Genomic DNA, 66,492 nt, shown 5'->3' on the forward strand with positions numbered 1-66,492 from the left:
CAGGTTTGACTTCGCGGAAAACTCCCTCCCTGACCTTGGGCAATTGATTCATCTCTGGACCTCAGGACGACCAACCATCCCAGTTTGCCAGCCAATGGTTTCCTAGGACATGGGACCTTCACTGTAAAACCAGGATAGTCTCTGGAAGACTGGACACTTGGTCACCCTAGCTCTGTTCCATATCTGCAAAACTGAGACTGAACTAGGGAGGGGTAGGAAATTCTGCCAAACCCTGCATTCATGCCGACATTGTATCCTCACAATCCTTTGCAATATGGCCAGCTACTGTCAGTCAGAGTTGGCACCTATTTGCCAACCTTGCACTGAGTTTTTGACACGCTGGAATTTTAAGGATCAGAATTTATTGAGGATCAAATTTGAGTCAACCTCTGCCATAAATCCCATGTCAAACTCTCTCCAGCTTGGGCCAAATGACTTCCCTAAAACTTGTGGATCTTTTTTACAGTTTGATCGCACATTTGGGTAAATATATGGACTGGCATTAGGTTTACATATAATTCAGCTTTTCTTCTTTAGAGACTTAAACTTATTGAGTGCTCATTACCGTGAGAGCTTGTGTCTGAGTTTTGCAAATAGGCAAACAGGCTTAGCATCCAGGGCTTGTGTAAGGCTTGTGTAAGCAGCGGAGCGAGATCCCAGCCAAGGCCTGTCTGACTCCCAGCAACTCCGACCTTTCCACCATGATGCGGATTCAGTTGGATTCTGTGGTCTTTAGTCTTTGATAGGAACAGCCTACATCCCTCCCCATCGGTTGTGGGACACAAAGTCCCCAAGGACTTAAGTTTCCTCACGTTCAGGTGACAATTTGGGGTCATTCCGAGCAGCTGAAGAGCCCCAAAGTTCCATACAGCCGACAGAAAGGACCCGCGCGGGCCGCTTCCCGTCTCCAAGGTCCGGGCAGATGCCCGCAGGGCTGTTCTGCCCCGAGCAGCCCGCGGGCGGGCGAGGGAAAGAGGGCCGCGCCGCGGGAGGAGCTCTGGTTCGCGGCAGCCCAGCCGCCCCGCAGGCGGGCGGGCGGCGCATGCGCGGCGCGGGTCGTAGAGTTGTGAATGGTGCGTTTTGTTTGCCGGAGTTTGGGGCGGGCGGGCGCGCGAGGAGGAGGGGTGGGGCCGACCGGGGCGGGGCGGACGGGCGGGCTTGCGAGGTGGGCGGCGGGAGGAAGTGGCGGCGGCGGCGGCGGCCAGGGGCGGCGAGTGCTGGGTTCGCGCGGGCGGTAGGCAACGGCTGAGGCGGCGGCGGCGTGGGCTGGGCTCGAGCGGGCGGCTGCACCTCAGATTCCCGGGATTGGGAGCCCACGCGGGCGGGCGCCTGAAACAAAGGGAAGCCAGAGTCAGGGCGCCGCGGGTGGGCGGTCAGTCGGTCAGCGCGAAGCCGGCCAGCGGGTGCCGCGCAAACCCGGAGCCCGGCCGGCCGGCGCGGCCTCAGAGCGGGAAGATGCCGCGCGTCGTGCCCGACCAGAGAAGCAAGTTCGAGAACGAGGAGTTCTTCAGGAAGCTGAGCCGCGAATGCGAGGTGAGGCAGGCGGGCGGCGCTGAGGCCGCGGCGCGCCCCGAGTGGGCCCGGGCGGAGAAAAGTTCGGGCGGCGCGGCCCCGGGCAGCCCGGCGGAGGGGCAATCTCGCCCGGTCAGCCGCCTGCCCGCAGACTCTGCTTGCCCTTATCTGCGCCGCGCGGGGCGGGCGGGCGCGCAGGCGGCGTCGCGGATTTGGCTCCTGATTTCGGGCCGTCTCTGCCTTGCAGATTAAGTACACGGGCTTCAGGGACCGGCCCCACGAGGAGCGCCAGGCGCGCTTCCAGAACGCCTGCCGCGACGGCCGCTCGGAAATCGTAAGTCGGCGGGGCAGGGGCGCGGGGACCGAGGCGCGCGCGGGTCACTTGTTGCGCGGGGGCCGCCGCGGCCCAGGCCGGTTCCGGACGGCGCCGCGGACGCCGCGGCTCCCGGAACTGAGCGGGCGCCGTCTCACTTCCTACTCGGGATTCAAAATGCGAAACCAGACAGTGGCGGGCCGCGTCCTCGCGGGGACACGCTTCTCTGTGGCCCTCTGCGGGCCGTTTATGTTTCCCAGACGCGACTCGGCAAACAGTTTGCCGCGAGTGGAACTCACACCGGAACCCAACTAAACAAGGAGAGGTCCCTGTACAGGCTGTGTCATGGATTAAGGGGTTGGGGTATTTGTAAGGGAGAAAACACCCATTCGGAAAAAGAATTGGGTTTCATTCAAGGATCTGATTTCTGGGCGAGAGTTGGTTTCTCAGCACGCTAGGTTTGTTGGTAAATTTGTATGTGAAGCTGTTTCACCGCCAGTATAGCCGAGAATCTTTATACCAGTTACCTATTGTCCCAATAGAGAAAGACAAGCCCTAAAGAATGAGCCATCTTATTTTCTTAGAATGTTACGGCTCAGGAGACACAGAAAGAAACCATTATCTTTTTTCAAACCTCAAGAACGTCTCCCGTTTAGTGCCGCAGTTCCTAAAGAATTGCATGGATTTGCGAAACCCACAGTTGATCATGAGGCCTTGTTTCAGGTGGTAGATTTGGTGCTTCGCCTTCACCAAACCTTACCGTGGGGGGGGGGGAATTCAAGTGTCTCATCTCCTTTTTGGTTTGTCCTATTGGAGGTGCTAACGAGGAGGGAATGAAAAAGCCAAAGGGTAAGTAGGAAGAAGCTAAAGAAAAGAGATCTTATTAATTAAAAAAAGAAAAAAGAAGTTGAAGTACTGTATAGTGCAATCTAGTTATCTACTCTGAACTGGGCCCATTGCATTTGCAGAGACTTGAAGCTATGGTGGAGTTTGAATTTGGGTTAACAATAGGAGGACATACTGGAACATTTATTTTTCCCACCTCCTTCATGGAGAATATATTTTATTTTATTTATTTTATTTATTTATTTATTTTTAAAGATTTTATTTATTTATCTGAGAGAGAGAGTGGGAGACAGAGAGCATGAGAGGGGAAGGGTCAGAGGGAGAAGCAGACCCCCCACTGAGCAGGGAGCCCGATGTGGGACTCCAGAATCATGACCTGAGCTGAAGGCAGTTGCTTAACCAACTGAGCCACCCAGGCGCCCCGAGAATATATTTTATTGAAAAACAATGCAAATACCATAAAATTCTCCCTTTTCATCACCTAAATCAAATTTATTTTAATTTAATTTTTATTTTTTTAATATTTATTTATTTGACAGAGAGAGACACAGCAAGAGAGGGAACACAAGCAGGGGAAGTGGGAGAGGGAGAAGCAGGCTTCCCGAAGAGCAGGGAGCCCGATGCGGGGCTCGATCCCAGGACCCTGGGACCATGACCTGAGCCGAAGGCAGATGCTTAACGACTGAGCCACCCAGGCGCCCCTAAATCAAATTTATTGTTAAGAATATTTTGCTATTTATTTATTTTAAAGAGTTTATTTATTCATTTGAGACACAGAGATACAGAGAGAGAGACAGAAAGCATGAGGAGGGAGAAGCAGTCTCCTCGCTGAGCCAGGAGCTCGATGTGGGGCTCGATCCCAGGACACTGGGATCATGACCTGAGCCGAAGGCAGACGCTTAACCATCTGAGCCACCCAGGTGCCCCAAGAATATTTTGCTATTTAAAATGAAGACTTTTTAGAATTGTATTACAGGTGATGTGAAGATACTAGCTAAATTTATTAGGAGCTCTAGAATATTAGGTCACTAGTGCATGTTATGAAAGAAAATCTCCAGTTTTTAGCCCACTTCCAAGTTTCTTGAGTAGTTACAATAGTTGTATGATTAAAATGTCTAAGACACATACTTTCGGTTTTGGCCTTGAGTGGTAGAAGAATCATTCATTAGTTGATCCAGTGATTATATCATTCTTTGTCTGGGCTTCCTTTCACGAAAGGTAGATGGTATACCTAACCAATGGATTTCCTGAAGTTAATTGATGTAAGTGTGAAAGATGAGGTACAAAGTACTTCATGATTTTTTAGAGCTGAGGGTTTTTTTTGGAAACCTAATGAAGTATAGCTATTAGGTTGTTTCCTGTCACATCAGGGGCTTTACTGCATATAATTATGAATTGGAAGTATAATTTAACCCACAGTAGATCTGAATTTTTTTGCTTTATTATAATATTACTGTAATATTATAGCAGTATTATAGGTTGCTTGTATTTATCGTAAGTTTCTTTCCAGGGATAAATCAGATATTGTAGGCCTTCCTCTTCCAGATACCTGATCCTACAAATTTTAATAAGTTCTTAATATCTGACAAGTATTAAAAGTTAAAGGAGGGTAGGTTGAATTCTGTGTAAGATTTGCAGTTAATATAGGGCGCCTGGGTGGCTCAGTCGTTAAGCGTCTGCCTTCGGCTCAGGTCATGATCCCAGAGTCCTGGGATCGAGTCCCACATCGGGCTCCCTGCTGGGCAGGAAGCCTACTTCTCCCTCTCCCACTCCCACTGCTTGTGTTCCTGCTCTCGCTCTCTCTCTCTCTCTGTCAAATAAATAAAATCTTAAAAAAAAAAAAAAGATTTGCAGTTAATATTGCATATGTGTCTTAATTTGTTGAATAACGTTACTTTGTATTTGGGAAGGAATTTCACTTTTTCTAGTTCCCTCCCCCTTTGATTCAGTATTCTTCACATTTAAATTACAGGATCCCTAGCTCCTAGAGGGTGGAGACCACATTAACTTTGTGGTGTATACATTAATATACTCTCCTCTAAACAGGTACTCTGCATCACGCTTATTGTATTATAGGTTCTTGATTAATTGAATTTAGAGGTTACTTAATATAATGCCTAAATTTTTTTTTTTTAATTAGGAACAGGCTGTGGCTTTTACTTATTTGGTTGTGGAAAATAGGTGTGTAGAAGGCATTATTTTGCCTCTGTTTTGACAGCAGCTATATACAGTAAAAATACGCATAGTTACCAAAACTATTATCGACCTTTCCCCCCTCTTTTTATTCTTTTAATTTTGAATATCTTCTTAGTGTATCATTGAGGTTAATGAATTTATTTTGTATTTAGATAGATGTGATCATAACTATAAAACTTACCCAGACTCCTTATCATAGCATGAATAAAAGTGATTATGGGTAAGGGGTAGAATCTGTTTGGTCTGTTTTATTCCTCACATAAGTTCTTATTGTGGTAAGAGTGTTGGAGAAGTCTTCAACACTAATGGTAAATTAAAAGGATTCAGGTGTGGTGATGACTGTGACAGCCGTAAAAACTATATATTTGTAATCCTGAAGATGGAAGGGTAAAGGTATGTTGGATTGGCATAAGGTGTGTTATTTTACCATTAGTGAAACCTGTAGAATAATCATTGGGACAATCTGGAAATCTTACATATAGACAATGATACCACTGTATCATTTTGATGTTTTTGAACAGAATTTTCCCAATTGTTATGCGTGTGTAGATATTCCATTAAAAAAAGAGTTCTGTGGTCAAATAAATTTGCAAAATGCTATACTAGAATGATCTGTTTTTACCACTTCTCTCTCAGAGAGAGGGATCTTGATGAGATAATGGGCATGAAGTGATGAAGCAGGAAATCTCTTCTGAGGTTGGTCTTCAGACAGGAGGTGAGGTAGTAAGATCTATAGACTGTTTTTACTTAGCAGGGAGCTGATTTGGGGTACTCTGGGGGTGGAAGGATTTGTTGTTACTAGGTGAATACTAAAGAAACATGCCTTGGGGATTTTGATACAAGGCATTCATTCATGGACTGAATCTCTTACCTGCCACCACTCTACGCTGAGAATTTATTTTATTATCTGAGGCTGAAAAACTTAGTTCTTTTATCCAGCTCAAAACTATTTCTCTTATTTAGCAAATACTTAAATGGCATTTGCCTGGTACTATTATAAGCACTTTACAAATAATTAGTGGGGAAACTGAGGTACAGCTAAGTAACTTGCTTCGTCATACAGCCTAGGCAGTGTGCCTTCTAGAGTCTGCTTTTCATTTGAACTATTGTTGGTTCATTTCACTCCACTTGTCTTTTAAACTTTGTGTTAATGGGGAAAGATTTTTTTTAAAGGTTAATGTTGTAATATTGACGTTTGTTCAGTCCCTATTTATATAAAATACCACAAGAAAGAGTATCCCAGTTGATTAGGTAAATGCCATTAAAGATTTCTATAGAGATTTAGCAGTTAGGTTGACAGTTGTACCTCCAGTACCAATAATAGAAATAGGAAGAATACATTTTTATCTCTAAAGAATCTAAGCTGTTAATCACCAGGGGTACTGGTGGATAGTTGAATCATCTGATGGCTTTAAACAATTTGCCCAAAATGTGAACCCCTTCCTTTCAGTTGAAGACTCTGATTGGAAACAAAGTATGTTGTGGAACTTTAATTAGTAAAGTAAAACAAACCAAAACCTTTTCTCATTTCAACAAAAAAAGAAGAGTTTACATTTAGGTGATGAAAAATGTTGTTTTTGTGTGTGTGTGTGTGTTTCAAAATGCTTTTTACTTATTTCTTTGTTTCTTTCTGAATTTCCCTTGGGAAGAGGGACAATGCTATTTCCATTTTTTTACTTGGAGAAAATATAGTTAAATGGCTTAGGGTCTACACAGAATACTTTATTGAAATGGTTTTAGATTGTTCTGTCTGTTGAACCATGCATCCAAATCTTATTATAAATATTAGATGAATACTCTTTTGTATAGTCAGATCCAGTTCTCCTAAAGTTAAATTTCAGAAAATGCGTATTTTTTAAGTCACCTAAGGTTTTAGAGAGATGAGAAGTTCTGTCACATTACATGCTAATGTATCATTTATCAGAAGAGACAGTCCTGTGCATTTTTAACACAGGTTTAGAACATAGTGTTCCATTAGGCGAGGGAAATCAAGAGAAATTAAAATGCCTCATTTACACATCTTGAAATTGTGGTATGCTTTAAAATTCAAAATATTTAGATCTTCAGTGATTTTCAAATTTAAAAATAGAAGTTTTTAAATTCAGGGATGATGGCTTCTGGTTAGACATTAGCAATGCGAGATCCTAACGTCAGCAAAAAATGACCTGAAAGAAAGTATTGATTCCATGTCTGATTTTATATTTAAGCAGCCAATGGCAAATGTCCTCAAAATGGAATCAGATGTTTGTAACTTAATACTTAAGAAAAATGATGAGTGCATGTTTTTTACTTTTAAGTATTCTCGGTGCTGCCTGGCTTAAGACAAACTGATGTAAAAATAAATGACTGCCTGCATAATTTATGTAATGTCCTGCTCCTGATCCTGTTTGTATTGATTTTTCTAAAAGGCTTTTGTGGCCACAGGAACCAATCTGTCTCTCCAGTTTTTTCCGGCCAGCTGGCAGGGAGAACAACGACAGACACCTAGCCGGGAGTATGTCGACTTAGAAAGAGAAGCAGGCAAGGTAGGAAACATTTCTTTGTGTTTGAAATACTGTGGATTGTTCTATTAGAGACTATCGGAAGATTTACAGTTTAATGAAGAGATCTCAGGTGTGATTATATACATATATGGTCAGATTTGTTTTCATATTATAAGGATGTAAATCAATTTTTTAAATCAGTGTCAAATTTTTTTGGTATCATTCCATTACTGATTTCATGTATATAATATTCATCATAGAAACTTGTAGCCCTTAAAGAGAGTAGTGTGCTTTCTTACATGTAATATTTAAAACTTAATTCCTTTAAAAGTGTTGACAGGCTATTTTTTGTTTTACTAATCCAAGTGATTCCGGTGCTGTAAAAAAAATAAAATTAAGAGAAAAATGGGAGAAGGCTCTGTAGGCATAAAATTTAATAATAAATAGCTCATGGGTAACTTTCTACTTCTGTTAATACTGCAAATTTAATTTTGATTAAAAAACTGTGAAAACTTTAACTTGGAAATAATTTTTTTGTTTTGAGGAAAAGCTGGGAAAAGAAATTGATGCCTTAAAATTTTTATATTGGAAGTTTAGGTTGAAGATATGAAATGTTTAAGCTGAGAGCTCTATTAAATGCTAACTTAGATGTATTACATAACTTTGTGACATTTAGTAAAAAATATCTTGGAGGGCGCCTGGGTGGCTCAGTTGGTTAAGCGACTGCCTTCGGCTCAGGTCATGATCCTGGAGTCCCGGGATCGAGTCCCACATCGGGCTCCCTGCTCGGCAGGGAGTCTGCTTCTCCCTCTGACCCTCCTCCCTCTCATGCTCTCTGTCTCTCATTCTCTCTCTCTCAAATAAATAAATAAAATCTTTAAAAAAAAAAAAAAAAAAAAATATCTTGGATTGGTTCATCTTTTAATGTAGAAGTTGACTCTTATTGAAATAAAATATTAAAGAAAAATATTTTTTGGCTTCATCTTATGCTCAGTATTTCTTCTGTTCCCTTTGTGTTTCTGTACCCGTTTTGATCAACTTGCTCACTTACTCTTCTAAGTATCGTCATGAATAACATAACCTCTCACTTTATTTGCAAAACATAATACATATATAATACAAAGATTTTTGTATTAGCCTGTTTTGGGAAAAAGATTCCTGGTTTTGTATATTACAATGAAGACTTTTTGTTTAAATTTTATGAAATAAGGTGGGTTTGCTTTTTTTTTTTAAGATTTACTTATGTATTTGAGAGAGAGAGAGAGGAGATAATCTCAAGCAGACTCCCTGCTGAGCAAGAGCCCAACCCAGGGCTCGATCTCACAACCCTGAGATCATGACCTGAGCCAAACCCAAGAGTCGGATGCTTAGCTGACTAAGCCACCCAGGCACCCCCGGATTTGACCTTTTGTGGGTGACAAACCAACTAATCTTTGGAGAGGGAGAGGGGAAAATAGATTACAGAATTTTTAAAAAGAGTAATAAGTGATTTGCTTTTTTCTGTATTAGCTTGCTTGCTTGGAAGATTAAAAGCAAATGTTCCAAGTTTTACTGTTTGGTAATTCTTATATATAAGGAAGAAGTTGGGAAGTCACTGTAGGATTATGCTTTGTCTGTTTTGTGCATGTATGTGTAAGTCAATGAAGAAATTATTTTTTTCCTTGTTCAAAACACTTTCTTAACGTTCGTTTAACATGGTGGCTCAAATACTACAGACATAAACCAAAAAAAGTTATTTCCTCAACTTTAATGCTTAAACTATTTTGACACTTCAAAATGGACATCTCAATGTTACCCAAGTCTGCCAGTATTTAATAACTAATAAATGGGTGTTAACTCTACTAGAAAGTATGTTTGCTTAAATTAATGTAATGATAACTGTTTACCAGATCGAAGACCACATTATTCTTGGACTTAAGCCATTGAAATGTTTTTAGTTACATGACCAACAATAACAAAAATGTTGTATGACTTATTTTAGTGTTTAGAAGGTATGTTTTCAAATACAATTGATAGAACTGATGCAAGTTATCAGGACACTTACATTTTATTAATAGTTGTTTTAGAAGGTTTTTTTCTGTAAAAGGCCACGTATCAAATAGTTTTAGTTTTGCAGGCATGTGGTCTGTGTTGCAGCTGCTCAAGTCTGCTGTTATAGTGGAAAAGGAGCCATAGACAATATGTAAACAAATGAGTGTGGCTGTGTTCCAAGAATAGTAACAGTGGCAAACTCAGTGTCTTTCCCTCAGATTTAAATCTGTAAATGTTTATGTGTAGATTGTGTACTCTTTAAATATAATTTTTCAACACCTGTACTACGCCAGTAGGATCCAGAAGAAAAAAACATGTTAAGGCACAAAACCCAAAAACAAACAGGAAACTGCTAGTATATTGCTCCTTTCCAGTGGGATAAAGGATACCAGTGCATTTAGACAAAAGATACTGACCCATGTTTTCTCAACCATGGAGCTCAAGCTATGGGGTCTTTTAATTTTCTTACTCCTTTTTTATGGTCTCTTTCTGATAGTCATTAGCTTGTATTTCTGTCCCTACAGGACTAGGACTAGGACTAAAAGCAAAGAAAAATTGAAGGGATTTCCCCAAATGTTAATTGTTTGCCTCTGCTTCTTATTTTGGATTGCAGATCAGCATCTTTTCTTCCACGTACTCTCAGCCTAATTACTTTCTGAAGCAGCTTAGTTCTCTTCCCCATTCACACCCAACTTTGAGGAACCTAGGGTTAAGGCTTTAGAGTTAGGCATAATTAAGTCCTGGCTTCATTTACTACTATATAACTTTGTGCAAGTTATTTAACCTTTATGGTCCTCAATTTGAACATGAGGTTAATGCATACTTCCCAAGATTGCCCCAGTGATTAAATAGTGTATAAAGTGCTTAGCCCAGTATCTGACACAGTTGCTCAAAAATTCATTCATTCTGAAGGTTCTTGTTGAACACCTGTTGTGTATACTGAGCATTGTCCTAGGCACTTGAGATGCATCAGTGAACAAAACAAAGATCCTCCCCTAGAGATTGTTTTATGGAAGGAGTGAAGGATAGACAGTATTCATAATAAATAAGTTATGTAGTATTTTACGAAGTGGTAGGTGCTCTGGAAGAAAAGAAAAAGTTGAATAGAATGAGGATGATTGAGGACCAGAAATGTTTGCAATTTTAAATAGGTTGGTCTGGGTAAAGAAGGTCATGTTTGAGCAGAGACCTGAAGGAGGTTAGGGAATGATGAGCCATGTAGGTATCGGTGGAAAGACAGGAGACAGTCACTGTGAAGGTCCTAGAGTGGGAGTATGTTCGTGTGTTTGATAAGCAGCAAGCAGCCCAGTGTGCCTGGAGTAGACTGAGCAAGGAGGAGGGTAATAGGAGATGAGATCAGGGAGATAACAAGGAGCCAGTTTATGTGACCTTGCAAACACATGGATTTTTATTTTGAGTGAAATGGGGAGTAGTTTTAGGTTTTTGAGCGGATGAACAATATGATCTACCTTGGGTTTTGAAAGGATCACTCTAGCTGCTGGGTTAATAATAGGCTGTAGGGGGGCAAGAGTGAAGTAGGGAGACCAGTTTGGCTGTTGCTGTGATCTTGGCGAGAGGCTAGGGTAGTAGCATTGGAGGTGGTGAGAGGTGATCATAGTCTGAATATATTTTGAGATAGAGCCAACAGGATATGCTTATGGATTGGATGTTGGGTGTGAGAGTCGAGAATGACTCCAGTGTTTTTGGCAAGAGCAACTGGGAGTATGGGATTGCTGTCATCTGAGATAGGAAAGACTGTGGGTGGAGCAATTTTGAGGAGCAATTTAGGACATGTGTGTTTGTGGTGGTGGCTTGTTAATGCACTTCTGTTTTCTTACCGCCCACCCTTGACTTCTTTAAGTTAGGGCACTGCTTTCTCATAAGTGATCCTTCATCTGCTTATCCCAAGGGTTCAGTGGCCTGTTAAAAAGAATCAACTTTATTGAAGTATACTTGACATACAATAGAATGCACCCATTTTAATTATATAAATTTGAGTTTTAACAAATGTACGCACCCATGTAAACACTACCCACGATCAAGATAGTGTTTCAGTCACCGCCAAAAGTTCCCTTGTACCCTTTTACAGGAGTCTGGGAGTGGTTTGGCTGGATGGTTCTGGCTCAGGGCTGGGACTGTGCAGTCTCTGAAGACTTGACTGGAGCTGAAGAATCCACTTCCAGGCTCACACGTGACTATTGGTAGGTGGCTTCACTTACTAGCCATGTGTGCCTCTCCAGAGAGAGAGAAAAGAATGAAGTCACCATGCTTTTTATGACCTATTCTCCAATCACTTGTGTCTTATTCCGTCCATTAGAAAGGAGTCACTAAGTCTAGCCCACATTTGACAGGGAAGGAGGAATTCACATACATGGGTGTGTGAATACCAGGACACTGGGATCATTGGGGCTATCTTGGAGGCTGGCTACTGCAATATTCACTTAAATTTAGTGAACTCTGAAATATTAGAATGCTAATAGGAGACAGAACCTGCATATTCTCTTTGATTTGAAATATGGCTTTATGATCTAAGAAAATGGGCTCACCAAAGTCAGTCCTTTTATTCATTCTTTCTGCCTTTGTGTTCATAGGAATATTTTCAAACCAAAGGTCTTCAATAAGGAAGGCCTGTTAATGGATAACTGACCATAAATAGGTATTTCATGTAAGATCAAATCAGAGCATTCAAGTTTATACCGTCTCTCAAATATATTTGAAACTTCTGCACCCAGGTGTCTAGTGAGCTGTCTGCATTGGCTCTTAACAACAATCTTTTTTAGAAGAGGTTTAAAATAAAACAATGTAGTAGAAAGAGCTGTCTGTCAAAAGACAATCATAGCTATTTTTTTTAACCTGGAAATGGGAATCAGAATGTCTGTCCTCTTCCTATACCTCATGTGAGGATTAAATGAAGTACTAGAATATGTGAAAATGCCTTTTAAATTGTAATACCCCGTCCAAAATTAGGCTGTTTGATGGTTTTGTAGGGTGAAATTATAGGTAACTTAATTATGGAGTTTTAGTGCTATGGTGTGCCTTAGGTCAGCTTCACTTGTAACTGTACAGTGTTGGAACACCACATCTTTCCCAAGTGTCCATCCTGGTGTGTTATAAACCCTGACAGCCAAAGTGTTCGTAATTCTGCCTGAATCTAAACTGCTTTTCTCTCATTTCGCTTTCAGAAGGCAAGGAAAGCAACCAATTGGAATTTAAGTCATTCTTAGTTAAATTTTTGTAGGCCAAGCAACTTCTAATTCCTTTGATCTTTCCTCTTAGGACCCATTTCCAATTGCTTTTTATTTCAAACAAATGCAAATGATTATGTTTCACCATAAGTTATTAGTCTTGAATGGTCAGATTAATGGTTTTTGCATGCATTCTTTGTTTTATAAAGCCTGGGTTAGGGTTTCAAATTAATTACTGTATATGATTACTACATGATCCTAGTTTTTGAGTATAAAGATAAAGGGTATGAAAAGTATTTTATAAACTGAAAAAAAAATGAACTTTTACAGTGCTACTGTTTATCATTTTTTCTGTAGAAATTGAGTATACTATCTAGTGTTACTACATTGGCCCCAGAGAAAGAGAGGTTAAAATTTTTTTTAACAGTTGCATTTCTATTTATAACTTCTGATTTTAGTTGATAGTCAAATAACATTACTAGCACACATTGAGAAGTAGTTATGAAGTATATGTTATTAGAGCAGATGCTTTTTTTTTTTTTTAAAGATTTTATTTATTTATTAGAGAGCGAGCGAGAGAGAAACAGCATGAGAGAGGAGAGGGTCAGAGGGAGAAGCAGGCTCCCCGCTGAGCCGGGAGCCCGATGTGGGACTCGATCCCAGGACCCTGGGATCATGACCTGAGCCGAAGGCAGTCGCTTAACCAACTGAGCCACCCAGGCGCCCTAGAGCAGATGCTTTTAAGAAATTTTGGTGTCTTATTTTTTTCTTCCCTGAACTTCTGTACTTAAAACTGAAATCTTCTATCATTCATTTTCATGAGCATAAGTAAAGCAAAATTTAACAGCATTTGATTTAATGAATGAGGACAGACTCTTGTTTTAAATGGTTTTTCCAGAGGTCTGTGATTCTGCTGCTTCTGGAGCATTTTGCTTACTTGCCTGCAGGATCTTTGTCCCAAAATAAATATTGTGTCTGTTTATATACCATCCACAATTTGGCAGGGTGTAGAGGACTCCTTGATGTTAGCTTTGAGAAATCCCTATTCAAGCTCAACCAGTTCCTTCTCCTCCTCAGACAGCCCAGTCACTCCAAATAAAAGATAGCTGTGGTAAAGCTTTGGAATGTGATTTTCCTCAAGAGAAATTGAGACAACTTTACAACTAGTTTGTCAGATCAAGATTTTAAATATGTCTACTCAACTAAAATATGAAGTATATTTTCCAGTGTTTAGTTATTGGCAATTTGGTGCGTTGGAGTAAGTAATCTGTTTTTGTTTGCTTGTTTTAAAGCAGACATTTATTTATTTATATTATTTTATTTATTTTTTTCATCATGTTAAGTATACTCTTCAATCTCCATGGTCTGTTTCATCCATCCCCCTTCCCCCTTCCTCTCTGATAACTGTCAGTTTGTTCTCTATAGTTAAGAGTCTACTCTTGGTTTGTCTGGTTTTCTAAAATATATTTTAAGTATACTATAATATTTTTTTTAAAGATTTATTTGAGAGAGAGAGATCATGAGCAGGGGGGAGGGGTAGAGGGAGAAGCAGACTCCCTGCTGAGCAGGGATCCTGACGTGGGACTTTGTCCCAGGACCCCGGGATTAGGACCTGAGCAGAAGGCAGATGCTTAACTGACTGAGCCACCCAGGTAGCATATCCACACAACTATAATATTTAAATAACTGAATTATAAAGTTTAGAACTGGCAGCCTTATGCTTATATTTTTTAAAGAAAAGGGTTTTTTTGTTTGTTTGGTTCTTGTTTTTTTTTTTTTTTTTTTTTTTTCAAGATTTTATTTATTTATTTGAGAGAGAGAATGAGAGAGAGAGAGAGCACATGAGAGGGGGGAGGGTCAGAGGGAGAAGCAGACTCCCCGCCGAGCAGGGATCCCGATGCGGGACTCGATCCAGGGACTCCAGGATCATGACCTGAGCCGAAGGCAGTCGCCCAACCGACTGAGCCACCCAGGCGCCCATGGTTCTTGTTTTTTTAAAAAGATTTTATTTATTTATTTATTTGACAGAGAGAGACAGCGAGAGAGGGAACACAAGCAGGGGGAGTGGGAGAAACAGGCTTCCCGCGGAGCAGGGAACCTGATGCGGGACTCGATCCCAGAACCCTGGGATCATGACCTGAGCCGAAGGCAGACGCTTAACGACTGAGCCACCCAGGCGCCCCTTAAAGAAAAGGTTTTATTTCAATAATTTTTAAATCCAGGAGGGAGACTTGACCGACTTCATGCATAAACAAGATGGTTTAAGAATTATTACCTTCCAGTTAGAGTTACATTAATTTGCAAATATGTAAATATATCTCCACAGTATTTGAAGATTGTGTGTTCTCTTTTTCCTTTCTCTTAAATTGTGTTATTTGTCTGAATTTACCTTTTAGCATTAAGGTAAAATTTTTGTATTGGCCTTATCTGAATTATATATTCCAAGTTAAAGAAGACTGAAATAATATGTCTAAGAGGAACCTCCTAATTCTTTCCCTCCTTCCTTCTGCTTTTTTTTTTTTTTTTTAAGATTTTATTTATTTATTTGACAGAGAAAGACACAGTGAAAGAGGGAACACAAGCAGGGGGAGTGGGAGAGGGAGAAGCAGGCTTCCTGCCTAGCAGGGAGCCCGATGCAGGGCTCCATCCCAGGACCCTGGGATTGTGACCTAAGCTGAAGGCAGACGCTTAACAACTGAGCCACACAGGAGCCCCTTCCTTCTGCTGCTTACCCCAGTATTTTTTAATGATTAATTCAAACACTTCAAGGATAAAGACTGCTGAAACTCACAATCCTGAGATCAAGAGTCACATGCTCCACCAACTGAGCCAGCCAGGCACCCGCTGTGTATTTCCTAATACAATGTTTCATACAATGTCAAGGCTACCTCAACTTTAAATTTGACTCATAATAAAACTTCAGTTGCAAAAATATCTGATAACTTATATTTAGAATACATAAAAAACTCTCACATCTCAATTATAACCTAATACAAAAAAATGGACCAAGGATTTGAATGGACACTTCACCAAAGATATACAAATGGCACATAAAACATGCTCAACACTGTAAGTCACTAGGGAGATGCAAATTAAAAGCAAAGAATACCACTGTATACTCATTAAAGTAGCAAAATGAAAAAGACTGATGGCACAAAGTGTTGATAAAGATTTAAAGTGACTGGGATGCCTGGGTGGCTCAGTTGGTTGAGCGTCTGCCTTCGGCTCAGGTCATGATCCCAGGGTCCTGGGATCGAGTCCCGCATCGGGCTCCCTGCTTGGCGGGAAGCCTGCTTCTCCCGCTCCCACTCCCCCTGCTCGTGTTCCCTTTCTCGCTGTGTCTCTCTCTGTCAAATAAATAAATAAAATCTTTAAAAAAAAAAAAAGATGTAAAGTGACTGCAACCCTCATATACAGCTAATGGGAATGCAAAATTATACAGCCACTTTGGGTGTTTTGAGATGACCCAGCAATCTGAGTTCTATGTATCTACCCAAGAGAAATGAAAACATATGTCCACATAGGAGACTTGTATGTAAATGTTTAAAGCAGCATTATTCGTAATAACCAAAAAAGGGGAAATAACCCCAATGGCTAACAACTGGTAAATGGGTAAACAAAATGTAGCATATCCACACAATGGCATACCGCTCAGTGATAAAAAGAAATGGACTATTATACACACAACATAGATGTATTTCAAAAGCAAGTTGCTAAGTGACAGCTAGACACAAAAGTCTGTATACTGTATGACTCTGTTTATATGAAATTCTAGAAAAGACAAAACTATAGTAATAGAAAGCAGATCAGTGGTTGCCTGGACCAGGGAGTGAGAGGACTGACTGAATGCAAAGGGGCATGGGAAAACTTTCTGAGGTTATAGAAATGTTCCAATCTTGCCACTGCCCATATATATATATGGTCATATAATATATATATATTTTAAGATTTAGAGAGAGATAGAGGGAGCACTTGAGTGCGGGGGGTGGGGTGCAGAGGGAGAAAGAGTCTTAAGCAGAGTGCTGAGCGCGAAGCCTGACCTGAGACTCAATCTCACGACCCAAGCCGAAACCGAGTTGGGTGCTTAACCGACTGCGCTACCCAGGCACCCTTTGTTTTTTATATATATCTCAATACCAATTGAAAAAAATCAATTATGAGGGAAAATGGGAAGCAGTGAAATTAGGATATAGCAGTCCTACCCCAAAATTATAGTTGATATAAATGCATGCGACTCTTGATCTCGGGGTTGTAAGTTTAAGCCCCATGTTGGGTACAGAGATTATTTAAAAATACAATCTTTTTTTTTTTTTAAAGATTTTATTTATTTATTTGAGAGAGAGAATGAGAGAGAGAGCACATGAGATGGGGGAGGGTCAGAGGGAGAAGCAGCCTCCCCGCCAAGCAGGGAGCCCGATATGGGACTCGATCCAGGGACTCCAGGATCATGACCTGAGCCGAAGGCAGTCGCCCAACCAACTGAGCCACCCAGGCGCCCTAAAAATACAATCTTTAAAAATATAATAAAATAACTTTTTTCCTGACAAAGGAAATAGGGAAAATTTGGAAAATAAACTTTTTAGAAAAGATACCCAAATCATCCATAATGTACCACTTACGAAGTCATTGTTAATTGGTATAGGAAATGTTGGGGTTTGGAGCAAACAACCAACAGAGAATTCTTGAGACATCTTCAGTGCAAAAAGATGGTTTTATTAAAGCACGGGGACAGGATCCGTGGGCAGAAAGAGCTGCACCAGGGTCATGAGGAGTGGCCAATTAAATACTTTCAAGTTGGGAGGGGATTAGGGATAGTGTAAGTCTCTAAGGAATTTTGGAAGCAAGGTTTCCAGGACCTTGAGGGGGCTAGCTATTGTTAGGAAAAGGTCATTTATATGTTCTCACTGATAAGTGGAATTTAAGAAACAAGGCAGAGGATCATAGGGGAAAAGAGGAAAAAATGAAACGACGAAACCAGAGAGGGAGACAAACCATAAGAGACTCTTAATCTTAGGAAACAAATTGAGGTTGCCTGAGGGGAGGGGAGTGTGGGATGGGGTAACTGGGTGATGGACATTGGGGAGGGTATGTGTTGTAATGAGCACTGGTTATTATATAAGACTGAATCACAGACCTGTCCCCTGAAACAAATAATACATTATATGTTAATTAATTGAATTTACATTTAAAAATAAGTAAATCTTTAAAAAAAAAAAAAGGTCATTTATTTACTGTCTAATAAAACCCTAGTCATGATTACCCTTCAGATTTATATCAGTGGGCCATATGCTTGGAGGATGATTGCCAACATACATCTGTGTGGGAGGGGGAGATAAAGAAAATTTCCAAAGGAATTTTTATGTGTTAAGACCTATTTGATATAGCATTTACTTTTTATTTTATCTTTGAATTTTCTGCACATCTTGTTAGTAATTGTTGGATACTTTTTTTTTTTTTACCTGACTTTACGAAAAAATGTGTTGTCTTTTTTCTTTTTAAGTTTTATTTATTTAAATAATCTCTGCACCCCATTGGGGCTCAAACTCACGACCCCAAGATCAAGAGTCACATGCTCTTCCAACTGAGCCAGCCGGGTGCCCCTGTTATCTTTCTCATCTTACTGTTATTAACTATGAAAGAATAGAAAAATTAGAAATAAGTAGATACCTTTGTATAAGAAAGAAGCAACAAAATGATTATCAGTGTTAATTTTTAGAATAAAAAGATGAGAAATGTAGACGTTGATGTACTTAGTGAGTACACACACAGTTTCCATCCATCTAGGAAACCTTTGCAAAATAATCTAGAAAACAGTAGTCATATCGTACAGGTGGTGATCATGAAAACTCTTTCACTCCTACAAAACACTTTGAGTATTCTAGTAAAGGCATTTTGGGAGGGCAGAAAGTTTATAACTACCTCTGAATGGATGGGACTCCCTTTGCTACTGTGTACTTTTATTTCCTCATTTAAGAATTAGAGTAATAGCTGAGCAATATTCCACTGCATATATATGCCACATCTTCTTTATCCATTCATCAATTAATGGATATTTGGGCTGTTTCCATAATTTGGGCATTGTAGATAATGCTGCTGTAAACTTCAGGGTGCATCTACCCCTTCGATTTAGTATTTTTGTGTTCTTTGGGTAAATACCTAGTAGTGCAATTGCTAGAATTTTGGGTAGTTCTATTTTTAACTTTTTGAGGAACCTCCATACTGTTTTCTAGAGTGGCTGCACAAGTTTGCATTCCCACCAACAGCGCAAGAGGGTTCCCCTTTCTCCACATTCTCGCCAACACCTGTTGTTTCTTGTGTTGGTGATTTTAGCAAAGGGGAAGTGGATGGGGGGATGGGTTAAATTGGTGATGAGGATTAAGGAGTGCATTTGTTGTGATGAGAACTGGGTGTTGTATGGAAGTGTTGAATCACTGTATTGTACACCTTAAGGTAATAGTATACTGTATGCTAACTGGAATTTAAATTAAAACTTAAAAAAAAAAATTAGAATAATAATAGCACAGTTCTGTAGCACTGGCTATATGCCAGGTGCTGTTTTAATTGATACACAGATAACATACACTGATACTTTTATAATTTCCATTTTACTGGTAAGAAAACATTTGTAAATTTTAATACTGTTTAGCTTGAGCAGGCTCAGAGACTTTATTTCTTTCATAACAGTTCTTGGATACTTCGTTTTCTACAAAGGATTAGAAGCCCCGGCCTAGCTAACAAGTTCTTCACGTTATAAATATTCTTTTTTTTTTTTTTTTTAAAGATTTTATTTATTTATTTGAGACAGAGAGAATGAGAGACAGAGAGCATGAGAGGGAGGAGGGTCAGAGGGAGAAGCAGACTCCCCGCCGAGCAGGGAGCCCGATGCGGGACTCGATCCAGGGACTCCAGGATCATGACCTGAGCCGAAGGCAGTCGCTTAACCAACTGAGCCACCCAGGCGCCCCACGTTATAGATATTCTAGACTAGATGTTATAGACATTATAGACTAGACATTATAGATGGTGCTATGGTAGGGAGTTTAATTATTGTACCTTTTTTTATGAAAGTATACAATGTACACATTTGAAAATTATTATATCATAAGGTTTTCAGTTTAGGATGGGCCCTCTCAAACTGATGTATATTTAGGAACCAAGAATTTAAGATAATACTTAAAATGTGCCTTTTGGTGCCTTTAGTACCCTGGAGCTGTGCTATACTGTGTGTCTGAAGAAGGAAAGCGCCAAGTCAGGGAATGTTTGACAGGCTATTTTTGTGGATGAAAACCTTTTTTCCACGTATACAACCAATACTGAGCCTTTGTGTTTTAAAACTTCAAATGTAAAGGCAGGTTAATCTTCAGATTAAAACGAAAGGATAGCTTAGAACATGTGACTTCAACATTTCCATTAGGAGAATTTAGATGTTTTTCAAGCAAACAATATTCTGCCTATATTAAGTGACAATTTTTAATAAGTATCTGACCTCACTTAGAGAATATTGCTTTAAATAATGGCCCTTTTGAAGAATCCTCCAAATTTCTTAGGGTATTGCTTATTCGTGATAGCAGCTTTTCAGTCCTGGCTTGCCATTCCTTTGCTATCCAGAACATTTCTGGGCCATTTTAAAATTTGAAATAAAATTCACCTAACAAAATTTGCCATCTTACCCATGTTATTTTTTTATTTTTTTATTTTTATTTATTTATTTTTAAAGATTTTATTTATTCATTTCACAGAGAGAGACATAGTGAGAGAGAGAACACAAGCAGGGGGAGTGGGAGAGGGAGAAGCAGGCCTCCCGCCGAGCAGGGAGCCCAATGCGGGGCTCGATCCCAGGACCCTGGGATCATGACCTGAGCCAAAGGCAGATGCTTAACCGACTGAGCCACCCAGGCGCCCCCATCTTACCCATTTTAAAGTGTACAATTCAGTGGTTTTTAATATATTCACCATGTGCATCCTTCATCACCATCTAATTCCAGAACATTTTCAGAATTTTTTTTTTTTTTAAAGATTTTATTTATTTGACAGAGAGACACAGTGAGAGAGGGAACACAAGCAGGGGTAGGTGGGAGAGGGAGGAGCAGGCTTCCCGCCGAGCAGGGAGCCGGATGCGGGGCTTGATCCCAGGACCCTGGGATCATGACCTGAGCCGAAGGCAGACGCTTAACGACTGAGCAACCCAGGCGCCCCGATTTTAAATACGTTTTGAAAATCTGCAGACCAGTTTTTAAGGTGATCACCCCCAGGCACTGTGGTAGGTGATTTACATTATCACTCATTCTGTTAACCCTGCACTATATAGTGAAATCTTTTATTTGATTTTGGAACACATTTGGTGATAGCTTGATTTTACAGCTCAGGAACCTGAGGCCCAGGGAGGTCAAATAAATCTTCAGAAGTCATGTAATCTGTTTCCTAGGTAGAGCCAGGATCCAGACCCAGGTCTTTTTTACCCCAGAAATCTGTGTTGTTTGCAACATACCACACTGCTGCTAATAAATGATCATTAGGTAAGTTGCCAGAAACTCCACATCCTACCTTCTAAAGGCTTATATTATTTTAGCCCACTAAGTTACTCTTTCCATTACTCTGAATAACCACTAATATTTTAATGTGGTCCCTTTAGACCTCATTTTGATGACTTCAGAACAACCTTTAACCTTCATCTTTTTCTTTTTAACCTTTTGACTTGATTTTTTTTCTTTTTTTTTTTTTTTTAAAGATTTTATTTATTTATTTGACAGAGACAGAGTTAGCGAGAGCAGGAACACAAGCAGGGGGAATGGGAGAGGGAGAAGCAGGCTTCCCACCGAGCAGGGAGCCCTATGTGGGGCTCGATCCCAGGACCCAGGGATCATGACCTGAGCCGAGGGCAGACGCCTAAAGGCTGAGTCACCCAGGCACCCCTTGATTTGTTTTTCTAAATTCCAGTGCGAATGATGTTCACTATGGACAGTTATGCTGATAGACAACTACACATAATTTTTCTGTATTAATAGTATGTTCATAATTTAGTAAAAGTAGTTCCAATATTTTAAAAAATAATTCTTACAGAGTTGACTCGAGAATGGATTACAATAAACAGTATCCGCCTCTTTCATTTCATTACCTTTTTGGGGTTTTTTTGGTCTTAAGCGAAGAATTTTGTCATTTAATTTTATAAACTTTTACTTGAAATTGTGCCACTTTGGTCAGAACATTCCAGAACTCTCTTAAACATGCATTGTTTGTTTTGAATCATAGAACGAAGATGGCAGAACTAGTAAGTTATTTTGGGGGTAGGGGGAAGTATTCATATATGTTCTATAGTCATATAAAGTGTTCGTGATATTCTGGGTGTTATGGATTTATTGACTATCCAGTCTCTGTTTATTCTTTAGGGAAATAGTCTATTTCCACACTCCCTAAATACTTAGAAAACATTAATAATGCAGTTCATTAATGCCACTGTGGTTTAAGTAAATATATAGAGTCAGGAGTTCTGGATGCTAACTTCTGCCACCTAACTTTATGACCTTCTGCAAGTGAATTATTTAATATCTCCTACTTTAATTAATTTATATAATCTCTGCACCCAATGTGGGGCTTGAACTTATGACCCCAAGATCAGGAGTCACACACTCTACTGAGTGTGCCAGCCAGTCACCCCAATATCTCTCACTTTTAACTTCTTCAATTAAAAAATGGGTAAAGGACTCAAATAGATGTTTCTCCAAAGAAGATACAGAAATAGCCAGTAAGCACATGAAAGATGTTCAGCTTCACTAATCCTTAAGGAAATACAACTACAATGAAAAATATTACCTTATACTTATTAGCATGGCTACTGTCAAAAAAACAGAAGAGGTGTTGGCAAGGGTGAAAAACAAACCCTTGAGCAGTGTTGGTGGGAGTACAGAAGAGTATAGCCGCTGTGGAAAACAGTATGGTGGTTCCTCAAAAAAGTACAGAACTACCATAAGATCCAGCAGTTCTACTTCTGGGTATACACTCAAAAGAACTGAAAGGATCTCAAAGACATATGTATACCCATGTTCATAGCAGCATTATTCACAATAGAAACATAGAAACAATCCAAGTGTCCATCCATAGATGAATGGATAAGCAAAGTGTGGTATATAACATACAAGGGAATATTATTGCGCCTTCTAAGGAAGGAAATTCTACAATATGCTACACGATGGATGAATCTTCAGGACATTATACAAAGTGAAATAAGCCAGGCATAGAAAGACGAGTACTGTATGATTTCACTTATATGATGAGGTACTTAAGAGTAGTCACATCATAGCAGAATGGTGGACACCAAGGGCTGGGGGGAAAGGAGAATAGGAAGTTGTTGTTAAATGGGTTTAGAGTTTGGGCGCCTGGGTGGCTCAGTTGGTTAAGCGACTGCCTTCGGCTCAGGTCATGATCCTGGAGTCCCTGGATCGAGTCCCGCATCGGGCTCCCTGCTCGGCGGGGAGTCTGCTTCTCCCTCTGACCCTCCCCCCTCTCATGTGCTTGCTCTCTCTCATTCTCTCTCTCTCAAATAAATAAATAAAAATCTTTAAAAAAATAAAAATAAAAAAAATGGGTTTAGAGTTTTAGTTTTATAAAATGAAAAGAGTTATGGAGAAACTCCTGTGAAAAGGTGGTAGAATCATACAATAGAATAAAAAATACAGAGCAGCCCACTCCCTCTGACCATTATTTCCTCCAGATCTCCAGCAAACTTTGAGAAGTGGCTCACACTGTGCCACATGCCCCAAATCCAGTGTGAGCCTTAGGTTTTCTGCAGCCTACTCATGACTCCTCACAAACTTCCCCAGAGGGTCCCTTCACATTTGTAGGGAAGCTGAAAGTCCAGACTTGACTCTCAGACTCTGGTCAGCTTATCTCCTAGGAGCTTTCATGTTAAAAGTGACATAACAGTCCTTTACTGACACTGCCATGAAGTCTGTGCTGCTTATGTTCAGTCTTCAAAACTAAACAGTGCATTGTTTAGAAATACATGCACAGGAAAAAAACACATGCTTAGGAATAAAATGATAAAGCAAGGGAATAAATATAATTGAATTTTATTGAATTAATTAAATTGTTTTTTTGTTGTTGAGTTTTAGGAGTTCATGTTAATTTCATGTTAATTTTGAATATGAATCCCTTAACAGATCTATGGTTTGCAAATATTTTCTTCCATTCTGTGGGTTGCTTTTTTACTCTGTTGATAGTATCGGTATTTTTTTAAGATTTTTTTATTTTTTATTTTTTATTTATTTATTTGAGACAGAGAGAATGAGAGACAGAGAGCACGAGAGGGAGGAGGGTCAGAGGGAGAAGCACACTCCCCGCTGAGCAGGGAGCCTGATGCGGGACTTGATCCCGGGACTCCAGGATCATGACCTGAGCCGAAGGCAGTCGCTCAACCAACTGAGCCACCCAGGCGCCCTAGATTTTTTTTTTTTTTTAAGTAATCTCTACACCCAATGTGGGGCTCAAACTCAAGATGCTGAGATCAAGAGTCACATGCTCCACCAATTGAGCCAACCAGGCGCACCAGAAGTGTCTTTAGATGCAGAAAAATTTTAAATGTTCATAAAGTCCTATTTGTGTATTTTTTGTTGTTATCTGTGTCTTTGGGGTCATCTCCAAGAAATCATTGTCAGATCCCCCCCCCGATGGCGGGGCTCGATCCCAGGACCCTGGGATCATGACCTGAGCCGAAGGCAGACGCTTAATGACTGAACCACCTACATGCCCCTTTTTTGAGTTAATTTTCATATATAGTGTTAGGTAAGGGTCCAACTTCATTCTTTTGCATGTGGGTATCCATTTTCCCAGCACCATTTGTTGAAAAGACTGTTCTCACGCCCTTGTCAAAAATCATTTGCCCCTATACAAGAGGGTTTATTTCTGGGCTTTCTCTATTCTATTCCATCAGTCCATATGTTTGTCTTTATTCCAGTATTACACTCTTTTGATTACTGAAGCTTTGTAGTAAGTTTTGAAGTCAGGAAGTAGGAGTCCTCGAGTTTTGTTCTTTTTCAAGACTGTTTTGACTACTCATGGTCCCTTGAGATTCCATATGAATTTTAAAATGGATTTTTCTATTTGGTTAACACATCCATTTATTGAATATGTGTGTGTGTGTATATATACAGTCTATTAAGTTACAGGTACATTCTGAATTCATGTTATGATTCTCTTTTGAACTGTAAGGAGGAGATTGGTAAATTACCTTAAATCACTTTGGAAGAAGCTATTTTTCACACTTACATGCAACCAAATTATGATTCAGAGGCAAGTGAGATTGAATGACTGTCTTAGTGATTATCCAGCAGGCAAGCGGTTGACTGCATTTATGAACAGGGAGGATCATGTGGCTAAAGGAAGATGAGTCAGAACCAAGTATCTTCTAAAGGAATCTGTTAAATAGACTACAGAAATGATTACAACTGAAAGGCAGGGTACACACTTCATTAGCAGAATACCTTGTTTTCATTGGTGTGTGTGCCATCCCAGTATTACTGCATATCTGCTGATTCATTGGTGACAATAATTGTTCAGTTCTCTCAAAAAAAGGGGGGGGGGCTTTTTTCGCTTGCAGAGAAATCACTGTGTAAAACATTGGAAATGTGCTTGCAAGCAGTCAGTGTTTCTGTGGTGCTCTATGTGTTTCATAAGTTTTATGTATGTTATCTTAACTAATTTTTATTATCACATACGAAAGAGGTATTATTTAGCCCTGATTTTATATGTAAGGAATTAGAGGCTTATTAGCAAACTTAAATAATTTGTCTCAGACACACTGATAGAGCTAGAATTTTTTTTTTTTAAGATTGATTGATTGATTTGACAGAGAGAGACACAGCAAGAGAGGGAGCACAAGCAGGGGGAGTGGGAGAGGGAGAAGCAGGCTTCCCGCGGAGCAGGGAGCCCGATGCGGGGCTCGATCCCAGGACCCTGGGATCATGACCTGAGCCGAAGGCAGACGCTTAACTGACTGAACCACCCAGGCACCCCTAAACTCATTTTTTTTTTTTCAAATGGTTAGCCAGTTTTCTCATTTCCACTGGTTAAATAAAACATTCTTTTACCATTGATTTGAAATGTTGCCTTTTCCATTTATTAGACTTACATACTCATTTTTAATTTTTTGTTTATTCCAGTACGTTTTTCCTGATGCCATAGCACTGGTACATGGGTACTGATTGCATTGTTACATGTTTTAATATCCAAAAGGGCAGAAAAATACTTTCTTACATTTTCTTGGCTAGTCTGGTTCTTTTGTATGAACTGCAGACTTAATTCTCAAGTTCCAGAAAACATCAATTTGAGATTTCATTGGAATTTTATTAAAAAAAGTATTACTTTGGGGTAAATTGGCATTTTTAGTCATACCATTAGAAAATACCACATCTCGGGGCGCCTGGGTGGCTCAGTTGGTTGAGCGACTGCCTTCGGCTCAGGTCATGATCCTGGAGTCCCTGGATCGAGTCCCGCATCCGGCTCCCTGCTCGGCAGGGAGTCTGCTTCTCCCTCTGACCCTCCCCCCTCTCATGTGCGCTCTCTCTCTCTCTCTCTCTCTCTCACTCTCTCAAATAAATGAATAAATAAAATCTTTAAAAAAAAAAAAAAAGAAAATACCACATCTCACTAGTTATTCAAGTCATTTTCTGTTTTTCAAAAATTAGGTATTATCTTCTTATAGAGTGTACATGTTTCTTATAAAATTCATTCTTAGTAGTTGATACTTTTATTGCTCTTTTTTTTTTTTTAGGATTTTATTTATTTGACAGAGAGAGACAGCGAGAGAGGGAACACAAGCAGGGGGAGCAGGCTTCCTGCCGAGCAGGGGGCCCGATGTAGGGCTCAATCCCAGGACCCTGGGATCATGACCTGAGCCGAAGGCAGACGCTTAACAACTGAGCCACCCAGGCACCCCTATTGCTGTTTTAAAATGAGCTTTTTTTCATCTTATTTTCTAAAGAGTTACTATTGTAAGCTAAGAAAGTTGTTGGTTTTTGTATATTGTTTTTATAACCGGCCACTTTCTTGAATTAATTAATTCAGTTAGTTTTTCAGTTGAGTATTTTGGATTTTTCAGGTAGATAATCTTCAGTCACATTTATATGCAAGTTTGTTAGAACTGTAGTCTTTAAAAGGAGGTTGGAAAGCTGATGGATTCAGACTTCCTACAATTTTACTATCATGGGTACCTTCCAGTAACCTTCAGAGTTAAGTGAGTCCTACTTAAATGTAAGGAGTGAATTCAATTTTAATTCTTACAGTTCTTTTTTTATGTATTCAGCTCTTCCTCATTAAAGACTGTTAACTGATGTGGGAATCTTTTTTGGGTGGTAGGATGTACACCTTTTTAAAATTCCTGGTATATTCCCACCGCCTTGGATGATAATACCCTACACAAAAGGATAGGTAGTAAACGTTTGTTGGGTAGGTGGATCTTTTTAAATTGAAATTAGAGGGAAGCCAGAAGAAACCATTTCTAAATTCCAGCTCTATTTCTGCTTTTCTGTTAATCATTATTCAAATATTTACTGAGGACCTAAGAGGCTGGTTATTCTCTATTACTGTTTTCTCTAATAACTTAATTTCTAGATTAGAGTCACAAGTGTTTAAGCTCTAGAAATTTATTACAGAGAAGTGAAACAGTCTTTCCAATAGAAATGGGTTTTTGATGGTGAAGTATCTGTTTCTGTTTTTGTTAATAGCTTTAGACAGTTGTGTCTATATTGATTTTATGGCTTAGCACTCCTGTGCATGAGAGTGTTGTTTGCAAATCTACTGTTCTTCTGTTTTAATTACCTTGAAATTATTTTCTTTAGAACCACTCAGAAAAGATAGCTCTTTCTGCTGTTCGGTTGTATCCTCAATTTCTATTCCCAGCACAGCTACCTAGGAACTAGAAACACTAAACGGCTATAAATATATAGTATTGTAGAAGAAAGGGCAGTTGAGGATGCCACTTCTTATTCCAAGTTTATATATTCTCAGAATAAGTAGACTCCAGACTCAAGATATCAGAGAGAGAACTGTTTTGTGCAAGTTGATAAATGAGAGGGCTGGGGGGGCGCCTGGGTGGCTCAGTCGTTAAGCGTCTGCCTTTGGCTCAGGTCATGATTCCAGGTCCTGGGATCGAGCCCCGCATCTGGCTCCCTGCTCCGCGGAAAGCCTGCTTCTCCCTCTCCCACTCCCCCGCTTGTATTCCCTCTCTTGCTGTGTCTCTCTCTGTCAAATAAATAATAAAATCTTTAAAAAAAAAAAACAAAAACGAGAGGGCTGGGTTCTCTCATACCCTTTCTCTGACATTGACGTTTCAAAACACAGGTTAACTAATTTTTACCTATTTAGGAAGTTCGGTCCATTTACTAAATGAAGGGTATTTATCATCTCACAGGCTTTGTGCTACAAAGATCTTGTTGCCTATGAGGGAAGAGGAAGAATGAAGTTTTTACTGCCATGATTGAATCCTTTTTGCTTTGTACACCCTTTGGGGAATCTGATGAAAGTAGTGAACTTCTGTAGAAAAATGCACATGGGTTCAAACAAACACATTTTTACATAGAATTTCAAGATGTTTCTAGTCTTTTTGAAACTTAGCCATAAACCCAAACTCCCATTTGTTCTTTAAACTCCGGACTAAGAACTCCTACCTTAAATAAAAACATTGCTAAAAGTTATGAGCGACCTAAGATCCTGTAACACAATACTTAGATATCTGATGCATTCAACAAAGTGGAAGTTTTTACTTGGGGGCCTATAACTTAATCTTCAGCCACTAGGTTCCTTAAATGTTTTTCTCTCTCCTCACTGACTATTCATAGCCGGTCGGCTTTGCTGGGTTCTTTTCTTCTACCCAGCATATAAAAGTTGGATTTCCTCAGAGTTCTTCCTGGGCCCCCTTCCTTTCTCCTTCTACTTATTGCTTGAGGAATCTCTTCCTCTCTCTTGGACTTAAATACCATTGTATGATTGATGGCTGCCAGATTGTATCATCAGGCCATATCTTCTCAGAGTGCTAGAATCCCATATGCAGCTGCCTCCTCAGAAATCCATTTCTATATCTTACAGATATCACCTTTGTAACAAAAAAGTTATTATAGATATTTTTATAATAGCTTTATTGAGATAAAATTCATATACCCTAAAATTCATGCTTTTAGAGTGTACAATTCAGGGATTTTAAGTATATTCACAGAGTTGTACAACCATTACCACTCTCGAATTCCAAAACATTTTCATCACCCCAGAAAGAAATCCTGTACCATTAGCAATCACTCATTCCCCCCTGCCCTCAGCCCTTGGCAATCACTACTGTCCTTTCTTTTTCTCTCTGTATTTGCCTGTTCTGGACATTACAAATAAATGGAATCCTGTAATATGTGGCCTTTTTCTGATTTCTTTTCACTTAGCATGATGTTTTCAATATTCATCCATGTAGCATGTATCAGTACTTTATTCCTTTTTATAGCTGAGTAGTATCCCAGTGTGTGGATAATGCCACAGTTGACAGTACATGCATGTTCTTGCTGAAGCTCTGCTGCTACAGTGATGATGTACTTAAAGCTACAGAATGTGAAAATAAGGCGATATTATGTATAATTTGGATTGAATGTAACATCGCACTTACTGATAAATAGAGCTCGATGTGAATAATACTAACTTTTATCTTATTTCCACAAGAACACAGAATGTGGGGCTGTATTCACTTTTAACTTTCTGTGAAGTCTCACATTCTCTGATACTTTACTTTTGGAAACATAAGCAGGCTTTTTGCTGTTTTTGTGTATGATCAGCTGAATCTGTTCAATACTTTTAAAGGCTTTATAGAATATATTTTGTATAGGGCGCCTGGGTGGCTCAGTTGGTTAAGCGACTGCCTTCGGCTCAGGTCATGATCCTGGAGTCCCTGGATCGAGTCCCGCATCGGGCTCCTTGCTCAGCAGGGAGTCTCCTTCTCCCTCTGACCCTCCTCCCTCTCATGCTCTCTGTCTCTCATTCTCTCTCTCTCAAATAAATAAAATCTTAAAAAAAAAAAAGAATGTATTTTGTATAAAATATTTAATTGTTCAAGGACAATGGGTTTAATCCCGAGGTCACATTCTAATAATACATTTTCTTTTCACTGTTGGAAATAATTATTTTCAGTGAAAGTTATCTTAGTGTTTAAATGACATTATTAAATTACATTACAAAATGCCAAACTATTAAGAGACAGAATTTTATTTTCTTCCTACTTTGAGTTTAGGTGTTCATGAATGTATGAAAACATTTGAAGATCTACACCATAAAACTATTTATTTGAATGTGAACATCTAAATAAATCACCAGGTTCATCTAAATATTATTTTACATTATGATTCCAGGCACTAGCCTTGACTAAGAACTGTAGTCATTTTCTGAATCCATTTAGGAGTTTCCCAAAACAGATAAGTGGTTGGAACGCCTGTGTGGCTCAGTCAGTTAAGCATCTGCCTTTGGCTCAAGTCATGATTCCAGGGTCCTGGGATTGAGCCCCACATTGGGCTCCCTGCTTAGCGGGGGGGAGCCTGCTTCTCTCTCTCCCTCTGCCTGCCGCTCCCCCGCTTGTGCGTTTCCTCTGTCCCTCTCTCTCTCTCTGTCAAATAAGTAAAATCTTTAAAAAATCAGTGGTTTTCTTTGTCATGAGAGAACTTTATTACAAAGAAGTAATGAATGGGCTTTTAAAAAAATTCAGTAATTTTATTAGGAAAATATTTTTGATTATAGAATTAATGTGAATAAACTAGATTATGGAATCATTGGATTCTAAATGGTATAAATCACTGATGAAAAACATGGAATCTGATCATGAAGGTAGATTCAAAGAATTCTCTTCATGATTAGTGTGAGAATTTAAAATAATGAAATACTTGGTAGGTGCAACGTTACACTCCTCACTGTGTGGCACCCTACCCCTGCTAGAAAGAGTAGGTGGAGATCTTGATTAGAAGATGTGTTAAGTGGAGTTATATGGATAGGCAGCGAGGAGGGGTATTGTTTTTAGGTTTTGTGAAGTGTCGAAAATGAGATCGTCATAGTCACTTGTTTGACGAGGTACACATTAGTGGAGTTTTAAATTCACAATGTGGAAGAGAATGAGCACTTATCAGAACAGAAGGAAATGTGTGGTTAAACGGTTTCAGCTATAACTGTAGACTATTTCCCTTGGTCCAAATGGGAGGAGAAATGGAACCTTATGTTTTGGGCTTTTTTCCCATTATAAATAGAAATTAGTTCAGTGTGGAGCCTTTTACCAGGAAAAGAGGTTATGTTTAGTAGTAGAGGGGAATGACAAAAATGTGTACTAAGATGGCATGAATCCTGTAGGTTTTATTTTACAAGTGTCTCGGTTGTTATTTTTGAGCATATTGGTAATTATTGACAGTCAGTTATTCTTATTAAACCTCTCTAAAAACAAGAATGCCCCAAGATTGTTGAAGAAGCTGATGAATAAAGAAAAAGGTGATGCTTCCAGTTTTTTCCTCAAAATGAAGACTATCTTAACCAATTTTATATAATTACAGGTAATAAATAATGCTAATTTTAGCTCACAGAAGCACTTGGATTCTCCAAATAAAATATATTTGGTACAGACAAATGAAGAACCTTATTTATAAAGATATATTTGATATTTTGAAGAGTCATAGAAGTCCTGCTTTCTCTGCATTTAAAAAATCTTATTAAGGCATTAAATGAAAAAAATCTATGCTGATTTTTATCCTGAAATGCATGTTAAATGAGGTAGAGAAGACCTTTTTTTTTTTTTTTCTGAAGTTACTATTAGGATAGTGCAGTATTGGGATGCGGAGGGAGAAGTATAATAAATTTCTTATATTTCGGGGCGCCTGGGTGGCTCAGTCGTTAAGCGTCTGCCTTCGGCTCAGGTCATGATCCCAGGGTCCTGGGATCGAGCCCCGCATCGGGCTCCCTGCTCGGCGGGAAGTCTGCTTCTCTCTCTCCCACTTACCCTGCTTGTGTTCTCTCTCTGGCTGTCTCTCCCTGTCAAATAAATAAATAAAATCTTTAAAAAAAAAAAATTCTCATAAATTTCTTATATTTCTTAAAATAAATTTTTACCTTAAGGTGATAGCATGTGCACCTTTCCTTCCTTGATGGATCCTTAATGGCTCTTGAGAATAGTTATATTTTCAGGTACTACGGGAATTTAGTGATTGAAAATGAAACTGGTCTGAATTTAGAAATCATACCTAAAGTGACTTTTGCTCTAGAATTATTTATATTTACTTGACAAGTAATGGTGAATAAATAAATGTTACATCAGTTAAGTTTCTCTGGTTAAAAGCAGTAGAAATCAACTCTGGCCAACTGAAGAAAAAAAAAAAAAAAGGCAGCATTACTTTACAGGAAGCTATGAGGTAGCTTATAAAACTCGGAAGTATGAAGAGCTTGACCCTGGGTGGCTCTGGGTATCCAAATAGAGGGAAACTGTGTGTGCTATCTTAAGGGGCCGGTGAATTCCAGTTTTCCATCTTTCTGTCTTTTTGCCCAAGGTTCAAAAATCAAGGCAAAGTACCTGATTGTCCTAGCTTCAGCTGGAAGAGCAATGATAATCTACTTCAAGCATCATTTTACTATAGTTTGTATAAAATCTGCATAACTTTTTTTTTTTAAACTAATTTGAGGGACACCTGGGTGGTTCAGTCAGTTAAGTGTCTACTTTCAGCTCAGGTCATGATCCCAGGGTCCTGGGATCAAGCCCTGTGTCAAGCTCCCTGCCCAGGAGGGAGTCTGCCTGTCCCCCTGCCTCTCCCCTAGCTTGTGCTCTTTCTGTCTCTCTTCTCACTCACTCTGTCTCTCAAATAAATAAATAAGATCTTAAAAAATAAATAAATAAAACCAATTTGAAAGAATTGTGATTAGAAATAAAGTCCTGGTAAACCAGAATAACTTAACTTACAGAATTTGGTCAGAGGCTATGGTTATGGATATACTTTCCTACAGTTTTTTTTTAAGATTTATTTATTTATTTGAGAGAGAGAGTGTGTGTGAGCGAGTGAGGGAGGAGGGGCAGAGGGGGAGAGAGAGAATCCCAGGCTGGCTGTCTGCTGAGCCTGGAGCCTGACACACTGCTCAGTCCCACAACCCTGAGATCATGACCTGCGCAGAAACCAAGAGTTAGACGCTCAACTGACTGAGCCACCCACATGGCCCTACAGTTCTTTCTTTTTTTTTTTTTAATGTTTTATTTATTTATTCATGAGAGCCAGAGAGAGAGAGAGAGAGAGGCAGAGGGAGAAACAGACTCCCCGCCTAGCAGGGAGCCCGATGTGGGACTTGATCCCAGGACCCTGGGATCATGACCTGAGCCGAAGGCAGACGCTTAACCATCTGAGCCACCCAGGCACCCCTGCCCCTACAGTTCTTAATTCTATAATTGTATTCATCTTTTTTTTTCCCCTAAGAAAACTACAGGTTTCCTCAGTAAGCTTATTCTTCATTTATCATGTGTGTGATGGCTTATCATTGGTTTTCATCCTTTTTTTCTGTGTCTTAGGTGTATTTGAAGGCTCCCATGATTCTGAATGGAGTCTGTGTTATTTGGAAAGGCTGGATTGACCTCCAGAGACTGGATGGTATGGGCTGCCTGGAGTTTGATGAGGAGCGAGCCCAGGTAGGGTGACATCAGGCTCTACCGACATGGTCTCTTTCTGTACCCCTCATCTTGCCTTCATCTGTGCATCTATTTTATCCCATCTTCAAGAGTAAGTATAAAAAGTCTTATGTTCAAGTAGTATTGAGGAATTCTGAAGATAGATGTTGAGACCCATTCTGGTCCTGGTTTGGGGAAAATTTTTCCTTTGGTGGTTCTAAATTTCATTGGATTATTCCTGTCTGCTCAGTGGGGCACTTCAAAGTCCACTCAGTGGTTCTTTTTAATATTTTTTCTTGATCTTTAGAACATTATCAGGAGGGAGAAACAGTTCAAAATAAAATGTAGCATTTCTGGAGTGGCTTGGTGAGGAGTTTGACAAATCCTCTCCCCGAAAAGCAGTGAATGAACTGGACAAAATTGTTTTAAAAAAATTTTTTTAAGTCTCTAGAAGTTAATCAAAGGCCATACATTGAGAGGTTGAATTTCAGTAAGGACCCGACAGTCTGTGGCATTTTAGTCAGTAGGGAGCGCTTCCATCCCTTCCCTCAGTTCTGTGGCCTCTAAGGTTAGGCAGGCAGGACAAACCATGAAGACTGGCAGCTCTACTGTCCTGTCAGAGGGAGCTGACTTTATTTAGAGCAACATTTGAAAAAAATCCATGCCCAGGGATGTTACCAAAAACAACAGAGGGCTCTGGCAAACCCTCCAAGAAGGCAAATGTTGTGGGAAGCAACAAAATGGCAGACTAGCCAGAAATGTTCAGAGATCTAGGGAAATGGGCCGCTAAAGTGGGCCCTGTTAAAATCACAAATACTTCTCGTGGTCCAGAAGACTATGTGCATGTGTGAGGCTGCACCTGCCCAGGAGAAGACAGAGTGGGCTCTTGCAAGCTACTTGCGCACACGGGGTGGAGTGATAAACTCCCTGCACTTTGAAAGTATTCCCGCTGCACACAGATCCAACGACAAAAGACAAGCCTTCTGGCTCAAGGTGTTTAAGCAAAACCCCTGAACAGTCATTGGCTGACCACCAAGTTATGCCGACCCAGGGCATAGGCCTGGAAAGCTAGGCCTAAAAAGAAAAGAAAAAACAAAACTAAGCAGCAACACCAGAGGCTGCACATTACTGGGGAAACAAATTCTACAGAATTAGTCCAGATTAAAAAAAAAAAGTCTAGGTAAGTCACTAAACAATAAAAATAGCAACAACACAGTGGAGGCTGGAGTCAGAATTCAGAGTTGCTACAGCATATTATTTAAAAATGTTCCACTTTCGGCGGCCTGGGTGGCTTAGTTGGTTAAGCGGCTGCCTTTGGCTCAGGTCATGATTCCAGGGTCCTTTGAACACCGCATTGGGCTCCCTGCTCAGCGGGAAGCCTGCTTCTCCCTCTCCCTCTGCCTGCCGCTCCCCCTGCTTGTGCACGTTCTCTCTCTGTCAAATAAATAAAATCTTAAAAAAAAAAAAGAAACTACCTTTGAGGGAGCCCAATTGTTTGTTCTTAGTGACAAAGGCTTGAAAGCAGTTATTTATCAGTATGTTCAAAGAATTAAAGGAAAATTCCTCCTTTAAATAATTAAAGGAAAATTAAAATGACAGTGACTTATCAAATGGAGAATATCAATAGAGATCACTCAACAGCAGATTTGAGCTGGTAGAAGAAAGAAGTTAGTGAATTTGAACATCGATTAATAGAAATTATCCAGTCTGAAGAACAGAAAGAAAAACAAAGCAGTCGTAGAGACTATGGAACACCAGCATGCATACCAACATGTATATGTAATGGAAGTTCCAGAAGGAGAAGAGAGAAGCAGAAAGTTTATTTTAAGAAATAATAACTGATGAAAACTTCCAAATTGATTGAAAATATTCATCTCCATATCCAAGAAGTTTAGTGAACTTGAAGTAGGATAAAAACAAATCCACACCTAGATAAATCACAGTCAAATTTTGAAAAACAAAAAATCTCGAAAGCAGCAATAAAAAGGACTCAACACATGCAAGAGAGCCACAATAAGATTAACAACTGACTTGTCTTTTGAAATTATGGAAGCCAGAAGGTAGTGGGATGATAATGACATTCAAAATGCTGAAAAGAACATGTAAAAATATCCGATTATTAGTAGGTGTTGGTTTCTTTCGATTGTTTTATATTAATCCTCTTAATAAAGTTAAAATAATGACAAAACGCTCTTTTTTTTTGTTGTTTCTTTCTGTTGTCTCTTCTATGCTCCCCCCATATGGAAACATGAGAATTTTCTTATCAAAATCAAAACCCAAAACCTTCCTAGTAAAAAATTAAAATTCTTGGGGTGCCTGGCTGTCTCAGTTGGTAGAGCATGTGACTGTTGATTTCGGGGTTGTGAGCTCAAGCCCCATTTTGGGTATAGAGATTACTTTAAAAATAAGTAAGTAAATAAATAAGCAACAAAATTAAAATTCTTAAGAAAGAATCCCTGCTACCTTGATTTCCGCAAAGATGAGTTACCAACTCTTTCAGAAAAATAGTAAATAATCCTCAATTTAGAAGGCTGTTTCTGTGAGAAGTAATACAGCAGATTAAATTTATATAAGGTAAAATTTCAGATTTAATTAATTTCTAAAACTGAAATAATTTATTAAAATGATAGATAAAAGTTTTAAGTTTAACCCACAGTATCTTCCATACTTAGAATTTTCCAAGTCTTGTTTCCCCAGTCTATAAATTGAGCTTTATCACTACAAAGTTAGTACCATCTGTTGTGATAATAAACTCATATAATAATAGGTCTTACATAATGTAAAAATTTTAAAGCAGGGGACTCCAAACATTCAATCAGCAATAAGTACTTCTGTATAACCTTCTCTATCCCAGAATCATCTGTAAGATATGTAGAAGTTAGGAATAGGGGCTTCATTGTCATATAATTGTGAATCCTAACCCCACTGCTTACATCTGTTATGGACTGAATATTTTTGTTCCCTCAAATTCATATGTTAAAGCCTCAACCCCCAATGTGACTGTATTTGGAGATAGGACCTTTTTGGGGGGGTTAATTAGGGTTAAATGAAGTCCTAAGAGTGGGGCCCTGATACGATAAAATTAGTGTCCTGATAAGAAGAGATGCACAAGAGAGCTTGCTCATTCTTTTTCTCTGCTATATGAGGATGGTATTCACTAACAGACACTGAGGTATCTGGTACCTGGTAAGGTAAGAGATAAACAGTATGGTTACAATTCCATTTTAATTGAAGTTTGTAAGTATTTCAGCTGAAGTATTTTCACCTGTATCGTGTTTTTGCCTTTGTTCACAGTACTTTTCACAAATGTTGACAAGGATATGGAACAATAGTTGGTGTGGTGGTTATGTAAAATTGACACATTTGGAAAATTGGCAATACATACTAAAACTGCAAATGACATATACCTGTGATCCAGCAATTCTAGTCTAAGTCATGGTATACAAAGGGATTGAATACATGTATTCATCAAGAGAAATGTACTGGGCATTTATAGCAGCACTAGTAATAGCCAGAAACTGCAAACTGCTCAATTGCCAGTTAACAGTAGCATGAATAAATTGCTCACTCACACAAAGAAATACAGTGATAATGAAAAACTATAACTTGCACACCAATATGGATGGATTTCACAGATATATTGATTGTATCCAAAAAGTACATGCTGTATGAATCCATTCATCTGAAAGTAAAGAAATGGGCAAAACTAATTAAGTGTTTTTAGAAATAAGGATAATGGCTTATCCCTGAGAGAGGAGGCTAGGTACTGGAATGGGGCAGAAGGATACTTGTGAGATGCTGTTACTGTTCTGTTTCTTCCTATGGATTCTAGTTACATGGAAGGTTCAGTTTAGGACAGTGCTGCCCAGTAGAATTCAGATGTGAACCACATAATACAAGTTTTTCTAGAAGCCACATTAAAAAAATAAAAAGCAATTATTTAATTTTTATATTATATTTTGTTTAACCCAGTATATCCAAAATATCATACTTGAACATAAAATGAATATAAACATTTACTGAGATGTTTCACATTTTTTTCTTTGTAACAAGTACTTGAAATCCAGTGTGTATTTTCCATGTACAGACTCCGACTAGCCACGTTTTTCTTTTTTCTTTTTTTTTAAGATTTGTTTGTTAGAGAGAGAGCATACAGGGAGGGGCAGAGGGAGAGAATCCTAAAGCAGAACCCCTGCTGAGTGAGGATGCCAATGTGGGGCTCGATCTCATGACCCTAGATCATGACTTGAGCCAAAACCAAGAGTCAGACACTCAACCTACTGAGCCACCCAGGCACCTACAGACTAGCCACATTTCAAATGTGCAGTAGTCACATGTGGCTAGTTGCTACCATATTGGACAGGAAAGCCTTAATACAAGTGTACACTTTTGTATATATAATATACTACAATAATAAAATGTTTTTACAAGTTTACCACAAATGAATATAATTCTGAGTATAATTGTAGGAATAATCATGTTTGCTGATTATATTTTCATCATTCAGTTTATTTTCTGTAATTTGTAGGGATAAAATTCAATGTCTTTATGCTTTTGGTTTTCAATAATTGTAACTCTCTCTAAAAGCTTAAAGATTTTTGGCACTTCACCATTGGATACTTTAATCAGAGATTTCCAACTAATATTGAACAAGGTGTAACTGAGGACTCATTTACCATAAAAAGGTCAGTGCCATTGTAGGACCTATATTGATTTCAGAGTAGTACTTCAAAGGCTCAGTTTTCTAAAATCCAAGGTGTGGGTGTACTGTCCTGATGAATTTTTTATATTCAGCATCAGCTTTGTCACATTTTATAGTTCTGTTACTTTGTAGATACATAAATATATTTCTGATTTATGCAGCTATAACTTCTAAATGATTGGCAGACTATCTTCTTTGGATACAGTTATGAATTACATGTGTCACATCTTGTTCCTAAGAAATTTCTATTTCATAGTTTTTTAAAAATTTTATTTATTTGAGAGAGAGATTGCCCCTGTGCTTGAGGGTGAGGAAAGGGGTAGAGGGAGAGAAAGAGAATCCCAGGCTGACTCCTTGCTGAGCACGGAGCCTAAGCTCGATTCCGATCGCACAACTGGGAGATCATGACCCAAGCCAAAACCAAGAGCCAGAGGCTCAACCGACTGAGGTACCCAGGCGCCCTTCTGTTTCATTGTTCTTAAAAATTCACTGAGAATGTTACTTTTTTTTTCTTTTTCTTTTTTTTTTTTTTAAGAGAGCACAGGCGAGCAGGGAAGGGCAGAGGGAGAGAGAATCAGAAGCGGGCTCCATGCCCTTGGGGCTGGATCTCACAACCCTGAGATCATGACTGAGCCGAAATCAAGAGTCAAACACTTAACTGACTGAGCCGGTCAGGCACCCTGGGAATGTTAATTTTTATACAGTGTGTGCTCCACCAGCATTTGTATTATCAATATAAGAGGGAATAATTTTATCTTCACTATTGTATTTGTTAAATTAATTTGCTTTGGCAGTCACAAAAAAAGATGTTTCAGGGGCCTGGCTGGCTCAGTCATTTGAACACCTGACTCTTGATCTCGGGGTTGTGAGTTAGAGCCCCATGTTGGGTGTAGAGATTACTTAAAAATAAAATCTTAAAAAAAAAAAGATGTTTCACTTTTAATGTAATGACTTTTCAATAGTTTAATTTTGGTTATATGATCAAGTTAGAAAAATTGAACCATTATTTGAATTAACAGATTTTCTATTTGACATCCCTGATGACACTGATGTAAAACTGATGTCCCTTAGCTGTTTGCAAGGTTTTTGTTAATGAAATCAGCATATAAACAGCTTTGCTTTTTATATGTGTATGATAATGTGAATTGAATCATTTGTCATTTGTCAGTGAATTAAATCACTTGATTTAAATGAAGTTGTGTTTTGCAGAATGATGTTGAATGTACCGGTTGCAGCTGCTCGTGTTAGATTGTCGCCTTTGAAGTATATGTTGATGCTTCTTCAGCAGTTTTATTTCTTTCGGTTTTCATGTGATCAGTGATACCATTCTGGTCCTCACAGAGAATAGTAAATGTCGTTATTTTGTGCAAATTATGTGTTCCATCATCAACTTTCTTGGAAATGAATTTGATTCTTAATTTTTCATAAAACAGGCACTTCCAGTTTTTAAATTCATTGCTGCAGAAGGGTATTACCAAACCATAAAATAAATATAGTTGTAGATTTAGGCAATATAATAAAATCACTGCAGCAAGAATGGTCAGGATATTCTATATATGCTCCATGACAGGACTGCAAAGCCTTTATTTGCCACATGGGTTTCACTACACCCACCTTTTATGATGACCCCACCTGACTCCTTTGTGCAGATCGTGGTTAAGACCACAGTATAACAAGTAGCTGGCGGGGACAAGAGTGTTTACAGCTGCTCCCACTGCCATCTGAGATTGGATAGAATTAGTTGTCCCTAGCCATCTTGAGCATACTTTATGGGTGAGTATATCGTTTTATCAGGAGTTGCCCTTTATGCTGCCCTGGAAGGGGGTACATGTTAGTTAAGGATAACGCTGGTCATTGCCAATCGTCTTTCAGATTAAAGTGCAAACTGTTCACTGCACATACATTTCACATCTTGCTAGAAAGGACCAAGACAGAAGCTGGAGTTAGAAAGCGGAGAGCTACCAAATCTCTATTGGCTTATTTTACTACAATTATTAGTAATAATAATTTTTTCTTTTAATGAAATAAAAATCGGTGACCATTGCTAGAATACACATTAGTGGCTAATAACTTCCTTAGGGAATTAGATCACATTTCATGTTATATTTCCTCATTTCATCATGTAATATTTCTCTACTATACTTAATCACAGCTGACATTTATATATTGATTTTTTGTAATTATTTGTTCACCATCTTCCTGCCCCACTAGACCAGACTGTGAGGAGAAGGACCATTGTTCCCTCACATTGTACCCATGGCACCTTAGCACAGTGACTTGGACATAATAAAGACTCAAACATTGTGGAATGAATGAAAAAGTGAATGAATGCATAGGACAGGAGTACCCTGTTACCAGTAGATGTGTCCCAGTTGATAGCTAACTAAACAATAGAAAGCCCTTGGGAGTTGGGAACAGTGTTCTTTTGCAGGTACCTCAAGGTTATATGGTATATTCTAAGAATACAGTAGGAATGTGTAATGATATTTATTTAGATGTGTAAATTTGATATATCTGTAAATGCTTATAAAATAATAGGTAGCAGGGCGCCTGGGTGGCTCAGTCGTTGAGCGTCTGGCCTTCGGCTCGGGTCACGGTCCCGGGGTCCTGGAATCAAGCCCCGCATCGGGCTCCCTGCTCCGCGGGGAGCCTGCTTCTCCCTCTCCCACTCCCCTTCCTTGTGTTCCCTCTCTCGCTGTGTCTCTCTCTGTCAAATAAATAAAATCTTTAAAAAAATAATAATAATAATAGGTAGCACTTACTGAATGCTGTCCGTTAATATGCTTAAGCATGTTTTATATGTTACTTAATCTTTACAGCAGTCTTATAAAGTAGGTATTACTACTATGCCCATTTTACATTTGAGTTTACTGAGGCTTAGAGAAATGAAATGCCTGTCCCTCGGTCATAAAGCTGGTAAATGCATCAAAGGATAGAAATCTGATTACACCTTTCAAAACTTTTTTAATATTTTATTTATTTATTTGACAGAGCACAAGTAGGGAGAGCAGCAGCAGAGAGAGAGGGAGAAGCAGGCCCCCTGCAGAGCAGGGAGCCCGATGCAGGGTTCAAAGGACCCTGGGATCATGACCTGAGCCGAAGGCAGCCACTTAACTGATTGAACCACCCAGGCGCCCCTACACCTTTCAGTTTTATTTAAGTTATAGACATCTTGTCAGTGAAAATTTTAAGTATTAAACAGCCGTACTAATAGTGACAAATAAAACATGCATCACACAGAACACAACACCAAGCAGTATAGGTATAGTCCAGGTAGGTATAGCACTTAACTTATATTACAGGGGTCCTGGGTCTTCTGTCTTCCTGCTGTGCTGTGCTCAGTGTGGGATTGCATCCGCATTATTATGTTTGCACAATGGCTGCTGTATCTCTGGGCATTGCATCAGCTCATAGGAGGGAGAAAAGCTGAAATGTCTCTTAAATGACTTTCTTAGAAGCCCCAGTAGGTGACTTATATGCCTCTGTCTGATTGGTTAGAACTGAGTTACTGGTCACCCCTTGGCTGCGGTGAATCTAGGAAGGTGAATATTGATGACTTTTTGGATATTTTTATCTTTTAGTTTCTTCAAGTGTACCATCGAAAAATCCTAGTATTGAAAAGTGTGTGACTGCAAAGGTTGAGCATCCTGTGCTGTAGACAATGAGGGAGCTTTTTTAAGTTGGGGGTATTATAGTCAGATTGTGCCTCAGTGCGGCACGCTCTGCTGATGGCTGTGTGGTAAATCGGGGATGACAGAATGGAAGCAGGGAGAGGCTGTGTAGGAGAGCTTTGCAGTGATTTTAGTAAGAGATCTTAGAAGACTGAACTAAGAAACTGTAGGAAATAAAAGGAGACTTGAAGATTCCAAAAATATTCAGGAGGTCAGATGGCTAGGACTTGGTGGTTGATAGGCTCTGTGGAGATGGAAGAGTGAAGAGTCAAAGGTGGCTCAGACTTCTGGCAGAAATGAGTGAGTGGTGCCACGAATGGAAACTAAAGGGGAATAAAGAAGAACGTTTAAATCGGTTGTCCCTCAGACACAGTGAGTTTGAGGTATCTGGATTTTCTTCATGTGCAGATCTTTATTAATTGGGAAAGGATTAGGTAGATTTGTTATATGTTACAAATATTTTTTCTTGATAATATCCCTTGGACTTTTATTTACTTCCTGTTGTTCAACAGTTTCTCACATTTGTATAATCAATTCTGTTAATACTCTCTCTTATATTTCTGGCTTTCGTGTCCTAATTAGAGGGCCTGGCCTGTCTTACACCCAAATTATAGAAGTATATACCTCTGTGGTTTAAATATTGACTTGTACAGGATTTTATTCTGGTGAATAGGATGAGGTAAGGAAAGGGAAGAGCATTTTCAGTTGTTAGAATTACTCCGTTCTTCATTTCCTCCAAGAAACAAACACCGTCAAATTCTAAGTTTTTATTCTAAATCACAATTAAAATATCCTTTTCATGTATTCCAACAGCAGGAGGATGCATTAGCACAACAGGCCTTTGAAGAGGCCCGGAGAAGGACGCGTGAATTTGAAGACAGAGACAGGTCTCATCGGGAGGAAATGGAGGTGAGAGTTTCACAGCTGCTGGCAGTAACTGGTTAGTACTTTCCCCCAACCTCTCAGGCTCTCTTTGTCATGTTTGTGCATAATGTTTTTTATAAATAGTTTCATTTTGTCTTTCATTTGTCAAAAGTTAAACTGCGTCTTTGTGTTTATTAAATGTAATTGCTCTAAAGAGACTTAGTCTTAATTTTAAGGTAGTACATGAATTCACTGTTTATTGGTCCTCATAAAAATCATTTACTGTCATGTATATATTCTCTTAATTCGTTGATCCAAATATCTTCCCTCGTTTTTGTCTTGTTTATTTGTAAAAATTATGTTATCGTAGCATACATATTTTTAGAACATTATTAAAACTCTTTGGAAATTATATTACTTTATATTTTTTAATGAATGTCTTGATTTTGTAACAGTGTAATGTTTGGCCATTTGTGTATTCTCTTTACTAGAGGAAAATTTAATATTTTCAAACTACTCAATGAAATTAACCTAAACCATTTTTCTTTTAACTTTTTATGGTACAGAGATAGAAATCCTCACAGAAGAAATATGTAGCTTAATTACTGTAAGGCTAACACCCTAATAACACTGTCCAGATTAAAAAAAAGTCAAACTTTGACAGCTACCCCGGCAGCCCCCTCCATGTGGGCATCTAATTATGACCTTCTCCCTCCCCTTAAAAGTACTCATTACCTCAGTTTTTATAGTAATCACTTCCTTGTGTCTTTAGTTTTATTACTCATGCTTCCTTCAGTCTTCAACATTGAAGTTTAGTCTTACCCAGTGTTTAAATTTGATAAGACTTTTAATTGACATGGATTTTTTTCCTATATAAAATTGTACCCTGCTTTAAGCAGACTTTAATTATAAGACTAATATTTAAAGTATGTATACATTGTTCAAAACCCCAATTTCTACAAATTGTATACTCTAACAAAACAAAAATAATCAAGATGAGAACTAATGTATTTGAAAAGAATATTGTTAAATGTTAATAAATGCTTCAAGTTTATAAGCTTAATTATCAACATGAGCGTTTCACACAAGAATAGGAAAAAGCACACATTCATCTTTGATAATCAAAAGAAATGGAATTAAAATATAATTATAGTACATGAACTAAACAGAATAATTTCCAGGCATTAAAAACAGTTCTGCAGATTGGTTGCATAACATTGTAAATGTACTTAATACTTAACACTACTGAACTGTGCACTTAGAAATGGTTAAGATGGTAATTTTTATGTTAAGTGTATTTTAACACATTAAAAAAATTTTTTTAATTGGTGTTACAGAAAATTTATGGGTTTTCCATGCACAAAATTATATGTACACTATTATTTAAATTAACACAAAAGTGTGTGTGTGTGTGTATGGAGATATTGGTGAAGAGCCCAGATACTAGAGCCAGCCTGCAAGATCTGAATCTGGCTTTGCCACTTACTTTGTCACTTTGAACAAGTTATTTCATCTTTCTGTGGCTCAGTTTCCTCATTGATAAATGAGGCTAATAGGGGCGCCTGGGTGGCTCAGATGGTTAGGCGTCTGCCTAATGATCCCAGGGTCCTGGGATCGAGTCCCGCATTGGGCTCCCTGCTAGGCGGGAAGCCTGCTTCTCCCTCTTCCTCTGCCTCTCTCTCTGACTCTCATGAATAAATAAATAAAACATTTAAAAAAAAAATGAGGCTAATAATTGTGCCCATCGCATAAGGTCATTTTAAGGATTAAATAAGCAAATACGGGTGCCTGGGTGGCTCAGATGGTTAAGCGTCTGCCTTCGGCTCAGGTCATGATCCCAGGGTCCTGGGATCGAGTCCCGCATCGGGCTCCCTGCTCCTTGGGAGCCTGCTTCTCCCTCTGCCTCTCTCTCTCTGTGTCTCTCATGAATAAATAAATAAAATCTTTAAAAAAAAAAAATAAAAATAAAAATAAAAAATAAATAAATAAGCAAATACATATGAAAGCACCTCTTGAGTTTGTGGCTGAGTAGATGTCAGCTGCTATTATTAGTGTTAGTGTGTGTGTGTATCCCTCTATGTGACAACATATATATTTTAGAATAAATGAAAACTACGTAGTGGTTAGTGTATAAAATAGAATTATCTTTTAATGATTGAGATTTCCCTTTGTCAGTGAGTGAATTAATCTAATAGGCTGATAGCAACTGCTGGTGCCCCCAAGAATATAGTACTTTTTAGCTAGGAGAAGAGACAGGAGGGATATTATGCAATGCATTTGTAATTCTTTGAAGCTTTTCAATTCTTATGATCAGACTTCCCATGACATTTTCTTTCAGAATGCTTGTATCTGTAGTAATAAGAAGTTTTTAAACTTATAATGTGCATTTATCTTATACTTCTGAACCTTTTTGCTCATGCTGTTTGTACCCTGACTGATAATGTACTTTTCCACCCATTTGTTAAAACCCAGCTTAAACATTCGGTCAGTCCCTTCTCCAGCCTGCTTCACTGTTATTAGCCCTTCCACTTTGTCGTTTCCAGAGCACTTATTTCTGTTATTGTTCTTACAGAACAGTATGTTGAAACAATTAAAAACATGTCTGTCCTTTATTGTAGATTCCCAGTGAGATGGGGCCCCTGATTTTTTAATCCTCACATTACCCACCACAGTGTTTTGTACATTGTGTTTAGTTGTCTAATGGAGATTTTCAGAAAACAGTTCTTATCCTGGCTATCTGAAAACTAAAGTTACAGGGTAGACTAGAGGTTAAAGTAGAATAATACATGTTACTGGTCTCTGGAAAGGTTTTAAATGTTTGTAATTTGTTGGTTTATATTAAGTAATGAACCCCAACTATGTTGTGCTGGATTCTGCATTAGGGACTGGTAAATATATACATGAAAATGCACAGGGGCACCTGGGTGGCTCAGTCAGTTAAACGTCCAACTCTTGATTTCAGCTCAGGTCATAATCTCAGGGTCGTGGGATAGAGCCCTGAGTAAGGCTCCCTGCTGGGTATGGAGCCTGCTTAAGATTCTCTCTTTCCTTCCCCCTCTGCCACCCCCCCCCCCCCCCCGGCTACTTGCTCTCATACTCTGTCTCTCTCTCTCTCTCTAAAAAAAGGAAGGAAGAAAGAAAGAAAAAAGAAAACGTATGGTTTCTGTCCTTGAGCAACTGTCAAACTTGAGGGAAGAGAGATACATAAACATGTAATTGGAGACTACTTTAGCAGCAGCCACACACAATGGAGGTTCAGAAGGGGAGCAGTGAACAGTGTAGAGAAATGAGCGCTTATGTCTGCCTCTGCCTGGGGAATTCACAGGAAAATACCCTTGCAGGGATTTGAAAGAAGATGGGAGTGTTCCCCAAGCTAGGCAAGGCATTCTGGGCAGAAAGAACAGTGTGTGCAAAGGCATGAAGCAGTAAGAGATCTTGTCATTTGTCATGTCTGAGAATGTGGTTGGTCACTCTTTCTGGGAACAAGCCAACATGGCTTTAAATGAATATAAGAATTGCTTTATAAAAAGTGCTCTTTGGCTACATTACATTTGAAGAATAACTTTGTTAATTAATGGAACGATTACTTAAGAAGTGTTTGTATATGTTTTGCTTTAAATAAAATGGATTAGTTGACACTAAGTTGTCTTAAATGCTAACTTGGTTCTTATAAATAATGCTACTTGAAAAACATTCTGGTGTGTGAATTTATATATGTGTGTGTGTGTTTATATTTGTGTATGAACAAAAGCATAGTCTGTTGATAGAGGTGTTAAATAATTTGTTGCTCAGGTAGATTGTTTTCCAGTTGGTTTTATGTCAGTGATTTGAGAGCATGGACTTTGTAGTCAGGCCTAGTGGAGATTCCTGCTTTATCACCTGCCAATCTCTCTTAAGCTTATTTTCTCATAGAAATTGTGAGAATTAAATAGGAAAATGCTTGTAAAAGCCCTTAGTATGGTGGTTGGCTGGTGTATGCCTACAGGAAATAATAGCTCTAAAGTACTTCTTTAGCACTAAAAGCTCTACCACAGTGCTGGTTCCAGGTAATTGAATTGTCCTTTTAGTTCTCTGAAGTGTTATCAGGGCACTTTCCCTGCATTATGACCTGGAGCATAGAAAAAATGGTTAGATTGTCATCAATGATTTAAGATTCCATAGTCCCTGAGGCAGTAATCTAAAACATCAGTTCTTATAGAGAACTGTCATCTATAAAATTGGGCTGGAATCTGACTCCAGAGCTTGCACTGGCAGTCCCTTAGGGAAGTTTTGGGTATGCATGTCTTTTGGTACTTTGTGCATGTATATTTTGCTTTCCTTTAAAAAAAATCCATAATGGGGAGCCTGGGTGGTGCAATTGGTTAAGTGACCAACTTTTGGTTTTGACTCAGGTCGTGACCCCGGGTTTTTGGGGTTGGGCCCCCCTTAAACCCCCCCCCCCCGTTTTTTTGGGGCCCCCCCCCCCCCCCCCCCCCCCCCCCCCACTGCACTTTCTCTCTCTCAAAATAAATAAATAAACCTTTGAAAATAAATAAATAAATCCACAAGAAATTCCTAATCTTATTTTCTTACAGTTTACCTTCTTTTTCTAAAAGGGGAGAACATTAGGAAAAATTATTGTTGTTCCCCCCCCCCCATAATTCAGACATCTATATGGGACATTATGCCATATACTTTAACATTCTTATAGTTGAGGAACCTGAGACTCCGAGAAAAATTGACTTGCTCTCTTTCAAGTAGTTGGTTAATGGAAATAAGAGTGAAGACTTAAACCAGTTTCCTAACCAAAAGGCCTCTACAAATACAGCCTAGCACTGGGAAATGAATTTCCACATCACCCATAAAGATGATTAAGTTGAAAAATAAAACCTGCCAGGAGAGGTTAGAAACCATTTTGCCTGGAAAAGAAAAAGCTGAGGCAAAAAAGAATAATAATGATTCCAGTGGGTGGTCCTGATGCCTGACTGGAGGTGAGGACCGAGGAGCAGTGGTAACTCGTGGGTGGCAGTAACCCAGTAAATGGTCCTTGGAAGCTTGAGATGCTGGCAACTCAGCGGCTTAGGGATGTTCCACCCCTGTTTGGATAACCTCTGAGGCCTCTGGCCCCATGGTGCTAACCTTGTAGTGGTGGTGCTTGAGCATTTAATACATGTGTAAGGTTAAGGTTACTAAAGGTTTTGATTTGTGCCAGTGTCTTTGAACCTGAAATCAGTTCTAAAACTCCCTGAGCATGTGTCTATTTTACCATCTGTAAAATTTAGAAAGTTTTCAATCCATCATTCATGGTAGGGATTTAGCATTTTCTTTCTCTGATTTTCTGGAAAAAGGTATTTTAGTAGTATGATATTTTTCTTTTTTTTTTTTTTAATCTTTTAATTTTAGGCAGAAAGACAGTATGGAGACTCAAACAGGATGTTGGCAAGTACAACCTTTCATTTCCACGTCTACCTTAGTGACTAGGTAGTGTTGAATTCTTTCTAACAAAGAAAAACAAATACCATTTTTTTTATAGAGAGCTTCATTTTCAATCCTGCAATAGGCTTATGGCCACATATTGCTTCAATTTTTTTTAATCTTTTTTTAAAATTTTTTATTGTTATGTTAATCCCCATACATTACATCATTAGTTTTAGATGTAGTGTTCCATGATTCATTGTTTGTGCATAACACCCAGTGCTCCATGCAGAACGTGCCCTCTTTAATACCCATTACCAGGCTAACCCATCCTCCCACCCCCCTCCCCTCTAGAACCCTCAGTTTGTTTTTCAGGTCCATCGTCTCTCATGGTTCGTCTCCCCCTCCTATTTCCCCCCCTTCATTCTTCCCCTCCTGCTATCATCTTTTTTTTTTTTTCTTAACATATACTGCATTATTTGTTTCAGAGGTACAGATCTGTGATTCAATAGCCTTGGACAATTCACAGTGCTCACCATAGCACATACCCTCCCCAATGTCTATCACCCAGCCACCCCATCCCTCCCACCCACCCCAACTCCAGCAACCCTCAGTACATTGCTTCAATTAAATACTTAAGTCCATGTCATGAGACCACTTCCAAGGTTTTTGAGATTATCGAGCTGCTACCTTTCAGAGGCGATAGCAGCTTATTATTAATTTGGCAAGTGAAAAACTAGAGTAAAATGAAGATACATTGTTTATTTTAGTAACCTTGTTGAAATACTGTTAAATCTTTGGTATACAACAAAATGGTCTGCAAAAGCTACATAACACTGTGTAATATCTTTACCCTCTGGGTAGTTTTTAAAAAGGAATACATGCACATATTTGTCTCTCTTTAGTAGGAAATGTAGGAAACTAACTGAAAAATGTGGAGGGGAATCAGGTATCTGGGGGCCACATGGGAGGGTGATTACTTTTCACTGTTTATCTTTTAGACCTTTTGAATTTTGTATCCTGTATATCTATTACCTCTTTAGAAAAGAAATAAAATTTGTTTTTAGTGTTAACACAAAATGATGGAACTAGAAGATTCTAGAACTTACTATCTGTATCTCTGGCATATGGGTTTTTTTTCTAAAAATGTGAAATCGTTCCTTCATTTGAAATTTTATAGAGAACCCCAGTGTATATGGTAGAGAAAAGGGGTACTGCTCTGGGTGAAGCAGGAGTGGGAATTACTCTGATTTCCTTCTGTAGTCCCTGGGGTGTTTTCATGGAACCCAGTAGCTGACAGAATGTAACTTAAGAACCTTGGATGTAGTAAAATGACCATGAGGTTTGTAATAGATTGCTCTGGTTTTAAATCCTGGCTCTCCTATTTGTTGTCTTGTGACATTAGGAAAGTTACTTATCCTTGTGAGCCTCATCTGTGAAATCAGGGCTAAGGTCCTACCTCCCAGGTTGCTGCCAGCACAGTATCTGACTCTTAAATGGGCTCACTTCCTCTTTCTATTCACTTTGGCTCACAATGTATCTGGAGTGGCAGTAAAAGCAGGCATATCCTAACTTCAGAATGTGAAAGTCCAGAGATATTTTGCCAAGATATTTTATATTCTGGTATTGGTTGTTTTGTTTGTTTTTGGTTTGATTTTTAACAACAGTAAAGGGTTTTGAATTTTTCTGGGTTCTGTTAGAAGTGGAGGTAGTGGTTACCCAGGGGGTGAGTAGTGACGAGGGAGAGGGGAGAACACAAGGGGAACTTCCCAAGTTTGGGTAGTATTATATTGCTTGATCTGGGTGCTAGTTACATGGGTGTGTTCATTTAATGGGAAATTCATCAAGTTACATATTTATGATCTGTGCACTATTCTGTATTTTAATAAAAAATTAGACATTAAAAAAGAAAAAATAATCAAATTTCTTCTGTGAAGTGCCTGCCCATTGCTATCTGTTGCCACATAGTAGTAGCCAAGTGTCTTTTTACCTGGGATTCCTTCCCTGATTTGAAAATGTTTGATGCATTACTGATGGCAGTTCTCTTCAGGTCACACATCTGTATAACTATAATTCTAATGCCTTACTTTGGGATTTTGTGAAAAATTGAGGTTAATAAAGGACAGAATGAGTGCTGTGGTCATAAATACATTGGAATGATGCCTGTGTTATTGATAGCAGCTCATGTACACTCCCTATGTCTAGAGACTGTCTTCAGCTTGATTGGCCTCTTCACTTTCTAAAACTATAACGTTGTACTGTTGGCTCTTAATTCAGCTGTATGGACAGGGTGCTGAAAGAGATTTTCTCTGTCATTATGCAGAAAATGCTTTCATCTGGTTAGTTTCTTATCTTTAATGTCAGAGAATGGGTAAGTAATTACTGCTTATTTTACTATAGGCAGTTTTAATACAATTCAGCAAATCATAGGAGAGTTTTAGGTGGAAACTTTTTGGAAATAAAACAGGCAAAAGGCTTTATGTGGTTTTTGTATTTGTGTTTTGTATGTTTTTGGAGCCTTCGATTCTGTGTGGTCCGAGAAAAAAACAATCGCAGCCACTATTTTAAATTCCCGCAGACTTCAGTTTTCAAATCACTTTAACTGTACCAACACTCATTTTTGTGTAAGGACAAATTAACATAAAAATCTGTCTATACTGGGCCTTCCTAACATGTCTTTTGGGTAAAGGCAATAGATGAGAGTGAAGCGGGAATATGAACTCAGACTAAGAATGAGAACCGGAAGAGGATTGGTGAGGGAGGAAGAGGATACTAGATCTGCCTTCTCCCATACCAAGAAGGAGTGTCTTTTTGGGGCTCCTGGGTGGCTCAGTCGGTTAAGCATCTGCCTTCAGCTCAGGTCATGATCCCAGGCTTCTGGGATCAAGCCTCATGTCAGGCTCCCTGCTCAGCAGGAAAGTCTGCTGCTCCCTCTTCCTGTCCCTCTGCTCCTGTGCTCTCTCGCTCACTCTCTCTCAAATAAGTAAAATCTTTTTTTAAAAAAAGTCTTTGCTCTCTATCATAGGAGATGCAAGCTTCATTAAAATTTATTTTGTCCTAACCTTGTTTTAGTTTGTAAAAATTACATCTTATTGACAGGATGCAGGGTTGTTGTTGTTTTTTTTTTTTAACATTTCAAATGTTCATAACATATATTGGGACGTGATGAGCAGCTTTGTTGTAATAACGACAATGTGAGTACTTACTCTATATGCCAGGCAGTATATACTACAGTATTCGTTTCACATTTGGTTCTTAAAACACTGAGGCTGAACGAGAATAAGAAACTTGTCTAAGATCACATAGCTAAAGTGGTAGAGCCATCCCAGTCTACATCTGGAAATGTAGATTATTTCCACTATCTCTTTTATTTTGAAATAACACTTTATATGTAAAGTTTTCCTGAAGTTGTATACTTTATAAGAACTGTATTTTTTTACATGCCTGTTAGACCAGCTCTTGCAGTCTCCTTACCTGACAGGTGTTTATGATTGTCTGCTGACCTGGTTTTTACCTTTTTGCATTTGGAGAAAGTACACTCCCTTCTGTCATATTAGGACTTAAAATTTCTGCTTTGTGACTCCTCCCTCCAGCTTTAGCGGTTGGGACCAGCTAATGATGAAACCTTGGGGAATCACTTAACCTTCTTGGCTTCAGGCTCACAGTTTGTAAGATTAGTGAGCTAAATCTCTGATGGACTTTGCCACTCTAAAATTCTGTAATTCTGTGCTCTGACGTTTAGTCAAGTGTCAGACATAAAGTGTAAGCATAGTGTGTGAACATAGTATATTATACTCAGTAAGTTGGAGCTATTTTTAAGTATTAGAACATTTTCTCATGAAGAGTTTTCAGCAGTTTGATAATCTTGATACCAAAAGAATGGAAATCAACCAAAAGAAGTTTTATTCATTTTCATTTGGGCATCCCTGCTCTTGGCTACTTCTGCACAGCCCTGGCCAGTAGGGAAAACTCAGTGCCAGGTGACTGTTCTTTGTCACTCTATTTTGGGCTCATCTCATGACTGCCTCCTCAAAACTGGATTTGCCATGTTTCTGGACAGTGGTATATTGAAAGAAAGAAAACAGGAGCAACTGGTAGTAAGAGGTCTGTAGTAAAATGTCTACATTAGGGGCACCTGAGTGGCTCAGTCTGTTGGGCATTTGCCCTCGGCTCAGGTCACGATCCCAGGGTCCTACGATCGAGCTCCACATCTGGGCTCCCTGCTCAGCTGGGAGCCTGCTTCTCCCTCTCCCTCTGCCACACCCCCTGCTTGTGCTGTCTCGCTCTCTCTCTCAAATAAATAAAATCTTTTTAAAAATGTCTAGATTAATTCTTTAAAAATATATTTATTTATTTTTTATTTTTTTAAAGATTTTATTCATTTACTTGACAGAGAGAGAGGGAACACAAGCAGGGGGAGTGTGAGAGGGAGAAGCAGGCTTCCCGCAGCACAAGGAGCCCGATGCGGGGCTTGATCCCAGGACCCTGGGATCATGACCTGAGCCGAAGGCAGACGCTTAACGACTGAGCCACCCAGGTGCCCCCCCAAAAATATATATATTTTAAAGATTGTATTTATTTGTCAGAGAGCACAAGCAGGGGGAGTGGCAGGCAGGGCAGGCAGAGCAGGCAGAGGGAGAGAAGCAGGCTCCCCACTGAGCAAGGAGCCCGATGCGGGACTCGATCCCAGGACCTGAGATCATGACCTGAGCCGAAGGCAGATGCTTACCGACGAAGCCACCCAGGCGTCCCAAATTCTTTATAAATATTAAAAACAGATTTATATTCTGAACAGGCTTGTGGGTGTCTGCTTTATATTAAACCCCTATTCTGAAATAGCTGTTAATAAGTTAGAATCAAGGGCCCATGTGGATTGACTGAGGAAAAGAAACTAGAAATCATGGACTTTATGCTTTTATAATAATCAGGTTCAGAGAGTTTCTTAGCCACCATCTAGTCTCGCCAATTACTCATAGAATTCCTTCTAAAACATCTTGCTTTCGTTAGAAAGCTCATCCAGTTGTTGAAGACCAGTCCTGTGGAAGCTATTTCACTGAACCTAAGTCTGTTTCTGTTTGTTTCCTTCATGTGACAGTCTGTACATCTTCCCTCGGAACAATACATTTCCTCCCAGTCTCCCAGCTCTTATTCCTCCCTCTTCTGCTCTCACCCTCTGTTGAAGTCCTTCCCCAGCTCTCTCGTTTGTCCTATTTTTGCTTTTCCTTCACAGTGTCTTCATTACATCTTCCTAATTACTTCTTCACAGTGTAAATAAACTGCAAACACAAGTAAATAACAAGACAACTTTACTCTTCTCTATGCCTTTACCAAAATACATTTTAAACAAATAAACCCATAGCAACTTCGGCACAGCCATGAACAGAAGGGAGAACTCCAGCTGCTGATTACTGCTTATGAAGGCCATCACTCACTTGAAGTTATCCCATTATTATTAAAGTAATTTGAAAACTACTCCTATTCCAAGACAAAAGCTGAAATATCCTTTTGACAAAATATTATTGGTAGGTTAATAGTGTTTTGTTAATATATAATTAGGATTGATTTTTCTCTGTTTCTTCATTGCTCAGCCCCTTTCTAACCTTCATTGACTGAACCCAGATGCTTATATCGCCATCTGTGATTTTGCAGAATTGATCTGTCCTTATACTACATTTAGCATTGATTTTGTATGGAACTTAAAGTGGTTTTTTTGTTTTTGGGTGGTTGTTTGTTTTTTGTTTTGGGGGTGTTTTTTTTTTTTTTTTATGAATATGCATTCCATAGCTTTTTCAGTCCATACCATGCAGCATAACTTTAACATGACTAGTAATTGAAAGAAATATGCTAAAATTTAGTTAGCAGTATGCTAATAAAAATAATTAAAATCTGCTAGAGGAATGTATCAAAATTTATAAGAGTACAGAAGTTAGTGTTGGGTTTTACTTGATTTGTTTCAAAGTGAACAAGGCAGTGTCCTTTTTATCTAAACAACAATAATGCTCTTGAGAAATGACAACATTGCTGGAGCTTCTGACCAAACTTGATCATGTAGTACAAGTATGACTTGTTGAGATGTTTCTTTGAAGGTCAAGAATGCTTTTTGTTTTGTTTTGTTTTGTTTTGTTTTAAGATTGTAGAGACAGCGAGAGAAGGAATACAAGCAGGGGGAGTGGGAGAGGGAGAAGCAGGCTTCCCGCTGAGCAGGGAGCCCGATACAGGGCTCCATCCCAGGACTCTGGGATCGGGTCCCACATCGGGCTCCCTGCTAAGCGGGGAGCCTGCTTCTCTCCCTCTGCCTCTGCCTCTCTCTCTCTCTCTGACTTTCATGAATAAATAAATTTTTAAAAATTAAAAAAAAAAAAAAGATTTGTTTCCGAAAACTGACATAGACAATGAGGAATCACTTGGTGATTATAATACATGATTCCATTTAGCTTAAGATTGCACAGGTGATTTCATGGTGGTCTCAATTACTGGCAGATATATATATCTATTATCAGAGGTGTGACTACAGACGAGATCCTGATGAAGAATGGTGGTGGCGTGGACTTAGGGTTAGGGGTGGAGGCAGTCAGAAGCGCTCAGATTCAGGACATTGTTAATGTAGAGCTGTCAGAGCCCACCACTGAGTGTGAGAGAAAGAGATGTTAGGGTGACTTCAAGCTTTTTTGCCTGAACTACTGGTAAAATGGACTCGCCATTGTCTAACATAGGAAAACCATTGCTAAAAGAACCAGGATCTGTAAACAATCAGATGCTTGTGCTTGATTCCCATTTATAGTCACTAAAGAAAGCTTATGGAAGAAACACTCATTGGAATTTGTGAAAGAGACTGAGAATTAATGTTGTATGTGGACCAAAGGGGCACTTGTTTAAAGAAAAACTTTATAGTAGCAGAGAGTGTCACACAGAACCTGTTAGTTGTTAGATGTTCTCTATTAAGAAATTTGCCATCGGTAGTTTAACTGGAAATGTTAGTCATTCTAAAGTGAACTTGAAAACCTCAGTGTCTATAATTGTCAAACCTCTTAGTCAATTTTGTCATAAAAATACTTCTGGTTATGTAAGTGGATCAAGGACTGCAATTTTTCCCCCCAGTTTTGCTTTTTTTTTTTTTTTTTTAAGGTTTTATCTAAATTTATTTATTAAGAATTGCTCTTGGTTTTTTGGGAAGGTTTTGTTTGTTTTCTAAGAATTGCACTTGTTAAGTAACAAAAATTTGTGTTGTACTCCAGGTCTTTCTTCCCTCCATATTTATGCAATTATGCAATAAAGGTATCTGTAAAGTATAGTCATGTCCATTATTTCTACTTTGGAGAAATAGAACCTAGCCTTTAACTTTTATGTATATAACCAAAAGCAGTTAAAATTCTGTTTGTTCTTGCTCTTAGATGGTGGCCTCCCTGAAGTGGTTGTTCTTTTTTTTTTTTTTTTTTTTTTTAAAATTTTTTTTTTTTTATTTGAGAGAGAGAGAATGAGAGACAGAGAGCATGAGAGGGAGGAGGGTCAGAGGGAGAAGCAGACTCCCTGCCGAGCAGGGAGCCCGATGCGGGACTCGATCCCGGGACCCCAGGATCATGACCTGAGCCGAAGGCAGTCGCTTAACCAACTGAGCCACCCAGGCGCCCTGAAGTGGTTGTTCTTAGTGGAAGCTCTAAGAGCATCCATTTTTGCTTTTGAGACAATACTTTATCCATAGTAATGATTTTATTACATGAGGTAGAGGTTTTTATTTAAAACTTCTGTGGCACAGATGGCATACTGTAAGATGAAATTCATTACTACATTTTTCAATCATACCATTAGTACGCTGTGTACTTTTGTGTGACTGTAAAATAAGCACCTATGTTATAGGTTGCTGACAGGGTTTTAAGATTTTATTTATTTATTAGAGAGAGAGCACACAAGCAGAGGGAGGGGCAGGCAGAGGGAGAGAAGCAGGCTCCCCGCTGAGCAAGGAGCCCGATGCGGGACTCGATCCCAGGACCCTGGGATCATGACCTGAGTTGAAGGCAGATACTTAACCTACTGAGCCACCCAGGCGTCCCGCTGACAGGGTTTTAATTAGTTCATTCATGGAAAGTGCTTAGAACAGTGCCCAGCATATAGTTGGTGCTCAATAAATATCAGGTACTATTAAAAGGGAAATTTTGATTCTAAGGTGAACGGATGATGTGTTTAACCCTGTAGTCCAAGAACTATAAATGTAGATTTGTTGTTCTTTTATGCATAGTACATATTTTGATAATGCTCTTTTGAATATAATGAGATTTTTTTCTTGGTTTTTATGGAAACTTCAGCAAAATATGTAATACCTAATTTAAATTGTTCTTTTTCCTCTTACATATGGAGATAGTGGCTGAAAATTTTTTAGTTGTAAACTGGTTTTTTTTAATGCTACTTTATACTTTATTTATCTAGCACTTTGATTTTCAAAACATGTTTTGACCCCCAATTATGATTTTGTCGTTGCAGGCAAGAAGACAACAAGACCCTAGTCCTGGTTCCAATTTAGGTGGTGGCGATGACCTCAAACTTCGTTAATTAGCAGCACAGCAGATGTGCCCACCCATCTTTACAAATACATTGTTTCTAGTTGGCAGAAATAATCATTAAAAGACCAGAAACTGTGATAACTGGAGGTACTGCGTTCTATTTCTCAACCTTAGGCAGTAACAAGACATCACAAGCTGCCATGGTTTTGCACTATGATTATATAATACCTGCATTTCTAATTTTGTATGCATGTAGCCAGTAATTTGAATTTTTTTCTATGCAAGCTTACCTTGTTGGCATTATTTTAGTGAGTTGAAACTATCCATTTGTAAAGCTCTTTTTTTCCTCCATTTTAATTTAAAAGATTATGTCATTTAAGAACAAGTCAGGAAGTTTAAATTTCTATCAGAGGGTTTTCCCCCTAATCAGTTGTTCTAATTATTTTTGGAATTTTACATGTGTTGGTTACACAGCTTCATTTTAGAAAGACACTCGTGGTTATTTGTTTTGTTTCTGTGTTTTTATAGTTCATGGCATTTTAAAACTGCTGATGTGTTTGCATTATTTTAAACAAGCTAAAAACCTAGTAGCATAGAGCTGTCTGCCACAGCCTTTTAACACAAAGTTTACAGTTGTTAAAGTTGCAGTATCCTTTTAAATGTTGATAATCAGCTCCTTTTTCTTTTTTCCTTAAACATAAAATGTTTTCATTGGTATTAACTCTAATCTGCCCCAGATCTCTTCTACATTCTGTTTTGTAATCATGAGTTTGTGTGGAGATATTCTCCACAGATGGTAATAATACTCTACTGAAATGCCTAAAGAAGTCGCAGGCTGGCTTCTGTTTTATTCAGGGATTTTTTTTTTTTAAGTCAATCAGAAAAGGGATACTGCAGCTTTCTTCATGTATGTAACAGCATATTAAACTGGAGACAGTGATGAATCAGCTACCAAGGTAATATTGTATTAATATCATGTTTAAGATAGCTGCTTTTATGTGTATTTTATAATGCATGCTTTTGTAAAAAACAGTGCTGGGTGATGAAAAATTAGTCTTAGAGAGAAAATGTTCATCTGTGCAGAGGATACATTTTCTTCATTAATTACTCTGGAAAAAAAACTCACAGGTTATATATATGGTATTTTCCAAAAGGACTATTAATAGAACCTTTTGAGATGAATTAGTATGAGAATATTTTTTAAATAGGCTCACTGTCAAATTGGATGCAACTTTTTTTTTTTTTTAATACAAGACTGGAAAAAAGTGCTAAGTCATTTGGCACCTCCTTACAAATATTTTTCATGTCACATTCATTAAATGTTACTACATTTCTGAATTTTTGCAAAAATATATTTTATCATAATAGAATGGCATTATTTTAAAGAGTTTGAAAAACTGACATGGTCAATTCAGAAAAGAAACTGAAGTCTGAATAAGGTCATTGCATTTAAAACACACACACACACACATATATATATATACTTGACTGATGAGGGAGGTGTGACTTTCATTGTATATAGGTCTTATAATTCACAAACATATCCTGTATCTCAGAATAAAAATATTTGTTATATATTTGAAGTCATGCATGGTAAGGAGTGTGTTTAAATTGTTATAAACAATAATGCATCATAAAAGACCATGCTGATCTTGTGTAACTAAGTACTATGAATGAATTTGGTTGGTATTTAGTGTTGTGCAGCTCACGTGTTTACACACTCAGTGCCCTAACTTCCCCTGAGGGAATTGCCTTTTAAGTGGCCCTTAAAGTGGTGTTTTAAGGTTCCTTTATCACAGAGCTCCTTGGTTTTTGACTTCTGCACTTAATTTTTTTAATAACATGATGATGATGGTACATTTTTCTCTATTGCTTCTAGCTAAGGGCTTTCATTCCACCAGTAACTAAGATCAAATGTTATTAAATGTTCATATTGCCATCCTTCTGTAAATACTCGATTTTTCCTGTCATTCAGCTCAGTGCTGCTTCCGTCTGTCTTAATGCTGGCATTAAGATCATGAGCCCTTTTTCTCCAGTAGTGCAGGCTTTGAAAACTTTTATTAAGTTATTGATGCAATTTGATATTTTTCCATAATCTATATTTAAACAAAATTACATCATTGCATCATCTTTTCTAAATTCATCTCCATTAAAACTTGCCTTAAGCTACCAGATTGCTTTTGCCACCATTAGCCATACTGTATGTTTGTATGTTTCATTTACTTTCACAATAAACTTCTCTGTAGTGAAAAAAAGGTCTTGGTTCTTCATTGACATAACCCAACAATTTCTGTTCTGGTGCTCATTTTGATACGAAAATTGACTTTTTTGTTTCCAAAATGTTCTTTCATTTTTTTTTTTTAACCTTAAAAAAAAAACAACAGTGGCATCTAGTGGTCATTTCTGCTGATTCCAAAGAAAACCTTTAATGTAAATATCACAATATCAAATCCAAAGAAAACCTTTAATGTAAATATCACAATATCAAACGTACTTAGGACTTGGATTCCTGGGTGGCACAGTAGGTTGAGTGTCTGACTCTTGGTTTCAGCTCAGGTAGTGATCTCAGGGTTGTGATCAAGCCCTGCGCCAGACCCTGTGCTCAGCACGGAGTGAGCTTGGGATTCTCTCTCCCTCTCCTTCTGGCCCTCCTGCTCATGCTTTCTCTCTCTCTCAAATAAGTAAATAAATCTTAAAAAAAAAAAAGAAAGAAAGAAAACATATTTAGGATTTTCCTTGGCATTTTTCCTATACCAGCTTTTTACTTTAGAAACATGCCTTAAGCTTGATTCATAATGAAAAAATTTACTTAATCACCACCATATTTACTGCAAATAACAAATACAAATGGTGAATTGGCACCATTAAGCAAAATTCCAGAGAATAAGATTCATACTCTGAGGGTTAATTTCACAAGTTGTTTCAGCAATAGCATCATGGTTTTAGTAAGTATATCATTTCTAGAAACAGGTATTTGGATATGCTAGTTTGGGGCTGCTTGGGAAAACAAATACCTTAATTGATTTATGCTTTATTTGGCAATGGGGAGCTTTTTCAAGCTATAAGCCCTTGTATGAATTATCCATTACTGGATAACACATTGCTCCAAAGCCTAGCAGCCTAAAAAGTAAACATCATCTCACAGTTTCTGTGGGTCAGAAATCTGGAAGAAGCTAAGTTCAGTGGTCTGGTCCAAGGTCTCTCCTGAGGTTAGAGTCAGGTTGTCAGCCCAGGCTACAGTCATCTCAAAGCTTGACTGTGGCTGAAAGATCCCCTTCTAAGCCCACTCGATTGGTCACTGACTGGCCAGTTTTTCAGAGACCATTGGGTGAAAGCCCTTGATTTCTTGCTAGGTTTTGGAATGGAGACCCTGAGCTTCTTGCCATGTGGGTGTCTCCATAGGGCAGCTCACAGCTTGGCAGCTGGCTCTCCCTAGAGCTAGTGATTCAAGATGGAAGCCACAGTCTTTTTAAAAACCTAACCTTGGGGGCGCCTGGGTGGCTCAGTCGGATAAGTGTCTGACTTAGGTTCAGGTCATGATCTCAGGGTGCTGGGATGGAGCACTGCCCCCCCCCCCCCGCCCTTGGGCTCCATGCTTAGCAGGGATTGTTCCTTTTCCTCTCCCCCTGCCCGTGCTGTCTCTGAAATAAATAAAATCTTTTTTTTTTCCTTTTAAGATTTTTAAAAATTTATTTATCTGACAGAGACACAGCAAGAGAGGGAACACAAGCAAGGGGAGTGGGAGAGGGAAAAGCAGGCTTCCCACCGAGCAGGGAGCCCGATGCGGGGCTCAATCCCAGGACCCTGGGATCATGACCTGAGCCAAAAGCAGACGCTTAACGACTGAGCCACCCAAGCGCCCCTGAAATAAATAAAATCTTAAAAAAAAACCCTAATCTCGGGGTGCCATATTCTATGTTAGAAGTGAGTCACAGGGGGTGCCTGGGTGGTTCAGTCGTTAAGTGCCTGCCTTCGGCTCAGGTCATGATCCCAGCGTCCTGGGATCGAGCCCCGCATCGGGCTCCCTGCTCGGCGGGAAGCCTGCTTCTCCCTCTTTCACGCCCCCTGCTTGTGATCCTCTCTCGCTGTGTCTCTCTCTGTCAAATAAATAAATAAAATCTTTAAAAAAAAAAAAAAAAAGTCACAGGGTCAGGCCCACACCCAAATGGAGTAGTATTAAGCTTCATCTCTTCAAGGGTGGTGTGTCAAAGGGGTTGTGGACATATTTTTAAAACCACCGTAGCACACTGCCACATCTGTGTGTGTGTATTTACAAGACAACATTGGTGTTTTGATCTCCCAATATTTGTCTTTTGCAGGCATATTTCAAGGCATGATTACCCCTAGATAGCATCAATTTTTTTCTTACAGCACCACCACATGTACATACATGGCATTTTTTAAAAGGACTTTATTTATTTGAGAGAGAGCGTGAGCTAGTGTGAGCGGTGGAGGGGGAGTGGGCAGAGAGAGAGGGAGAAGCAGACTCCCCACTGAGCAGGGAGCCTGACACGGGGCTCCATCCCAGGACCCTGGCATCATGACCTGAGCTGAAGGCAGATGCCCAACTGACTGAGCCACCCAGGTGCCATATATGGCATTTCAAAAATGTGTCAAGGCCAGAAAATTAAAATTGTAGGGTGGGATCATAGGTGGAAATGGTAGTTTGGCTCTTTTCAATATAGGATGCTTTTAAAACAGTTGCTGTCTTTTTTTTTTTTTTTAAAGATTTTATTTATTTATTTGAGAGAGAGAATGAGACAGAGAGCATGAGAGAGAGGAGGGTCAGAGGGAGAAGCAGACTCCCTGCCGAGCAGGGAGCCTGATGCGGGACTCGATCCTGGGACTCCACGATCATGACCTGAGCCGAAGGCAGCCGCTTAACCAGCTGAGCCACCCAGGCGCCCCAAAACAGTTGCTGTCTTAAGTTAAATCTCAACTTTTGGTTAAAATAATTTAAGCAACTTTGGGGCACCTGGGTGGTTCAGTCGGTTGAGCATCCGACTCCTGATTTTGGCTCGGGTCACCATCTCAGAGTCCTGGAACTGAGCCCCATGTTGTGCTCCACGCTGAATGTGGAGTGTGCTTGGGATTCTCTCCCTCTCCCTCTGCCCCACCCCACCCCCATAACCCCCTGCCCTGCTTGTGCTCACTCACTGTCAAAAAAAAAAACTTCAGCAACTTAGGGTCATTATTGGCCTTATTTGGGTTTCAGAAACATTAGGAAATGTGAGGAGATAAGATACAGGGGGAAATTTTTGATTAGAGAAGATAATCTATATCCACGATGTCTCCAGTATGGTAGATACTAACCACATGTGACTATCAAACACTTGAAATGTGGTGAGTGCAACCAGGAAACTGATTTTTTAATTTTTTAAATTTTTATTTTTTTATTTGACAAGTATTTATTGTAAGCCAAATATGTGCAGGGCAGTTTTCTAGAGATGAATAAAATGGGCGAAGTTCCTCTCCTAGTGAAGTTTACATCTCCTGGGGAAGATGAACAATAAATAAGTAATTAAGTGGTGAAGTGATAGATGGCTGTGAATTAACTAAAATAGCATCATGGGATAAATAGTGATTAGGTCAAATAAAGGAAGAATTAGGGAAGATGTGACAGGAAGTAACGTTTTTGCTGGGACCTAAACAAGTGAGCCAATGGGAAAGTTCTAAGGGGTTTTAAGCAGAAGGAGAGCTAAAGGCTAAGGCCTTGATGCTTGACCTTGTAGCTGGAACTACTAGATCTGATTTTTTAAATTTTAAATTTAAAAGCTGAGGCAGTACTAAATATTTTTCTCTTAAACAAAACTTTGTTCTGGAAGACTATTTCACTTTAGCCCTTGACAGTTCAGTGTCTGGGGCGCCTGAGTGGCTCCGTCAGTTAAGCATCTGCCTTCGGCTCAAGTCATGATCCCAGGGTCCCTGCTCAGCGGGGAGTCTGCTTCTCCCTTTCCCTCTGCCTGCTGCTCCCCTGTGCGCTCTCTCTCTCTCTCTCTCAAATACATGGATAAAATCTTTTAAAAAAAGAAGAAGGACTGGGCGCCTGGGTGGCTCAGTTGGTTAAGCGACTGCCTTCGGCTCAGGTCATGATCCTGGAGTCCCTGGATCGAGTCCCGCATTGGGCTCCCTGCTTGGCAGGGAGTCTGCTTCTCCCTCTCCCGCTCCCCCCTCCTGTGCTCTCTCTCTCTCTCACTCTCTCTCTCAAATAAATAAATAAAATCTTAAAAAAAAAAAAAAAAGAAGAAGGACTGGCTGTTACATAGTACATCTAACCTGGTCTAGGTCGTCAAAAAAGGCTTCCTTAAGGCATTTGAGCTGAAATCTCAAGGATGGAAGGAGACACTGCCCCAACAAAGAGAAGGTGACAAAAGTATTACAGGCAGCCAGGTAAAGGCATGGCAAGTTTGAGATACAGAGCAGTTGAGTAAAACCAAAACATGGAATGGAGAAGGCTGCAGCTGTGGAGAAATATGCAAGGATCAGCAAAGACCGAGCAGTGCTGGATGGACTTCTCAGCCATGTTAAAACACTGGGACTGTTCCCATGGGCAAAGAGGAAGCCACTGAGGGGTTGTGAGTTTGAGGGTATGGGCGCTTGAAAAAGCTCACTGTGGTTGGAGAGAAGAAGCAGAAAGTCAGTCCCATTGATCATACAATGAACCAGTAGAGAGTTTAAGAATAGCTTAGTGGGCCTGGAGACATTTCAAACCTGAGAAAAAAGTAAAGGAAGTGTAATTGACGATTTTACCGGTTTTTCTTATCAGGCTGGTTGTGTTGCCTTAAAATTTCATTGACTTGGGGCGCCTGGGTGGCTCAGTTGTTAAGCGTCTGCCTTCGGCTCAGGTCATGATCCCAGGGTCCTGGGATCGAGCCCCGCATTAGGCTCCTTGTTCAGTGGGAAGCCTGCTTCTCCATCTCCCACTCCCCCTGCTTGTGTTCCCTCTCGCTGTGTCTCTGTCAAATAAATAAATCTTAAAAAAAAAAAATTTCAGGGGCACCTGGGTGGCTCGGTCGTTAGGCGTCTGCCTTCGGCTCAGGTCATGATCCCAGGGTCCTGGGATCGAGCCCCGCATCGGGCTCCTTGCTCAACGGGAAGCCTGCTTCTCCCTCTCCCACTCCCCCTGCTTGTGTTCCCTCTCTCGCTGTCTCTCTCTCTGTCAAAAAATAAAATCTTTAAAAAAAAATTTTTTTTTCATTGACTTGAAGACTTAATCTCTTACTTAACTTTCTACTTGGTTGACTTAGGCGTACAGTCACTGGAACATAGCCAACCATGTAGCAGGGCCAAGAAGACAGTGTAATGAAAGGGGCACTAGCTTTTAAAACTCACAGGAATTTGACACACATGACTTCTTTTTACATATCATTGGACCTAGCAAACCACAGGGCTATTCCCGACTTCACCTGAGAACTGCAATCTTACAAAGAGAATATTTGTGCATAGCACCAATGACTATCATAGGCTGCCCTCTCAATTATTAAATATTGTTTTACCCTCCTTTCCTCAAGAAAATAGATCTACCACAGTAGACAGCCTAAAGTCCCAAGTACTGAGGTAAAATTGTAGGATATGTCATTATCTGCCCTTAACACAGTCAGTTACAATGGTAGAATAGGAACAGGAAAACTGCAGTTTTCCTGTTCCTATTCTACTTCCATTCAGAAAAGGGGAGAATAAAGCCACTGTACTAACAATTATGAAATGTCACTGGGGAGAGAGACTGAGGGCTTTCTACCCTGAGAGAGGGGAGTGTCCTTTGTAAGGCTGATCGGGAGGGACTCCCCAATCCATTGTTTTCCACAACTCTTGGGCCCATTCCTGATTTGCTGGATGCAGTTACCCTTCATCTCTGCTTTCAAACTGGCTGTTGGTTCTTCTCTTGACAAATGCAACCAATAGTAACCATGGTAGTAAGATTTTGTTTTCTAAGCTTTTCACCCACGTGTACATTTCCCACCTTCTAAGCTATCACATGTGACCGTTTTAATAGGATTGGTATACTTCCAGCCCTCCAATGTCAGTTCCCCCAGCTGTTGTCCTGAGGAACACCATCATCCATTCAGCTACCCGAAGCTGGAAACCTGTGTTTTTATTATTTAATCTTTTTCTCCCTCATCTTCCGCATTCATTCTATAGATCCTGCCAAAGGATTCCATCAATTCTGTCACTATCAGATTATTTAAAAATGTTAATTACACACAAACCATTCACCTGTAGGTCAAAAACCATTTACCTATAAGTGCTACAAAGCTGTGAGGTATGATCATGATCATTTTACAAATGAGGAAACTAAGACACAGAGAAGCTAAGTAACTTGCCCAAGGCACAAAATCATTATATGGCAGAATTAGGATTCAAACTTCCAGTCAACGTGTTTAACCAATGTTAACCTTCAAAATAAGTCTGCCAGTTATTTTACCAGCAAAAAATGGGCTTGTTTAGGAATAGAGAATTTTAATCCAGAACAAACAAGATACAGGAAAGCCATAAGTAAACCCCCAGAATAAAGGAGAGGACAGCTCTTATATAGGAAAGGGGAAGTTGGGAAGGCTATCATAAACAAAAAGTCAATTGGAGTAAAATGGGAGCTCAAAGTATAGTGTCTTTGGCTGGGCTGTTGCCCACAGAGGAGGAAACCTTTCTTCCACCTGGCTGGTCAGTAAAATAGCACTATCCTATCCTAATAATCCTATCCTAATATGGATTTACAAGGCACATCTGGTCCTGTTGGGTATGCAATCCACCACCAGGGGTAGGATGTCTGAGCTCCCCCTGCTGGTCTCCTGCTTCCATTCTAAAGTTTCCTTTTTTTTTTTTTTTTTTTTTTAAGATCTTATTTAATTTTAGAGAGGGAGAAAGAGCTCATGGAGAGACAGAGGGAGCGGGAGAGAATCTCAAGCGGAGATAGGCAAGGCTCAATCTCATGACCCCAGTATACGACCTGAGCCGAAATCAAGAGTCGGCTGCTCAACCAACTGAGGCACCCAGGTGCCACCCCCCACCCCCCAGGGAATTTCTTAGGGGCTTTCCCACCCTTGTTCTTCCTGTTATTTGGATTTTCCAAACTAAAAATCCTTTTCATGTTGTTATCCAGTGTGGCTTTCTCTGTTGTCTTTCCTCTCCCACACCCCCATGTGACCTGCCCCAACCTCTTTGTTCACCAGAAATAAATCCCTCCAAGTGTTTTTTGAATATAAGAACCAGTCCTAGTCTGGTTGGATTTGAGTTCAATTCAAACATTTTAGATCAACTAAGATTACTCCTCATCAATGTTAGATTTCTTTCCAGGTCTACTCCCATGCTATTTAGGCCAGCTGCCCAACTGACCTATCCTAAACTGATCCCATCCACATATAAGGTAATCTATCCACATCTTTAATGCTTGCCATGCATAGTAAGAAGTAAATATCCACCTTATCCCCACTCCCTGTATTAGGTATTATTGATATTTTTTGGTTTATCTTTCCAGAAAGGTTCTTTTGGTATGGACAATGTTTCTTTTATTTCTGTTTTTACATACTACTATACAGTTTACACCTGGCTTTTTTCTATTAGCACTCCTTCCACATCAGCATACAGGGATATACTTTGCTTTTTAAACGTATTCTATTACATATATCACAGTTTAGTCAGCCACTTCCCTACGGGTGGACATCTCAATGACTCAGTTCTATTGTTTGTCATATGATGTGGCAATGGACATCCTTCTCCGTGTTGTTTTAATGCCAGTAGCAGTGACTTCAAGTTTTGATGGAGCCTTCCAAGTTACATTCCTACCAAACCAGTTCGAAAATTTAGCATGTCATTCTCTCCCCTGCTAAAATCCTTCCTCGGAGGGGAATGTAATGGAAAGAACTTGGATTCTACCACTGAGGACCACAGGCCATTTACATCTCTGGGCCTCGTTTTCTTCACTCGTAAAGTGAGGTAGAATCTAACATCTCAGGGTGGTTGTGAGAATCAAGAGTCTGCTTCCATGAAGGCTTAGCTCTAAAAGAGGTCTGGTTCCCTTTTAGTTTTTGAGTGCCCCATGCCATGGGCCAAAAGCTCAGGCAGAACAGGCTAGAGGAGCCCCTCTTCCGACCTGTAGATAATGAGAATGAGGCACAAAGGGCACCAGACGTTTGGTCAAGACCACACAGTGTTGGGGGCAAAGGTG

The 66,492-nt window shown here is 39.4% G+C and overlaps 1 protein-coding gene across 4 annotated transcripts; it reads left to right on the forward strand.

Annotated features, from left to right (window-relative positions):
- Positions 1 to 1,182: 1,182 nt before the first annotated feature.
- CBFB (core-binding factor subunit beta) lies at positions 1,183 to 58,580 on the forward strand. 4 transcript variants are annotated; one of them, XM_021705766.2, is made up of 6 exons: positions 1,183 to 1,533; positions 1,760 to 1,846; positions 7,276 to 7,392; positions 33,109 to 33,225; positions 42,391 to 42,517; positions 56,311 to 58,580. In XM_021705766.2, the coding sequence occupies exons 1-6, from the start codon at positions 1,456 to 1,458 to the stop codon at positions 56,331 to 56,333; spliced, it is 549 nt and encodes a 182-aa protein (XP_021561441.1). In that variant the 5' UTR covers positions 1,183 to 1,455; the 3' UTR covers positions 56,334 to 58,580. The 4 variants fall into 4 exon arrangements, with proteins under 4 accessions (XP_021561441.1, XP_021561440.1, XP_044778091.1 ...); XM_021705765.2 differs by having other exon boundaries at positions 42,391 to 42,486; XM_044922156.1 differs by lacking the exon at positions 33,109 to 33,225 and having other exon boundaries at positions 42,391 to 42,486.
- Positions 58,581 to 66,492: the final 7,912 nt, after the last annotated feature.

This window comes from Neomonachus schauinslandi, chromosome 16 (genome assembly GCF_002201575.2).
Source record: "Neomonachus schauinslandi chromosome 16, ASM220157v2, whole genome shotgun sequence".
Lineage (NCBI taxonomy): Eukaryota > Metazoa > Chordata > Mammalia > Carnivora > Phocidae > Neomonachus > Neomonachus schauinslandi.

What these genes read in the sequence shown, in the direction of transcription:
- CBFB (XM_021705765.2), top strand. Translation starts at nt 1,456, where the DNA reads ATGCCGCGCGTCGTGCCCGACCAGAGAAGCAAGTTCGAGAACGAGGAG. An exon ending in GCGACGGCCGCTCGGAAATC is followed by an intron (nt 1,847 to 7,275) that starts GTAAGTCGGCGG and finishes TTTTTCTAAAAG; the next exon opens with GCTTTTGTGGCCACAGGAAC. An exon ending in TTGATGAGGAGCGAGCCCAG is followed by an intron (nt 33,226 to 42,390) that starts GTAGGGTGACAT and finishes GTATTCCAACAG; the next exon opens with CAGGAGGATGCATTAGCACA.